Raw genomic sequence first — 72,089 nt, 5'->3', positions numbered from 1 at the left:
CTTCTAGAGGAATGACTGCTTTTGTGCCATAAGCCATGGCAAATGGGAATTCCCCAGTTGATCTTCTCGGCGTAGTCCGATATGCCCAGAGTACATTGGGCAACTCATCCACCCACTTTCCCTTTGCCGCTTGTAGTCTCTACTTTATCCCGTCCAAGATAACTTTGTTGGACGCTTTTGCTTGTCCATTACTTTGAGGAAAACTTGGGGTCGAAAAATAATTCTTGATTTGGAATTTTGCATAGAAGCTCTTGATTAGCTTACTGTAAAATTGTGTTCCACTGTCTGCAACTATTGCTCTCGGGATCCCAAACCTGGTGATGATATTTTTCCATATAAATTTCTTCACATTCACGTCTCGGATTTTGGCAAGGGGTTCAGCTTCTATCCATTTGGTGAAGTAATTTGTTGCTACCAGTAGGTACTTTCTTTGCCCAGTTGCTTGGGATAGTTTCCCAACAAGATCCATGCCCCATTGGGAAAACGGCCAAGGACTGGATACTGGGTTTAGGTCTGCTGCTAGTTGGTGTATCAGAGGTGCAAACCTTTGGCACTTTTCACACTTCTTGACATAGGCTTCTGCATCTTTCTACATGTAGAGCCACCAATACCCTTGGGTAATGGCCCTATCAGCAAGGGATTTGCTCCCAGCGTGGCTTCCACATATTCCTTCATGTATTTCATTCAAAAAATCTTCAACTTGTAAAGGATGTACACACTTCAAAAGGGGTCTAGTGAAGGATCTTTTGTAGAGATGTCCCTCTGCTGTCAGACTGAATCTTGCCGACTTCAATCTGATCTTGTGTGCCTCTTTGTGATCAATTGGCAATTTTCCTTCTTTCAGGAATGATACTATTGCATCCATCCAGCTTGGTCCCATGTCCACACACATTGCTTCACGCTTTGTGGTCAGTGGTTCGATGCTCGGGCCCAACAAGTAGTCAACCATTATCGTCCTTGCCTTTTCAGGTTGTATTGCACTAGCCAGGTTGGCAAGGGCATCAGCGTGACTGTTATCATCTCGGCTAACCTGCTGTAGTCTGCAATTTTGAAACAAGACCACCAACTTGTTGACCTCTTTTGCGTAAGCCGACAGCCTCTGATCTCGGGCTACAAACTCGCTCGTTGTCTGGTTGACTATAAGCTGGGAGTCATAGAAGACTATCACCTCATCTGGTCTACTGCTACTGCCAGTTTTAGTCCTGCAATTAGTGTTTCGTACTCTGCTTCATTGTTTGAGGCCTTGAACCCCAAACGAATGGATTGTTCTAGTATTTGTCCATCTGGAGATACCAGTACTACTCCTGCCCCGCTTGTCGGTTTGAACTCCTATCAACAAACAGTCGAAAGGAGTCGCCAATGTAAATACTGCAGGGCCTGAGTTTTTCTTCCTTTCAGACTTAATCATCTAGGCTGAGATCTTGTCTTCTGGAATCTAGGATCTGCTCACTTTAGGTCGTGCTCTTCTCGTCTCGGACCTAATCATCTAGGCCAAGATCGTGTCTTCTGGGATTCTTCATGCCCGACCTCTTGCAAAGGCCAGTGAGAATGTCCCTTGGTCCCGCCATGCTGAGGGACTGCAGGAACCGTTTTCTGCCCCCCTTTCTGGGCACCTTTCTTGGCTGCTGGAATCGGCGTATCTTGTAGCGGGAACGGTGGCTGCATGACGTTGTTCTGTATCATGAAATTGACAACTGTTTGCAGGTCTGTCAATTTGTCCGCCATTCCCTTCATCTCGTCGTCCCTCCGCAAGCATCTATCTTTTCATACCTGGAGGTCATCGTCGTTATAATACCCGCTCCGGTCCGTTTTCTTCGGTACACCGCCCTCCTGGCCGACGCCCTTTCCTCCGTGATTCTTATTACATGTCTCTTCGTTGTAGTTGTCTTTTTCGACGTCAAGGTCAATATGTTTCCCATTCTCAGTAAGGGTGTCGTTCCCAACTTTCTCTTTCTGTCCGTCGTTGGCCATCTATTTTCCTTTCTTTCCCACAGACGATGCCAAATTGTAGGTGTCACTTTCCGACCACACTGCCAACTTCGTATTCAGCTGGAGAGCACTGGCAGAATAGATGGCGCCTGATTGACCTGCAACAGAAAGAAGAGATTCCGGTGGTGGTTCGTCCACCCGGGGGCACTCCGATGATCAAGTCAGTTATCTCTCGAAGATAGATAAAGTGCTAAACTCACTGTTCAAAATATAAATTACGTACCTTAGGCCCATGGGGGTCCCTCTCTTTTATAGTTAACCCAATCTAGGCCTAATAGAAGCCTAGCTTAAGTGGACTTTAGCTCAGTCCTTATTTTGGACTCTTCAATAGATAAAGATAAAAATTCTCCGAGACTTTTATCCTTATCTAGGCTGAGGTCCTTCCTCATTCTAGGACTCTTGTCCCTTATCCGCTTATCTTGGACTCCGATATCTTCGGAGATAACCTCGGCGTCACGACCAGGACACGTGGCACCCCGGCTGACACGTCGACGTCAGCTTGGCCAAGTGTTGGTACTCAGAAAATATGTCCCCACAAATGTAAATAATTGACTTTATGTGTAGATATAAATTTATTGTTAATAATTTTGTTTTATTATCTATTTGTACCAAATTAACTCGAACATAATTTATTCATACGAGACATAATTGTAATTAGTGATAAATTAATTGTTATCAAAATGTTAACTGTCAAAAGTTTAATATAAAATTGCATTTTATTATTTCTGGTGTTAAGTTTTGTACTTGAAAACTCGATGCTTACTGAAAATTTACAGCAGTGATTGGGAGCTCTAGTAGAGCTGCTCTAATAGCAGCTCTACTGAGCTGGCAACCAATTAAAAAAAAAAAAATAGAAAAAGACAAAACAGTGGCCAGAAGAAGACAATTTAATGCTAAGTTTAGAGGTGCTCTTTTAGAGCTCTAAAGCAATTTTGGAAAATTTATATACAATATTATCGGACTAGGACTAAGCTGGGATGTTTTTATCACCCTAACATCCGTTTGATTTCAGAGGTAGAATGGATGAGATTGATAATGAGAGAATTATTAGTGAGAGGATTAAGTAAAATTGTATTTGTTTTGATGGTAATTGTTAGTGTAGGGATTGTTAAATTATTTTTATATAAAATAAATATAAAATAATAAAACAAATAAAAAAATACAAAAATAGTAAACATTAATGTTTTAAAAAAAATGCCCAACATGTAAAAAAAATTTCAAAAATAATAATAAAATAAACAAATTTCAGAAAAAAATAAAACAAATAAAATAATGATTTTTACTTAACAAAAAATACAAAAAATTAAATATTAATGTTAAAAAAAAATGCCCGACATCTAAAAAATAAAATAAAAAATAAATAAATAAATAAATTTTCTAGTACGCCAGACTATTTTTCTAATACCAAGTCCTGGAGGCTCATCCGAATTCCCTTGGGAAGGTCCATCATAATCTCGAACTCACTAACAATCCCCTCCTCATCTCTCAAAATAAACACAATATTAGTGAATTTCACCTTACTACTAATCCCAATCCCCCCTCTAACTCTCTAAACAAACGGGGCCTAAGCTTCACAAACAAACAAGGCTTTCTGTCTTTCCATTGGTGTTTACTAGATTATTAAATGAAAAAGAGAAAGACAAAAAAAAAAAAAAAATAAATAAGATAATTTGTATTAATTTTAATATACTTTTCTTTTTGTAGATTTAAAATTTTTAAACTTCTTTTTATCATTTTTAAAATAATTTTTATAGAAATTTTAATATTTTTAATATTGCAAAGCACTCATTAGCATTTGAATTATATTTCTTATTGTGGAATACATTGCAAGTTTGGAATCCGGAAAAATTAATTTTTGTAGAAATAATACATAGAAAAATAAGTACTTTTACCTGTAGTTTAATCATGTTTATAAATCTGTTTGTTTGGTATAATTTATTGCAAAGAAAATTTTTATAATTATATAGATAAAACTAAAAGCATTTTCTCCTCCAACTTTCATATAATTATTTTTTCAATTTATTTAAATTATTTTTTTGATAAGCTATAAAGAAAACTATTCCAAAACAGTCTCACACACTCGTAAAATTTACAAAAAAGAAAAGTGAAGGGTAAATTATATTTACCTTCATTGAGATTTTTGATAAATACAGAGACCTTCCATGTGGTTTAAATAATTACAGTAACCTCCCCTATTTTACCTAACAATGTCAAGATTCTCCCATTTCTATCAAATTGTTCCAAACGTTACTTTTTCTATATTACTTTACCTTATTGCCCTTCATTTTAAAATATTAAAAAATATTTTTGGATTGAAGGACAGATTTGGAAGAAACAAACAGTGTTTGGAACAGTATTTTTGGATTTATTTTCTTAAAATATAAAAATATGTTTACAAAAATTTATTTTTTATTTTAAATATATAATTTTTATTTAAATATTTTAAAATATTTTATTTTATTTTGTAAATATTTTAATTTTTTAAATTTTAATATTTTAAACTCAAAGCACGACTTCACACTCAAATTGTAACCGAACAAATAACAAAAAAAATTAAAATATTTAAAAATATATTTATAAAATAAAATAAAATATTTAAAATAAAAATAAAATTTTTAACATTTTTTAATATTTAAAATATTAAAAAAAAATACAACACATAGATGTATGAAATATAATGCACATTAAAATAAATAAATAAATATTTAAAATATAAAATATTTATCCTAAAAAATAAATTCAAAAAATTTTAAAATTTATAACCAAACAAATTTTTTCTTTTCAAAACTCATAACTCAAAATACAACTCCACACTCAAATCATGATTCTAAAAATAATTTTAAAAAATAAAATAATTTTTTTTTTGAAATTTTTTTTTTCTTTTAAAATGGGGTTTTTGAAAAAGTTTGATTTTGAGTTTTGAAAAGAGTTTTGAATTGAGTTTTAAATTTGTATTTGGCTATGATTTTTGAAAATAATTTTTGAATTTAGTTTTGAGTAAAAACATGTTCTGAAAAAAGATTTTTTTTTAGAAACATGAATGGTTCTCTTTTAGAATCACAATTACAATCAGAAATTTTCAAAAAACATTTCAAAACTCATAGAGTCTTAACCAAATACACAACTCAAAACTCAATTCAAAAATTATTTTCAAAACTCATAACCAAACACAAATTTAAAAAAATACAAACTTATGTAAAATATATTTTTTAAATATTAAAAAAAATTATTTTTTATTTTAAATATATAATTTTTATTATAAATATATAGGTTTTATTTTAAATATTTTATTTTATTTTATAAATATATTTTTAAATATTTTAATTTTTTTGTTATGTGTTTGGTTACGATTTGAGTGTACAGTTTAAAAAGTAGTATGAAGTGTCGAGTTATAAGTTTAGCTATGAGGTTTGATAATAATTTTTGAATGGAGTTTTGAGTTATACATTTGGTTACGATTTGAGTGTGAAGCTGTGTTTTGAGTTTAAAATATTAAAATTAAAAAAATTAAAATATTTATAAAATAAAATAAAATAAAATATTTAAATAAAAATTATATATTTAAAATAAAAAAATATTTTTTAAAAATATTTTTTAATATTTAAAAAAAATAAATCCAAAAAACCTATTCCAAACACTGTTTATTTCTTCCAAACCTATCCTCCAATCCAAAAATATTTTTTAATATTTTAAAAAGAAAGGCAATAAGGTAATTTATTATAAAAAACATAACGCCGTTTGGAACAATTTGACAGAAGGAAGAATCTTGACATTATCAAATAAAGTAAGGGAGGTTACTGTAATTATTCAAACTATAAAGGAGGTCTCTATATTTATCAGAAATCTCAAGAGAGGTAAATATAATTTACCCAAACGAAAAAAAATTATAAGCAGTGCACCAAACAACCCAACATTGCACGAAGTATAAATTAACTTTTTTTTTTTTTTTTTTTGAGTTGCTAAATTAAAAACTAATTTCACTATTTCTCCCTTTTTTTGTTGTTGTGAAAATTGTGCTAGTAGTCTTTGTATTTTAATTTTGGTGTTATTTTTGTCCTTATAATTTTAATTGATTCGATTTTGATCACAAATTTATGAATTTATCTCAACTTAGTCTATTTGATTATAATGTTAGCATTTTTTTTAATAGAAAACTAGCATATCACCCGTGCTATGCACGGAATAAAATAATATATTATTTAATAAAAATATGATAATTATATTTAATTTTTTTTATATTTTGTAAAATAAAAGTTAAATCAAAACTAACCAATTGGGATTTTCCTAATTGTTTAAAATTAAAAAAATCAAAAAGATTAGTATGAGACATTGATCATACGATTTCTCACTAAAAATCTTATTTTCCTTATATAAATGGGAATATAAGATTCACTTTATGTAAATGAATCAATTCACTTTTTTCTTATTTTCTCAATGTGAGATTATAAAATAAAAGTTAAAGAAAGCTAGCCAATGAAGATTTTCTTAATTGTTTTAAAATTAACAATTGTTTGGGCGGAAAGTTTATTTTGAATCAAGCAATGTTAGCCGTTTAATTTTTAGTTAGGTTAATATTTAATTTATTTCGATTCAAACAAATTTAACCAATATATTTTGATAAAACCGCTAAAATCTCAGCTAAACCAGTGAATCAGTCAAATCGAAAACGGTTCACTCCATCGTCTAGGTCAAAGGACCATCCAACTTATACAAAAATTAATTAATTGAAACTTTTAAATTTCATTTTAATTTTAAAATTTAAACTGTTTTGATGTGAAACATACACAATACTAAAATATTAAATAAGAGCATAATGTTTATATAGTGAAACAACTTATTTTTTTTTCTTATTTTCTTGATTTGGGATTGTAAAATAAAAGTTAACAATTATTTGGACAGGAAGTTCATTTCTAATCAAGCAATCTCAGTCGTTCAATTTTTAATAAGGTCAATCTTAATTTATTTCCAATCAAACAAATCTAATCAATATATTTTGATAAAACAGCTAAAACCGTAGTTAAACCAATGAATCAGTCAAGTCGAAAACGATTCAGCCTAATCGGCTAAGTCAAAAGACCAACCAATTTACAACAAAATTAATTAATTTAAACCTTTAAAATCTTGAACTGAAACATACACAATACTATAATATTAAATGAGAGTATAAGATTCACTTTATATAAATTAAACAACTCACTTTTTTTTTTCTTCTTGATGTGGGATTGTAATTATTTTTAAGTTAAATATTATGAGTGTTTCAAAATCTCATACAAAACTATTTTTAAAATCAAAAAATTTATGTGGGATTGTAAAATAAAACTTAAATAGAAGCTAATCAATGGAGATTTTTTTAATTGTTTAAAATTAAGAAAAAAAAATTGGTATTTGATTATATGGCTTCTCACTAAAAATCTTATTTTGCTTATATAAATGAGAGCATAAGATTCATTTTAGATAAGTGAAACAATTTACTTTTTTCTTTTTTTCCCGATGTGATATTGTAAAATAAAAGTTAAATGGAAGCTAACCAATGAGGATTTTTTTTAATTGTTTAAAATTAATAAATTTCAATAATTTATATAAATTAGAATATAAGATTCACTTTATATAAGCGAAACAATTCACTTTTTTTTTTTTTTCCCGATGTGAGATTGTAAAATAAAAGATAAATGGAAGATAGCCAACGAGAATTTTCTTAATTGTTTAAAATTAAGAAAATTTAATAATTTTAGAGTAAGTGTTTGGAGCTTCCAGAAGGTTTCTCCCTAAAAATATTATTTTCCTTTTATAATATAGATAGATAGTGAAACAAACGTTGTTTTTTCTTCTTCTCTCGATGTGAGATTATAAAATAAATCATAAACTAATTAGAGTTTTATTTTTATACAGTTAAATGGAAGTTAGTCAATGGAAATTTTTTTAATTGTTTGAAATTAATAAAATCAGTATGAGAAATCGCGATTAAACTGGCGAATCGGTCAAACCCAAAATGGTTCGGCTTAATTGATTAGGTCAAATGACCAACCAACTTATACAAAAATTAATTAATTAAAATTTTTAAATATTATTTTAATTTTAAAATTTAAACTATTTTGAATTGAAGTATACACAATACTACATTATTAAGATTCACTTTATATAAGTGAACAACTCGCTTTTTTTTTTTCCCCCCGATGTGGGATTATAAAATAAAAGTTATCAATTATTTGGGTGGAAAATTTATTTATAATTTAGCAATCTCAGTCTTTCAATCTTTAATCAGATCAGTCTTTAGTTTATTTCGAATCAAACAAAACTAATTAATATATTTTAATAAAATCGCTAAAATCGAGATTAAACCAACAAATCAATCAAATCAAAAATGATTTAGCCTAATCGGCTAGGTCATAATTAATTAATTAAAACTTTAAAATTTAAACTATATTGAATTGAAATATGCATAACATTACAATATTAAATGGGATGAGAGTATAAGATTCACTTTATATGAGTAAAATAACTCATTTTTTTCCTTTTTTTCCCCTATATGTGATTATCATATAAAAGCTAGCTAATGGAGACTTTCTTAATTGTTTAAAATTAAGAAAATCATGAAAATTAATGTAAGATAATGAAACTCTCACAAGGCTCCTCACTAAATAAGATGAGAGTATAAAATTCCCTTTATTTGAGTAAAACAACTCATGTTTTCCCTTTTTTTCCCCGATGTGGGATTATTAAATAAAAGTTAGCCAAAGAAGATTTTCTTAATTATTTAAAATTAAGAAAATCAAGAAAATTAGTATGAGATATTGAAACTCTCACAAAACTGCTCACTAAATGGGATGAGAGTATAAGATTCCCTTTATATGAGCAAAACAACTTTTTTTTTTTTCGATGTAGGATTATCAAATAAAAATTAGCCAATGGAGATTTTCTTAATTTTAGAAAATTAGTATGAGATATTGAAACTCTCACAAGGCTCTTCACTAAAAACACCATTTTCTTTATATAATGTGAGTGTTTGGGAAGTGGATTTTTTTGTGGGTTTTTTTAGTTGTAGGATTTTATTGGAGAATTTTTTTTTTTTTTTTTTTTTTTTGTGTTTGGGAAGATAGTTGGATTTTTTTGTGGTTGGATGTGATGTTTGTGAGAGAAAAAGTGAAATGATTATGGGGTTTGATATGATATTTTGTTTGGATTTATTTTTTTTAGTTTTGTAAAACATTTGTCTTGTAGTGAAAAAAAAAAAAAAAAACCCAAAAACTAAGTTTCCAAACACCCCCAATATATAGATACGCAAATAAATGACATGTATTATACTTTTAGAAACAAAATTATAAACTTGCTAAACTTAGTGAGTTTAACATCAACTAATTCAGTGACCATTTAAAAAAACATTAAAGATGTTATCAATTAGATTAAATTGACAAGAAATTTAAAATTAATAATTAAAATTAAGTCAATTGAAAGTGTAGTGATAAAAATAATACAGAGGGCAAAATATAGGAATTACTGATATTTTTTTTTATTAACATTTAGGGCAAATTACATTAATAGCTCCTATATTTTATTCCTTATGCCATTTTGGTTCTTATATTTTCAATTTGCTCAATCCCTCAATTTTTAATTTTGTGTCATTTAAGTCCAATTGTTAACACCGGTTAAAATTGTTAACGGAAAACAAACACGTAAGGTGCACATGACCCTTTTTCAAGGGCAATATGGACATTTCACTACCCTTTTCTTGTTTCACTATCTTCTTCCTCTTGGACTCTCTACAACATAATCACTTACCACCGTTGCCTTCTGTAACAAGCCCGCGGGGGGCCTCGCTACAGCTCGGACTCGACTTTTCGTAGTCACGGTTCTAAGTCTGAACCAAAGAGTCCAAATCCGGCAAATCGTTTTGAGAAAACAGATTTTTGAAAGAAGTGCCAAACATGGACTGCTTTGCCAGATACAGAGTCGCCACCTAAATATTTTATTTTGGGAAATTTAGGAAACCCTGACTCGGTGCCAAAAGGCCACGTGTCCGTCATCACCAAAGTTGCCTCGGCTCGGGAACTTGGGTACGATTGGGGAAGGTCACTTCGTGAGCACCCCCGCTCGCCCGGTCATAGACCGGCCTCTACTAACCATCATATCAATTTTTGAAAACATTGTGAGTTCTTATTCCAGTTTATTAGCCTAGGTTACTATGTGATGCTCACAGCATATAAGTATAGACTGGATCGCCCGAATTGGAACAAAACATTTCATGCTTGTTTATTTGAAAGATGATTTACTACTCGCAAGTAGGCTTAAAATGCAGATTTTACCACCCGCAGGTGGGTTTAGAAAAGATGGTTTTGCCACTATCTAGTGGGCTTAAAACAAACAGTCGATGATTTATTCCAATCTAAACAACTCAATCTTCACCCACAGGCATTCAGGCAGATATATCACATAAGCACATAGCCTCATGGTAAGCATGCTATTCATGGCAGTCACTCACACGCATGCGAGGATGCTAAAGCATAGAACTTACCGAGTACTCCAAGCCAAAATAGGAACTACATTAGAAATCATGCATGATCCTAAGTATACAAAAATGCTTAATGCAACACATGCAAAATGCAACTATAGTAGGCTCGGCTATTCTAAGATGGCATATGAAATGCTACAACTAACATGTATTCAACTTTGGAATTGAAAATACAATGCAGTTAGTATGATGCGCCGAGCCCGGTGCATGCAAAACAGATGAATGATGCAAACATGCTGTCATACTGTATGCTATTTTAAATATGCCCTAATCTAACCATCATAAGCGAATAAATAAAAGGGAGAAAGACGTGGGGTTGGAAGACATACAACACACTCACGCACACTTATTACAGTTGTGCCCTCACTCGGAGGGTCCGAATAAATAATACAGTCCAAATATTACAGTCCCCAAAATAAAAGAATATTACAGTCCAAAATATTACAGAATTCTAATTAATTAATGAATTAACTAGAAAGCAAATAAACTGGTGTGCAAGCCAGGGACTGCCTTGTTTCTGGTGGATGATGCATGTCCGGACTGTCTTGCGCGAAAATCCACCGGAATGCCCCAATTAGCCTCTGTTTACACCTGTTCTTGAAATGTGTGCCAAGCCTCAAAAGGTTGTTGATTCCTGGTTTTGCTGCAACAGAGAGCAGGAAAGGGGCATAGCAATGTATTTGCACAAATATATGCATGTCTCGATCCTCGTGCCACCAATCACGCATACCGAGGCATGATGGCCGAGGAATCGAAATGCACAACTCAATATAGGATGAATGCACATGAAACTACAGCTAAAACCTAACTCCATCATGGATAATCCGGAGTGTCGGTGACTGGGGGAATTGAGACACATTCCGTCACTCGGAGTACGAAATGTACCTCGTTTCCCGTGCTCGGGCTAACTCCTATTCCGGACACGATGCAATATGCATGATATGCGTGAAATGCAACTAAGATGCAATCCTAATATACACAATGCTATGAAATGAGATGTCTCGAAATGCGTGCACGCAGGCACGCAAACCGAGAAAATGCAGAATGCTAAGGAAATGAAATGCCTCGGAATGCGTGAACACGGGCACGCAAACCGAGGCGGTGATATGTGTCTCGAAGTACGTGTACGCGGGCACGCAAACCGAGGCAATGATATGTGTCTCGAAGTACGTGCACGCGGGCACGCAAACCGAGGCAATGATATGTGTCTCGAAGTGCGTGCACGCGGGCACGCAAACCGAGGCAATGATATGTATCTCGAAGTGCGTGCACGCGGCACGCGAACCGAGGCAATGATATGTGTCTCGAAGTACGTGCACGCGGGCACGCAAACCGAGGCAATGATATGTGTCTCGAAGTACGTGCACGCGGGCACGCGAACTGAGGCAGTGATATGTGTCTCGAAGTACGTGCACGCGGGCACGCAAACCGAGGCATTGATATGTGTCTGATGAAATGATATGGGAATGACAAATGGGCTTATACCAGCATGAGTGAGCCTCAGCCACACTCACATGGGATGCCGTCGGATAAAAAATGAAGTGCCTCGAAATGCGTGCACACTGGCACGCAAACTGAGGCGATGCGAAAGCGATGCGAATGTCATGAAAAATGCAACATGGACTTATACTAACATGAGAGAGCCTCAGCCACACTCACATAAGATGCCGATGGCAGAAAATGAAGTGCCTCGAAATGCGTGCACACGGGCACGCAAACCGAGACAATGCTAAAATGTGATGAAATATGGCAAAAGTGATATGCAAGCATATTAATGGAATTTCAGCACTAAAATATGGGGGAAAATAGTCCCGAAATGAAGCGAAATGACATGAAATGCAAGGAAATGTCCCGAAATGCGACATTAGGCACCCGAAATGGCCTATAGCTATGCCAAACATGCACAATATGGACATGCAATGCAAAGACAGAAGCTAGACAGTCCCAAAAGATGTACTTTCACAGTTATAAACATGGCCAAACAGCAAGTATAAGTAAGGGAAAATTAGCATGCAAGAATAGGGGCCAAAAGAGGGGTAATGAGGCAAGTGGTATAAGCAAAACTCAAACTGAAAACTTTCCTTCTACAACACTGAAGATGGACCAAAAATATGAACATTTACAGTATATGGCAGACCTCAAATCAGTATACAAACATGCTAAAAATGGGATGCAAAACAAGGCCCAAAAGGTGCTATAACATGAAGTATATAAAATAATCACCAAACAGGAAAAACGTGTGAATGAAACATGAAGTATAGGCCAAAACAAGGCCACTTTCAGTTCGGACCAAGGTCCAAAAACAGAAGCCAAGAGGGCTATCAACTTATGCAAAAATGGGGCCAAATAAGGGATTGAACTACAAGTGATACATGGAGACACCAAACAATGTTGAGCCCTTCTCCAATGTTGAAGAGGGGCTCAAAATAAGCCCTATATCAGTTTACAACATGCTCGAAAATAAATTGCTCATGGGTCAAAAATAGCATGCAAATCTATGACATACAAGATGGTCAATGAAGCAAGTGTATTATGGAGGGCTCAAACAGGGTTGAGCCCTTAATGAGAAGTGAAGATGAGCTCAAAATATGTCCCTTTTCAGTTAGGGCCGGAGCTTGAAACAAAAAGCAAGAGGGGCTTAGAAATGGAACAAGATAAAGGGTCAAAAGGGTAAAAGTGTAACTTACCCTTGAAGATTCGAGATTTTGTTGCTTCTTGGGTTGATTTGCAGCTTCTTTAGCCTTCAAGAATCTTCCCTTGCTGCTGGAAATGAGATGGTGGTGGTAGAGCTTGGTGGTGTAGAAGGAATGAAAGTTAAGAAGTTAGGGTTTTTTGGAGAATTGAGAAGGATGACAATGGAGTTTAGGGTTTGTGCTTGGAGAGGAATTTTTCTAACCCTCAAGAAGAAGACCCTCAGCTGGCTATAAGGTCAAGAAAGGGGTGTAAAAGGGGGGTGAATTGGAGAGCATAACTCTCTCCCAAAATATCCCCCGGATACAGAAAATATCTGGGGGATATTGCCCAACAGCTGGAAAGGGTACAGTGAGGAGAATACGGCCGGCCTCATACTTTTGCTGGAGGTGGCCGGCCGGCCACACCCCCTAGCCGGCCGGCTAGGGGTCAAAAGGATCAAGGAGCTTCTCTGGCCGGCCAGATATTGGGGAGGTAGCCCTATGTGTGTACAACACAACCATGTAATTGAAATTCCAAGAAAGTGGGCCCAAGGGGTTCAACAATGGCTCGGAAAGAGGGGGTCAAAAGGGTCAAGTTGACTTACTGGCCGGCCATGAACTTTTAGGGGCCTCTCAGGTGTGTACATCACAGATATGTGGTTCAAAGTTCAAGAAAAAAGGTCCAAGGGGTTCAACATTAGCCCGGAAGAAAGGGGTCAAAAGGGTCAGGTGACCTTAATGGCCGGCCACCAACTTTTAGGGGCCTCTCAGATGTGTAGATCACAGATATGTGGTTGAAAGTTGGCAACACTAGCTCCAAGGTATTCAACATTAGCCCGGAAGTGCGAAAAACGGGCGCCGGGAGGCTCCAGAAGAGAGATAACTGGTTGTTGCAACAATTGCTGGCCTCCCACCCTTCAGTGACCTTCCCTGTGATAAAACAGAGGTACCTGCCAAAAATGAACGAAAACCGTTGCAAAATGAATGTTCCGGGGCCAAAACACGCAGTTTGGGGTCCCGAAAATGGGCTGTTAAGCACCGAAAATGGTATTCGACCTCGAAGTGGGTTTCTTAGCCCCCAGTGTCCCTCAAAAGGGATGAAATAAGATGTATGCCAAAAATTAGAGCAAACGGAGATGGTTAGGCGGTCCCGAACCGAGGCACACGGCCTGACGGCTCCGAAAACTGGGAACCGGACTCCGAAATGGGCAAAATGGCCTACGGCCACCAAATGTAGCCTATGGACATTGAGAGATGGTCTACGGGACCTCTCCCTTCCCTTGGAAAAAAGAAACAGAGAAAACCGAGTCTGGTTCGCAAACCGAGACAAGGCACAGAAAAGGGTTCGGAAGTCCGGAGGCAGGGCTCACGGCCGCGACTCTGAAACTTCTGAACGAGCAAATTATGCAACATCACCTAGCGCTCAATCGGTGACGTCTGAGTCTTAAGGTCGGTCAAAAATGGGGTGTCTACACCTTCCTCCACTACCAAAATCATCCATAGCCAATCCCAACATCAGCACCATCCACCTTCACTACACCAAACCTAGCACCATCTGTCACCCAGACTACCAATTTGTTGAATAGATCATCCTCGTTCAGCTCCTAATTTTTTTCTCTATTTCCTTAGTCCACCCGTTTGACCAGAGGAAGACAGAGAAAAAGAAGAGGCACATGAAGGTTATCGTCATTGCTACTGTTGATAAGGAAATAAGCAAAGAGCTTACTAGGAGTGAAGGAAGGTGCATAGATATCTAGTAACGAACAAACCCACACCGTGTGAGCAACGAAGTCGGATTGAACAGGTGGGGTCCTCCTCTTTTTGATTGCTGCCGTGTCATGTCCATGCCTTCCTCACCTCTCAATGAATTTATAGCAATTGATGGCAGTGGCCACTTCTTCGATGTCATCTCTTCATCTTCCACCTACATTCCCTACTCTCTCCCTCCTCCATTCTTCTACCTCTTTTGTCTCACTCTTTTTTCCATTGTTTTTGGGTTTTTTCGATTTGGGTCCAGTAATGGCAGATGGTGATTGGGTTATGGTGGGGAAACCTAGAATGAAAGACTTGTAGAAATCGAGCTTGGTTGAAGAGGAGGCTTCAAGGCTTCTAGAAGTTAGGTTTAGTGGGCCAACCAAGCACTGGATTGATGTTATCCTCATTGGAAATGGCCGACTTGGTGCTATCCTTATTGGAAGGAGAAGGTGCACAGATCTAGCAACAGAGAAACACACACCATGTGAGCTTTGTAGTTTGCAATCATGATCGTCCAAGGATGGCAAACGAAAAAACATCAGAATCAACGACGTCGAACTGCATAACCCTTATCTTTGTTCTTTTTATTTTGATTTTCACTTTGATTTTGATTTTGATTTGTGATTAGTGATGTTGTTTGGTGGTGGATGGTGGTGGTGATGTTTAGCAGTGGCAGTGGTGGAGTGGGTTGACGATAGATGGTGGAGGAGGAGGGGCACAGGTGGTGAGTGTTGCCAAGATGGAATGGCGAAGGGTTAGGATTGAAATGTCTGTTTTGCCCCTGCAAATTGACCACATGTTATGCACATGGACCAAAATGAAACGAAATTAAAAATAAAGAGTCAAAATCGAGCAAATTTAAAATACATGGACCAAAATGACACAAAAGGTAAAATATAGGAACTATTAGTGTAATTTGCCGTTACATTTAAGTACGTGGAATCACAATGCGCCATGGAAGCGTTTGCATGAAAGTGATAATTTTCCTAATTTAAGACGCTATGACCAACAATTATCAGGACCACATATATTATTAAGGGACTCGCTCAACCCAACCAACCAAGCAAGACGATAAGACATGTTGGTATTTTTTTTTCATAATAATATAAGAAAAATATATAAAATAAATAAATAGAAATGATAAAATAAATTTTTTTTATTAAAGAATAAAATACAGAATAAACTACACAACTAAAAATATATAAATAAACTAGATTACATCATGAAACATATTACAATATGGATTTCCACGAACATATAAAATAATATGCAAGAAATAGTTCAAATCTAAAAGTTTGAAGAACAAAATATAAGAGATGCAAACCGAAACCTGTATAATACCATAGTTTCTTTAATACAGATTCACCGCCTTCCAATGAATGCTAAAGGTACACCGGCGTCTGTCTCTCAGGATACGACGGTCGAAACCAGCTAATGTAGAAACGCCTTTTGAATAGTTTTGACGAATTTGACAATGGCTATACTCTCTCTAACAAAAACCAAATAAGGGGCTAGCAAAAGAAGATAGGAAAAAAATTTCTTTGGTGGAAAAAAAAATCTCTAACTTTTTATCTCAAAATACCGTCTCTATTTTCCATCAGAAATGTTTAGTTCCATTGGAAATGAAATTGAATTAGTCTACTAAAAGTGAATCTTATGGTACACATCCCCCAAGGGTGGGTACCATATGCACCCTATATCATAAATGATGTAATTTTATCACAAAATTTCATAATATCAACTATAAAATACATAATATCGTTACAAATTAAAATAAGAAAATGTCTAAAATTTTGTAATTTATGTAACAAAAATTTATAGTTTTGTTACGATATTTTTTGTTACGTAAATTTATGACAAAATTATGTATTTTGTAATTAATATTATGAAATTTTATGTTATGTTAATTTATGATAGAGTACAGGTACACACCCTTGGGGTGGGTGTGGCCATAAGATTTCCCCTACTAAAATAGCATGGTTTTTATCTGGTGTTAAGTTTGGCAGATGAAAAATTGATCCTTCTTAAAAATTTATACATAAATTATCACAAAAATAATATGATAATGTCATTTTTTAAAAAATAAAAACTATTCTCATCAATATTTTATTTTAAAATAAAGGATCCATATCGATTCATATATCATTCTTTATAAATCTTCTATTTGTATGGGTATATAAATATTACTATTTCATTTATCATTTTTAGTGGTGCACTTCTCGTCTCTTAAAAATTTATTTGGTGTCGTTGTAAACATCAATTTACACCAATATCACAAGCTTTGATTATTATTATTTTAAAATTTATTTATTTTATTTTTTTAACATCAACATATAGTACAAAACAACATGCATCAAGCACAGTAGGTGATATTCAACCCTAACGTGTTATGGGAAAAAATATTTAGGGTAATGGTGATACTATTTTATATGATATCATCAATTAATAAAAATTATAGATACATTAAGCGATCAATTTGTGTCTTTTACTATCTAATAATATTATATTTTTACAACAATATTTATTGAATAATAATACCGTTATATAATATTACTATTACATCTAGTAATTACTCATGTTATTGGAGAAAAACTTACTCACCATTAGTTTGTTTTTTCTAGCTAGACTCTTACCATTGGTGTTTACTAGATTATTATATTTGGGTGTAGCTAATAAGGTTCTTCGAAAAAGACAAAAAAGGAAAACTATACAATTCTTTATTAGTTTTAAAATGTATTTTTTATTTTTTTAGATTTTAGTTTTTTTTTTTAATTTTCACTATTTTTCAAGTAATTTTTTACACAAATTTCAATATTAAATAATACCCGAAAACAGTCATTAGCATTTGAACTATATGTACCTTTCTATTAATATTATTTGATTTATTAATTTGATCCAACATATTTTCTTAATCTGGAATACATTACAAATTTGGAATCCGCTTAGAAAAATTTATTTTTTTGTAAAAATAATACAGAAAAATAAATAATTTTACTAGTAGTTTAATAATGTTCATAGATCTATTTGGAATAACTTATTGTAAACTAAAAAAATCTAATTAGATAGATAAAACTAAAAATACCTCTCTAGTTTTCAGAAAATCAATTTTTGTTTATTTATTTAAATTATTTGTATTTAATAAGATGCAATTAAGGAAAAAATTCACTAAAATAGTCTGATACATATTCTTAAAAATTAAAAAGAAGAAGAAGTTATAAGCAGCTTAATAACTGCACCAAACAATCCAACAATGCATGAAGTTTAAATTAAAAATTAATTGAAAAAAAAAAATCATAGTTCCACCCTTGTAACAAAATAAAATTTTATTTCGTCAATTTAAACAGTAATCAATTTAAATCTTTAATTTTATCAATTTAAACTGTAATCTATTGATTTATTTTTAATTTAAACCATTTGTCTGTTTCAGTTAAGCAAAACTGACGGAAAAAATAATTTTTTTGGTTATTCAAATCAATGTAGATGTATATAAATTTTTTATTAAATTTAATGACTAAAATATTTTTTTTCTATCCATTTTAGTTAATGAAAATAAGTAGATGATTTATATCGATAACAAATCGAAAGAATATTGTTTAAATCACTACAACATATAAAAGTTTTAGAGAATAAATATTTTGATCTCTAAAAGTGAAAATTTTGTTGTAAAAGATATTTAGGCACAAATTTTCATCGTCATGAGGATAGTCGCTAAAAAATCAACCCGAAAAGTCAAAAACAAGGCTTTTAGCGACAAAATTTTGAAAATGTCACTAATAAATAGACTTTTAAGGACAAAATAATTTGATCTCAAAATGATTTTTTTTAGACAAAAAATTTGGTTCCAAAAGGATAATAATTCATCACTAATGTCCAATTTTTGTTACTAAAAATATAATAACAGCACTTTTCGCAACAAAATTATTTGGTCCCTAAAAAGTAATTTTGTCCTTAAATTTTGATCTCTAAAACCTTAATTTTTGCAGTGAATTGACAAAATTTAAATTATATTTTTGTTACAACTGTCACTCTCTTATTATTATTATTATTATTATTATTATTATTATTATTATTATTTGTAATTTTCCTAAACTAATTTCAATCTTCTTTTTTTATCAGCTGTCCTATTCTTAGTTTATTCTTTAAAAGTTACCACTGTGTTTGGGAACCTAGGAGAGAAAAGAAAAAAAATTATTACTTAAGTTATAAGAGAAAAGAAAAGAAATGAAATGATTGTGATTTCTCTCCTTTTTGTTTGGATAAGGAATAAATAAAAGAAAAGAAATGATTGTAATTTCTCTCATTCTTGTTTGGTTAGATTTCATTAAGAGAAAAGAAAAGAAATTATTTTATGTTATATTACTAAAATAACCTTTTTATATTTTCAATCATTTTATTTCTTTTATTTTTATAGGGACAAAATTGGTATTATGAAAATAATAGTTTCTTTTCTTTCCTAATCTCTCCACTTTTGGAAAGATTGAAAATGAGGCTCATAAGAGAAATGAGTTTCTCTCTATTTCTTCTCATTTTTCTCCACTTAAGTTATTCAAACAAGTAAAATAAATACATATCTCTTCATTTTTTTTTTCTCAAAATCACTCCGTCCAAACATAGCGTAAATCTGACAATTGTCCAGAAAATAACAATAATAAGATAACGCTTTCTCTCTCTTTTTTTAATTATTTTTTTAATATTTAAATAAGTGGAATCACAATGTGCCATGTGGGTCCGAGGCTTGAGCGCAACATGACATGACAAGTTGGGATACAATGACCACCAATATTATCGGGACCACATATATTACGTGGCTCAATCAGCCCAACCACGCACTCAAGAGACAATCTTTCTGTGCTGGGCTGTCCTTTTATGAACGCCATGTCGCTATCTTCGTTCCGATTTTAAATACAGAATTAGGTTTGGCCATCTTGGTCTATTGTATATGTCAGTAACTTTTAACTTCAGAGCAATTCAGTAGCAGGAAGGAAGAAGACAGACAAACATGGCTCAACCAGAGATCACCGGTGGTGAGAGGTGGTCTGTGAAGGGAATGACTGCCCTGGTCACTGGTGGTACTCGCGGCATAGGGTTGGCGATTTCAAATTTCTTTTGTTTTAATTTGATACTAAATTTTCATAAGGTGGTCCTAGTGTTTTTTAGATTCAGTAATATGGCAGTCGATTAGAATATCTAAGGCACTCTTTCTTTTATATATTCTTTAATCATTAGTCAATTATCTCTTTTACATATTATCGGGTCTAGAAAATGAGTTTAAAAAGAAAATTTCTATATAATTTTCTATTTTGATATTTCTAACATGATTATTAGAGTGGTATTAGAGTTAAAACAAACCAAGTTTGTGTGGTTTGTTTCTCCTGTCATCCTATTCATCTTTATACCTCAATACATATACTATCGGATTGCATTTACTTCTTGAAAGTGCCGTAAGCTTGTCTTACATCGCTTTCTTTTAAGAAAAAAGTTAACTCCCAATCTAGAAAATGAATTGGATTGTAATATTCCAATCCTATAAGGTTTATTGTGAATTTTTTTTAATGATCTAAACAGTTTATTTTATAAATTTTTAAGTATAGATAATCTATATATATAAAAAAATAAAATAAAATAAAATAAAGATTACTTTGACTATCATAAACGCTTGATTTTATTACATTTATCTTTCAAAATCATGTTCATTTATTTAAAAACAAATATGATAAAATTATGTGCTTAGATTTATGTATTCAAGAGAAATTTCCTTTGAATAAGGTTGGATACCTCCAAAATTGATTTACTTTATTTTCTTTTTCCTTTTCCTTTTCTTTGTATAGGCATGCCATAGTAGAAGAACTAGCACAATTTGGCGCAGCTGTTCATACATGTGCACGTAAACAGGCCGAGCTAGATGAATGCTTACTAAAATGGAAAGGCAAGGGCTTTAAGGTTACAGGATCTGTATGTGATGTGTTATCGCGATCCCAACGTGAGAAGCTGATGGAAAATGTCTCCTCCATCTTTGCCGGAAAGCTTAACATCCTTGTAAGTAGAAGAGTAATCGGTTTGCCCAGATTAAGAGAAAATTTGGCATTGAACCCAATATTTCAATTTTGTTGGTTGACACTTCAAGCCAATCACATACCGCCATTGAATTTTTTCAACTTTTCGATTTCAGTGTAATTGAGGGATTTATCGGATATCATAAAAAATAGAATAATGTTATATGTACCAATTAATATATTAACTATAATATTAATAGATGATATAACATAATTTTAGAAGTTTTTAATATTTGTAATTTGTATAGTAAATGAGGTTAATAATAATAATATAATATTAAGAGAAAATTTGGCATTCAACCCAATATTTCGATTTTGTTAGTTGACAATTCAAGCCAATCACACACTGCCGTTGAATTTTTTTCAACTTTTCGATTTCAGTGTAATTGAGGGATTTATCGGACACCATTAAAAGGGTTATAAACTTGTAAAATCTCGTATCGAAAATAAATGGAGAGAGTCGGGTTTTCATCTGCCAATGCATCATTTTTCAACTTTTATTGTAACACATGTTATATTGGTCACTTATCTTCTCATAATAATGCTCAAATAAATAAATAAATAAAACTTATAAATATAATATTTTGGTTGTTGTCCTTCTAAAAACCAACCGGAAATTTAAATTTTGACGGGCCGTTCCACCGGATTTTCCTAGATATTAGTTTTTCTATGGTGTTAATTTGTTTTATTTGCCCACCCATTACAATTTTGAAAATAAATAAATATATTAACCTAATTATTTTTTTATTTTTGTTTTCTATATATATTGTGGGGATGTATTTTCTGAATACCAACACGTGGCATGGTGACGCCGACGTGTCAGCCGAGGTGCTACGTGTCATGGTAGTTATGCCGAGGTTATCTTTGGCGAAACCGAGGTGATCTCCGAAGATATCGGAATCCGAGATAAGCGGATAAGGGACAAGAGTCCTAGAGTAAAGAGAAGACTTAGCCAAGATAAGGATAAAGCTCTTAGGGAGTTTATCTTTATCTCTTGAAGAGTCCAAAGTAAGTATTGAATTGGAGTTCATAGAAGTCAGGCTTCTAGTGAGACTAGGATTGAGTTGGCTATAAAAGAGAGGCACCCCCGTGTGTCTAAGGTACGCAATTTATGTTTTGAGCAATAAGTTTAGCACTTGATTATCTTTGAGAGATATACTGACTTGATCGTCGGAGTGCCCCCGGGTGGAAGAACCACCGCCGAAGCCTTTTCTTTCTGTTACAGGTTTGCTGAAGCCATCTATTCTGCCTGTGCTCTCCAACTGATTACTAGGCGGGCAGTGTGGTCAGAAAATTACCCACACAATTTGGCGCCGTCTGTGGGAATCTTAGAAGAATAGATGGCTAGTGACGAACAGAGGGAAAACATTGGGGGCGACACTCCTGTTAGGAGTAGCAGACCAATTGATCTTGACGTTGAAGGAAACAACCACAACACAGAAACTCATGGCTAGGGCCACAGAGAGAAAGACGTCGGCTAGGAGAACGACACTTCAGACCAAAGCAAGTACTATAACGAAGATAACCTTCAGGTATGGAGGGATAGGTGCCTACGGAGGGATGAGGAAGTAAAAGACTTGGCAAACAAGTTGGCGGACCTACAGTCGGTCGTCAACTTCATGATGCAAAATAATGTCATGCAGCCACCATACCCGCTGCAGGGCACACCGATGCTAGCAACCAATGCCCAGAAGGGAGGAAGAAGAACAATCCCCGAAGCCCCTCAGCACACCAGGAGTGGAAGGCACTCTCACTGACCTTCCAGGGAAGTCGGACGAGAGGAGCCGAGGCAAGAAGAGTCCCGAAGGACACATCGCATGAAGGATCCAGGGCCCAAAGAACATCGGCATATTCAAGGGCAAGCACTCTGCTTTGACACAACCCATGGAGAAAGATCGAAACGGGCCCACCACGAGGCCGAAAGTAGTGTGCCAAAAAGATTAAAGTCCAGAGACAGCCGAGCTCCAGGAAGGAGTAAAGAAGACTTGAGGGATTACCTCAAAAGGAGGCAGCAGAATGTTGAAGCCGAGGTGACTTCCCCAGTTAAGCCGAGAACACCATTCTCGGTGGAACTAGACAAATTTGAAGCGCCAAAGAGATTCAGTATGCCGAGGTTCCAAATTTATGATGGTAAGTCATATCCCAACTTTCATGTTGGACTATACTTGAACTCAATGGCATTATACAGTGGGAACGAGCCGTTGCTCTGCAAAGTATTTCCCTCATCCTTTGGGAAAATTGCATCTGATTGGTTCCATAAACTACCGAAGGGAAGCGTAAAGACATGGGAAGGCCTGGCCGAGATGTTTGTGGCCAGGTTTGTAACGAACAAACTACAGCCCTTGAGGGTCGACGCCCTGATGGCTTTAAGAATCACCAAGGAAGAAGGCCTTAGGGCCTACGCGAAGAGGTACTACGAGGTGTTCAATCGAATACCCGAATGCAACCAAGAAGTGGCGGTCGTGTCTTTCAAGAACGGCCTGAAAGATGACTGCCCACTACGGAAGTCTTTGGCGAAAACATTGCCAAAAAGCATGGAGGAACTCATGACGAGAATCGAGAAGTGCGCCAGAGCCGAGGAAGATACGTTGGGAAACAAAGAGATGAAGCAGGAGAAGGGAAACGGCTCGCCGAAGCGAGGCCGAGGTACCAACGGGCCGACCAAACAAGAAACAGAATTGAAGGGTAAACAGGTAGTGACGACGATGTTCCGAATCCCTGTCCATAAAGTCCTGGATCAAATACGAAATCAACCCTATTTCAGGGCACCGGCAAGAGCACTAGGGGAATTTATGGGAAGAAACGTTGGTAGGCGCTGTACTTACCACAATGAAGAAGGACACCCAACTCAGGGTTGCAGAGCCTTAAAAGCACACTTAGAAGGCCTAGTAAGGCAAGGCCATCTGAGGGACCTTGTTGATGAGGCCAGGACAAGAGAAGAACAGGCAAGATTGCCTCAAGCACCTGCAGCTCCGTCTCCCCCAGCACAACAACCACAGGCAGGAGGACCACGGGTGGTTGATGTCATTCACTCAAAGGTGAACGAAAACAACATTCGGGGAGAAACCCAAAGAGTAAAACACCTACAGCACGTGAACCAGGTCGGACACAAAAGACCTCGGCCTGAAGAATGCCAAGGAGCGATGATAACTTTCACTAAAGCCGACCTAGAGATGGTCCAGCATCCGCATAATGATGCCTTGGTAGTATCCCTCCAAGTTGGGGAGTGCCAAGTAAAACGCATCCTAATAGATCAAGGCAGCTCTTGTGACATCATGTACGTCAGATGTTACAAGGAGCTGGGCCTTCATCTTGACGACCTGGAACAATCCAGCAACCCTATGGCCGGTTTCAATGGAACGCCGACATGGCCACTGGGCGCAGCAAGCGTGGAAGTACAAGCTGGTACTAAGAACATCAAGACAGAATTTATGGTAATTGACACACCCTCGCCATATAACATAATCCTGGGAAGGCCATGGTTGCATACAATGGGGGCAGTTCCCTCAACGTTGCATCAACTATTGCGGTTCCCAACAGAACATGGGATTGAAGAAGTCAGAGGGGATCAACTGCAGGCAAAAAATTGCTCCTTGACAGCAATGAAGTCTACCTGCTGCGTGCGAGAGCCAAAGAAGGCAGAAATTGAAGATGAGGACGTGGAAGTCCTAGAAGACGTCGGCAAAGAACCAGCCGAGAAGAGCGAAGAGGCACTAAAGAAAATCCTCGTCCAGGATGGGGATGAAGAATGGTTCTTTCTTCTCGGCTCAGGCTTAGCCGAAGAAGAGGAGAAAGAGTTGGAAACTTTTCTAAGAACCAACATTAAGGTTTTCGCCTGGACACCTTACGAAATGCCTGGCATTAACCCTGAGGTCACTTGCCACAAACTAAATGTCGACAGATCGGCAAAACCTCTGATTCAACGAGCCAGAAGACCGACGTAGATGCATGTCGAAGCAGTAGAGGAAGAAGTAGATAGACTTCTAGAGGCCAGGGTCATCCGAGAAGTTCACTACCCAACATGGCTGTCTAACACAGTAGTGGTGAAGAAGAAGAACGGCAAATGGAGGGTTTGTGTAGACTTTACCAGCCTCAACAAAGCCTGCCCCAAAGACAGCTTTCCTCTGCCCAAGATTGACCAGCTCGTAGATGCTACTTCAGGGCATGAAAGGATGAGTTTTCTGGATACATACAGGGGTACCACCAGATTTCCATGCACCCTCCAGATGAGGAGAAGACCGCGTTCATCACCCCTAAAGGCCTGTACTGTTACAAGGTAATGCCTTTTGGGTTGAAAAACGCAGGACCAACTTACCAAAGGTTAGTAACAAAGATGTTCAAGCACCTGATTGGCAAAACGGTAGAAGTCTACATCGATGACATGGTCGTGAAGACCAAGGAATCTAAGGGTCATCTTGCTGACCTAAAAGAGGTCTTTGATATACTCAAAACATACCGGCTCCAACTCAACGCATCAAAGTGCGCGTTTGGAGTTGGATCAGGTAAGTTTTTAGGGTATCTGGTAACAAGAAAGGGCATTGAGGCCAGTTCAGACCAAATCAAGGCCATCTTAGAGCTGCAGAGCCCGACGTCAGCAAAACAGGTTCAGATGCTTACTGGAAGGGCCGCAGCCCTAAACAGATTCATCAGCAGAAGCTCAGATAAGTGCAGACCCTTCTTTAACTTGGTGAAAAGAGCCACAGACTTTCTGTGGACAGAAGAATGCGAAGCCGCTTTGACTGACCTGAAGAAGTACTTGACCACAACTCCGGTTCTTTCTAATCCAAAACCAGGGGAAAAACTATTTTTGTACATGGCAGTTTCAGAACACGCAGTCAGTGCAGTACTAATCCGAGAAGAAAAAGGGGAGCAAAAGGCTGTTTACTATGTAAGCAAAACCTTGGCTGATGCAGAAACAAGGTATCTACCACTGGAGAAATTAATGCTAGCCTTAGTGATGGCTTCAAAGAAGTTGAACCATTACTTTCAGGCGCACAAGATTGTGGTCCTAACAGAGTACCCACTGAAGTCCTTACTGTAACAAAGAGACTTAACAGGAAGAATAGCAAAATGGGCAGTTGCCTTGGGGCAGTATGACCTGGAGTTCAGACCCAGAACAGCAATAAAGGGCCAAGTTTTGGCCGACTTCGTGGCAGAATTCACGCCCGAAACCATCGAACGTCGGGCTCCGTTGAGCCAGGATGAGCATTGACCCAGCAAGCAAGGAGAATCCCAGCCAAAGGCAAAAGAGCAAAGGAAGGAAAAACTCAGACCCTGCAGCATCTACATCGGCGACTCCTTCAGACTATTTGTCGATGGAAGCTCAAACCGACAAGGAGCAGGGGCAAGAGTACTGCTAATATCTCCAGATGGAGAAATAATAGAACAGTCCATCTGTTTAGGGTTCAAGGCCTCAAACAATGAAGCGGAATACGAAGCATTAATTGCAGGGCTAAAATTGGCAGCAGCAGCAGAAACAGATGAGGTAATTGTTTTTTGTGATTCACAACTTATTGTTAACCAGTCAATAGGAGAATTTGCAGCCAGGGACGAAAGGATGTCGGCATATGCAAAAGAGGTCATCAGATTGGCAGCCCTATTTCAGAACTGCCGACTACTCCAAGTTAGCCGAGATGACAACACCCACACCGACGCGTTGGCTAACCTGGCAAGTTCAATGCAGACTGGAAAAACAAGGACAATTATGATCGACTATATGTCGGGCCCGAGCATAGAACCACAGAGCATAGAGCAAGAAGCAATGTGCGTGGACTTGGGACCAAACTGGATGGATGCAATCGTTGCATTCCTAAAAGAGGGAGAGCTGCCAGAAGACCATAAGGAAGCACATAAAATCAGATTGAAGTCGGCCAGATTCAGTCTGACAGCAGAGGGCCATCTCTACAGAAGGTCTTTCACTGGACCCCTTTTAAGGTGCGTACACCCTTTGCAAGTTGAAGATTTTCTATACGAGATTCATGAAGGGATTTGTGGAAGCCACGCTGGGGGCAGATCATTAGCTCACAGGGCCATTACCCAGGGGTATTGGTGGCCCTACATACAGAAGGATGCTGAAGCATACGTAAAGAAGTGTGAACAATGCCAAAGGTTTGCACCTTTGATACATTAGCCAGCTGCTGACTTGAACCCAGTATCCAGCCCTTGGCCGTTTGCCCAATGGGGCATGGATCTTATTGGGCAACTTCCCCATGCAACTGGGCAGAGAAAATACTTGCTGGTGGCAACAAATTACTTTACGAAGTGGATAGAGGCAGAACCTCTTGCCAAAATCTGAGATGTGGACGTTAAGAACTTTATATGGAGAAACATCATCACCAGATTTGGGATTCCAAGAGCAATAGTTGCCGACAACGGAACACAGTTTGACAGTAAACTCATCAATAACTTTTGGGCGAAATTCAAGATCAAGAATTACTTTTCAACACCAAGTTTTCCCCAAAGCAATGGGCAAGCAGAAGCATCCAACAAAGTAATTTTGGATGGAATAAAGAAGAGGCTGCAAGCAGCAAAAAGAAAGTGGGTAGACGAGTTGCCCAACGTACTTTGGGCATATCGAACTACGCCGAGAAGATCAACAGGGGAATCCCCTTTTGCCATGGCTTATGGCACAGAAGCAGTCATCCCATTGGAGATCGGCATCCCAGGGATCAGAACCCAGGGAGTAGAGAATGGCACCAATAACATACTCTTAGCCCGAGATCTGGATCTTTTGGAAGAACGAAGAGAGAAAGCTGTAATACAGCTCGCAGTATACCAGCAATAGCTTGCTAGAGCTTACAACAAGAAGGTCAATCCAAGAGATTTTCAGGTCGGCGACCTAGTCCTGAGAAAAGTCGTCGGCAACAAGAAAGATCCCAGAGAGGGCAAGCTTGGCCCAAACTGGGAAGGATCCTACAGAATTACTTCGGTATTAGGCAATGGAGCTTATCAGCTTGAAGATAACGAGGGCAAAGCACTGCCAAGACCTTGGAACACTTGTAATTTGAAATTCTTCTATCATTAGATGTGCAGTATTTTTGGCCGATGTCATCAATAAAATCTTTTCTCTTTTTTCTTTAAAACACATATGATTGATAAAATTACATATTGGTGTTTTTGGAGACATGAATAATGAGAACCCAAGTAGAACTCAGGTTTACATTGGGGGCAGAGAGAAGACATAGACTATTCCTTAATTCACTTGTTGAAATTTGTAGCAATTTACAAGTTGGAGTTAAGCTGATTTCTTATCTTCACTTGTTGAAATTTGTAGCAATTTACAAGTTGAAGTTAAGCCGAGGTTATTCCTTAATTCACTTGTTGAAATTTGTAGCAATTTACAAGTTGGAGTTAAGCTGATTCCTTATCTTCACTTGTTGAAATTTGTAGCAATTTATAAGTTGGAGTTAAGTTGATTCCTTATCTTCACTTGTTGAAATTTGTAGCAATTTACAAGTCGAAGTTAAGCCGAGATTATTCCTTAATTCACTTGTTGAAATTTGTAGCAATTTACAAGTTGGAGTTAAGCTGATTCCTTATCTTCACTTGTTGAAATTTGTAGCAATTTACAAGTTGAAGTTAAGCCGAGATTATTGTTTCTCTTCACTTGTTGAAATTTGTAACAATTTACAAGTTGAAGTCAAGCCGAGATTACTGTTTTTCTTCGCTTGTTAAAATTTGTAGCAATTTACAAGCCGAAGTAAAGCCGAGGTTATTGGTTAAACACTTGTAGAAATTTACAAGTTGGTTAACCCGAAGAAGATGCTTAACACTTGTTGAAATTTGTAGCAATTTACAAGATGACGTTAAGCCGATATATGATCATCCGTTGAAATTTGCAGCAATTTACAGGTTGATTAAAAAGCTAAGTATATTGTTTAAACACTTGTTGAAATTTGTAGCAATTTACAAGTAGATCATTGCTTAAATACTTGTTATAACTTGAGAAAAGTTTACAGTATGTGATAACACTTGTTGAAATTTATAGCAATTTACAAGTAGTTTAGACTAAGATCACTGTCTAAACACTTGATTGAAACATTGAGAAACATTCGCAAACTTGACATTGAATAACATATGTTTTACACTTGTTGAAATTTATGAAAAGTTTGCAGGTCAGTATCTTGCCGAAGTAAAGCTTGTAGTTATTATACCCGAGATATGTGACCCCGAGAAGATTGCACAAAGGTGGCAAGATATGAAAATATTCTAAGTATAGAACCATGAAGCAAATCAAGAGAAATTAAAAGATTGAAGCATCCATAGAAAAACAGTTGCAATTGTATACAAAAGAAGGCACTACGGCCTACCAGAAGTAAATTGTTTCGAAGTAACAAAGAAAGGGACATCGGCCATAAAAGGGAAGCTTATATTGTCCAGAAAACAAAACAAAGTACAAGGGTGCAAAAGAAAAGACATGAAAGTTAAGACTTTTCAACATCAGCATCTGGCTGGATCTCAACCTCAGAAGTCTCCTGAAGAGATACCTCGGCTTCCTTATCTGCAGCAATTTCGGCATCAATCTAAGCAAGGGTTTCGTCAATACTCTTGTTGACCTGAGGAAAGTCGGACGAACCTTGCTCCGGGGTAGCTTCCTTGGCAACTGCATCATTATCATCATCTTGAGTCAGGTCCAAGACCTGCTCATTCAAAGAAGGAGACTTAGCCCCAACGGCCTCCCTGGATTTCCTTACCAAAACTTCAGCCTCATCCTTGTCCTCACCTTCATCTTCATCCTCAGATTCAGAAGCATCCTCAGGTTGACTTGGAGGTGGAGGTGGTGGGAAGGGAAGAGGGATAGCATCGACATTGCGGAAGGGTGAATCGGCAGGAAGATCAAGTTTCTTTATCAAGGACATCCAACCAAGGGAGAAGCCCCTGTTGCATGCCTGCCTGACCTGAAGTTTGTATTCTTCAGTAACGTCAGCCATACCCTGGGCGTATGCCTTTTCGTCGGCTTCCTTAATTTCAGCATCCTTGGTGGCCAGGGCCTCCTGCAGTTCCTTTTCGGCTTGGGCCTTTCTGTCCTCGGCCTCTATCTTCTCTGCTTCAGCGACCTTCCTTATAGCCTCGGCTAATTCAGCTTTTTCCTCGGCTATCTGTTGGGCCTTAGTTGCAGCCTCGGCCTAGTCTTCTAGCTTCTTCATTTTTAGTTGAAGACCTTTGTTGGTCTTCTACAGGGCAGAAAACTCCTTCTTCATCTCGGTCATCCTTTCCCGGTTCTTAAAAGATTGCACTGAAAACGAATGAGCATGCTGGATGGCCTAAAAAAAAAAAAAAAAAACAGAAGTGTTAGAAAATATTTTAAGTATGAAACAGAAAGAAAGTCAAAAAGCAGGAACACCTACTTGAACTGAGTGCTGGAGCATTAAGGCGTGGTTCTCATACTCACTCATCTTGGCATTCTGCTCAAGATCGCCTGGGAGGAGTAGAGCAGTACTGAGTACCACGCCGACATTTATATCATCGGCGCTGTCACTGGCAAGGACATGCTTATCTTCTAGAGTAATCTCAGGTGTCCAGGGGACTTTTGGTATTCTGGAACCCGAGGTCGTCGCAGACGATGACCTCGGCTTCTTTGATTGTGTGGACTCAGAGGGTTGGGTTTCAGCAGACCTTTTTGCAGGAGCAGAAGAAGTCTTCTTACTCCCAGCCAATTGTGAAACTGGCAGAGTATCTTCAGTCTCAACTACAGTGGCTTTAGCCTTGGGCTGAGCCTTTTTTATTCTTTTTGGCTTTGGTGGGGGCATGGATTGAGTTGGAACAGCATCAACGTCGGCAGGTAGGTTGGCTAAGAGATCAACAGCAACAGGCTTCGGGCGACCCATCTCAGCAGTCTTGACAAGTCGTCGCCGACGTTTTCTTTCTAGTATTGGGATTAAGTATGGGGCTGAAGTAGATGGCAGATCAGCTGGGTCAGAAGTGGATCCTTGGTCTGCTCGTGATGTGGAAGCAGTGGGAAGAGTTGTGGCAAAAGGTGGAGAAAGACTATTCTTCTTCTTCTTCGGAACGTCGGGCATAGTGGATTTGTACGTAGGAATAAAGTTTAGAAGAAGATGTGCTTTTGTTTTGTGGATAGGCAAGTCCAGGAGCTTTTTCAGGTCCTTGCTAGGAACGTAAGATTGGCGAAAGTCTTTCACTGGCTTGCGAACGTCTGCAAAAAGAAACAAATAAAATATTGAAGACTTAAACAACAACAACTAAAATATTGACGCTAGACTCTTACCCTTGCCCTCTTTAACTGATCGGGGAAGAGGGTAGAGATGGGTGTCCTCGTCTGTGCCAAACTCCCAATTTCCCGAAGCAATAATATAGTCATCTCTAGCCCCCTTGTTGGAGTCTGGGAGGTCGGCTACGATTTTGTATTCTGTCGACCTCGGCTTAAGATAATAAACGAAGCCTTTTTCCTTCAGGTTAAGGGGGCACATGGTATAACAGTACTGAATGTCGGCCAGGGTGATCCTAGCGTTCTCCTGCCTAGCTAAAGCTATGATGCCATTGATCACTCAATAAGAGTTTATGGCAAGTGGCATAGGGTTCAACTTGTAAAAGTGAAGAATTTCGTGAAAGAGAATGTTAAGTGGGAGCCGGAGTCCGCACTCAGTAAAAGCTACTATGGGAAAGGGCATTGAATCATCTGTGGGCATGATGGAGTCGTTATCTAGAGCCAACCTTAGATGGACATCGGCAGGAATAGAGAACTTTTGCCTAAAGTACTCAAGTTTGGTCGGGGTGTCTACCCTATGTCTCCACATACCCATGACGTCAGCCTAAAATCATAAGGCTAGGTTTCAGAAAGAAGATGCTCTTAAGGGGTTATCAGGACCTCGGCGAAACCCTAGGTATATACTGGTAAGGATTGTTTCAGTTTTTTCCTAAGAATTGACAGGTTCTATAGACAAATCCCAAACCTAAATCTATAAAGGCAAAGATTGAAAGCAAAAAATCGAAGGCAGCGATCTGGCAAAGACACAAAAAACAGAAAACAAATGCGAAATTTCAGAAACAAGAACAGGAATGGGCTATCAAGAACATGAAGTATACAAGAAATAAAGGACCAAGATCAGTAGCAAAAATACAGTGGAGTAGTGCAACGGTGCGTGTGTTCAAGATATAGGCAAGGGCCAAATCAAGGAGTAAACACATTCAAGTGTATGATTCACAAAATAGATATTTGAACAAGGCAGTAATAACAGGAGATTCCAGAAATGATCGAAAATTGAAATCAGAAGGAACAGTTGCTTACCGAAAAGAATGAAGCCGATGTGAAAACTGCCGAAGTCAGTCGGTAGTTACAGATGTGGCAGAACAACGAAAGTTCCACCAGGAAGACAGATACAGAGCTTGGAGCTTCAGCAATGGCGGACTCGAGAGAAAAAGTTTTAGAGAGAGAAAAAAGAAAAAGAACTTAGATGTAAAAGTGAACAGACGAAAGCAAAAGATAGTATCATTGTTGAAAATGTAAAACGGCGGCAAAATAAGGCAATTATTGCGCCTGGAAAACCGCATGCGTCAGACGGCGCAGACAGATTAAGACGGCTAATAAGCGCGTCGCAGGCACGGAGCAATAAGGTAGAGACGCGTAAGTAAAATGGTTGAGAAGTAATGCATGACAACTCATGCGCGTGGGAAAGTTCATTCGAGTTCTTGATTCTTGACAACAAGACATATCGGCTTGACAATCTCGGCCGAAGAGTTCTTACGCCGAGGTAATAGAAGAAAATATAGATATAGGTTCCATCACCTCAGAATGCCGAGGTAATAGAACCTAGGGGGCAGTTGTGGGGATGTATTTTCTGAATACCAACACGTGGCATGGTGATGCCGACGTGTCAACCGAGGTGCCACGTGTCGTGGTAGTTATGCCGAGGTTATCTTTGGCGAAACCGAGGTGATCTCCGAAGATATCGGAATCCGAGATAAGCGGATAAGGGACAAGAGTCCTAGAGTAAAGAGAAGATTTAGCCAAGATAAGGATAAAGCTCTTAGGGAGTTAATTTTTATCTCTTGAAGAGTCCAAAGTAAGTATTGAATTGGAGTCCATAGAAGTCAGGCTTCTAGTGAGACTAGGATTGAGTTGGCTATAAAAGAGAGGCACCCCCGTGGGTCTAAGGTACACAATCTAGGATTGACTTGATCGTCGGAGTGCCCCCGGGTGGAAGAACCACCGCCGGAGCCTTTTCTTTCTGTTACAGGTTTGCTGAAGCCATCTATTCTGCCGGTGCTCTCCAACTGATTACTAGGCAGACAGTATGGTCAGAAAATTACCCACACATATATTGTTGTGAAAATTCCAAGGGATTTGGCTGTTAGTAATTTTTTATAATAATACTAGAAAAATATATAAGATAAATTAAATAGAAATGACAAAATAATTTTTTTTTAATTAAAGAATGAAATACAGTAAAAACTACAAAACTAAAAATATAGAAATCATTAAACATATTACAAGATGGATCCACATAGACATACAAAATAATATACAAGAAATAGTTTATATCTAAAAGTTTGAAGAACAAAAGATAAGAGATGCAAACCAAAACTTATGGTGCCGTTTGGTAAGACTAACGTTTTCAGTTTTTTGTTTATATTTACAAAAATTTAAAAAACTCAAATAAAAACTTGTTTGGTAAAATTTTTGATTTATAAATCAGTGGTCTCAGTTTATAAATTTGGCCAAAAAATGTAATCTCAAAAAATGTGTTTCCGTTTTGAATTTTTAGTTTTTTTTTTTTACCACCCAACACCATCCACAACTCGCCACCATTTTCCACTACCGTCTTTCACCACCACCACCCACCCCCCACCCCCCACCACCTGCCACCACCACTCACCACCCACCTGCCACCCACTCGCCACTACCATCACCACCACCACCTACCTACCTACCATCCACCCGCCACCACTCACTACCTGCTACCCACCACTACCATCCAACGCCCGCCACCACCACCCGCCACCTACTTGCCACCACCACTCACCACCCACCTGCCACCACCATCCACCACCGGCCATCCACCACCACCTACCACCAACCACCCACCCGCCACCACCACCTGCCACCCACCACCACCACCACCACCACCACCACCACCACCACCACCATCATCCACCCGCCACCACCACCCACCACCCACAACCACCACCACCACTACCATCACCCACCACCCACCATCCGCCACCACCACCACCCACTCGCTACCATCTACCACCCGCCACCGTCACCCACCCATCCACCATCACTACCCGCCACCCACCCGCCACCACCACCCACCTGCCACTACCCACCACTACCCGGCACCACCACCACTACCACCCACCACCTGCCACCGTCACCCACCTACCTACCTACCACCACCACCTGCCATCTACCCGCCATCCCCACCCATCCGCCACCCGCCACCCGCCACCACCCACCACCCACTCGCTACCACCCACTACCGTCACCCACCCACCCGCCACCACCCACCACCACCCGCTACCCACCGTCACCACTTTCTACCACCGTCTTTCGCTGCCACTTGCCACCACTTACTATTTCTCACTTTTTTTTATATTTTTAAAATTTTTTAAACATTTTGTCACTTACCAAACGCGTTTGTAGTTTATGTTTTTCAAAAAATAAACAAAAATCAGTTTATAAAATTTTTGTAAATATAAACTGAAAACGTAAACGTTACCAAACAGATGATACCATAGTTTTCTTAAAATTGATTTACTGCCTCCCAATGGGAATTAGAGGTACTCTGGCATCTGTCTCTTATGATACGATGGTCGAAACCAACTCATGCAGAAGGACTTTCTAAATAGTTTCGGCGAACTTGACAAGGATAGCACTCTCTCTCTGACAAGAACCAAAAAATGGGTAAGCAAAAAGAAGATAGGCAAAATTTTCATTGGTATAAAAACCATGTCCAACTTTATTATCTCAAAATACCATCTCATTTTTCATCACAAAAAAATCTCTAAAAACAACCTACTAAGTTAGAGGGGAAAGGTCTTTATTTACACTAGTAGGAGAGAGCTTTAGCCAAGAAGGCTAACATCAATAGGGTTATCAAATTACCATTAATCAAGGCTATCAACCCTAGGCATTAGGGCTACAATTACAAAGATTAAAAATTTATGGCCACTAATATGGTCATCAACTCCATCATCAAAGAAAGAGAGTTAGAAAAGTCTAAACATCACATGTGCATAATATATACAAATGAATATGTATATAATGATATTTGAATAAACCAACTAAATGGGTCGCAAAGTAGATATAGATGTTGGTCACAATCTAATCCAAGCCCAATCTCAAACACATGCATAAATTAAGCCTAACACAACTCAGTGCAGTCCAAGCCCAAGACGAAGTTCAAGTCCAAGACTAAGACCAAACCCAGTACATGCACAAGTGCAAACTTAGGCCCAGTCCAAACCAAGACTAAGTCCAAATCTAAGCTCAACTTTTATTGATGCTCATTTTATGAGACAATTCTCATTCACAATTCAATGGTTTCGGCTCATTATTTTTATATGTAATCTTTTCACTTGAGAGAATATAACCTCACTTAGACCCACCTCAACCGGCGTTTGGATTTCACTTTAATTTCAAATTAAAGCTCCTGAAAAAAAAATTATTTTCTAGCATTGGCTTAGTGGATGGAGAAAGCAACCATAGGGTTTATCATCTAAGAGGCTGCAAGTTCAAAACCCACAAAAGCCAAACATTCCAAACCTTAGAGACACCAGAGGCTTATTCAATTGTTAACTTCAGGATCCCAGGATTTAGTCGAGGTGCCTATAAGCTGGCTCGAACACCCGATTATCAAAAAAATATATATACTATTTTGAAATTTGTCAAGGTCTGTTCAAGTTAACTTTGACACTCGATTATAAATACAAAAAAAAAAAATAATGATCCCAAACCCAATCTCGTTTATAGTTTTCTCAACTATCCTAGTTTCCAAACACAAATCAAAATTCTTGACATAAAATAGTTAAAAGGGCTTCATTTTCTGTGTTTCTTTTTTTGATTTGTTAACATATGTAACAAATTTTTATTTTATTTTTTTTGTGATTGGTCTTTGGGTTAGGTTAACAATGCTGGAACATCAATAGCAAAAGAAGCAATAGAATTCACTGTTGAAGATTACAACATTGTGATGGGTACCAATTTTGAGGCTTCTTATCATCTATGTCAACTTGCACATCCCCTCTTGAAGGCATCAGGAAAGGGAAGCATTGTGTTCAACTCTTCTGTTGCTGGTGTGGTCAGTCTGCCACGAATTTCTATCTATGCAGCTTCTAAAGGTAATGATTTTACTGTGCTTTTTGCCAAGGTCAGCAAATTACATAATTAAACAGCTTGAATTTAAAATATATATATATATATATATATATAAATATAACATCAAAATATCATGTAATTTTTTATTTTATTTTAAACACACTCTGAAACCACGTTGTTTTGGACATTGTGTTATTTTAGTCTCTATAATTTCTTTTAGCTCAATTGACCCTAAATTTATGACTTTGTGTTTTATTTTGGTCCAATTGATTACAATTCTTAACAATTTTTTTTATGAAAAATGAGAAAAAAGTGTCATTTGTCATATTTTTATGGGTAAAATTATAAATTTACTCAATTCAGTGAGTTAAGCTCAACTAATTTAGTGATAAATTTTCTTAAAAAATACTAACGGTATTATCAATTTGACCTAATCGATACAAAATCTTAAATTAAGGATCAAAATTGAGCCAATTGAAGGTGTAAGGATCAAAATAACACAAGAAATAAAATATAGGGACTACCTGTATAATTTTATCAAAAAAAAAGGGGCAAATTATGCAAATAGTCTCTATAGTTTACATATTGTGTCATTTTGGTCCCTCTAATTTCAATTTGCTCAATTTTGACCTTAAATTTTGAAGTTTGTATCATTTTGGTCCAATTGAAAATGAAAATTAAGAAATTGGACGGAAAATTTGTACGTGAATGACATGTGATTGGTTTCCAAGGGTACAATAGACATCTTGCTTTCCATTTCCCTTTCAGCTTCTTCCTACGCTTCTCTCTCTGCCTCTCTATATCTCTCTCTCTCTTAAAACCCTAGCAGCACCATTGCCTTGAAGAAGTCGAGACCGAGCACCGATGCTTTCTTCCATGGCGACAACGGCGGGTGATGGAACCTCGCAGGGTCCAGGACCACCACCTCCGCCACTCCTCTTCCTTTTCTCTCACGCTTTCTTCGATTGTCTCTCTCTACTCTCTGTCACTAGCGTTGGCTCCCATTGACACTTCCGGAGCCATCTCACCCTTCGCTCGTCGATGGTTTCACCTTTAGAAGAGCCACCGACCACCGTGGTCTACCGTTCCACTACCTTTCATCTGTTTGAGTGAATGAATGTGTTAGTAATGGGCGCCACTGTGGCATGACCATTTGAATTAGAATTAGAATCTTATCCAAATAGGTTTTGAAATTGAATTCAAACCTATTTAGGATAACCACTCTGGATATAGATATTATCTCCATTAACTAATATGGATAGATAATAATATTATATTATATATCTGGTATATGGGTTATGGGTGATTATGAGAGAAACAACATATGATCTGAGTTTTATCCATATACTGACTCTCTCCCAAAAGAACAACGATCAAGTCATTTGCACTGTGATTTGTGTGGGTGATATTCAATCTGTGATATCACTTCACTACTGGGTTGGTTTATCAGACTCTGGAAGCACGTGATTTACCCACGAGGTTCTATCATCTAAAGGTATGATCTAAATATTTTTCCGCTGCATGTTTTGTGTTTTGATTTGCATTGGTATCAGAGCCATGTATGGGTATTTTCGTGCTTTCTTTTATCATGTGTATATTTATAAAAGAGGTAGAGATCCAAAATATTTCATTTTTATGATCATTAATGTCTTTTTTAAGACCATAAATGATTTTATTTTGGAAAAAGGAGTTCGGCAGTACAAAAATCGGACCAGAAAACACCCTGGAAGGCGGCGCGTGCAGACCACGCGCCACCTGACGTCGTGAGCCGTTTTCCACGTGTCCCACGCGCAGCCACGCGCTCCCACGTGCCGGATGCCCTGCTGACGCACCTGCACGCGCCATCACGCGCGCGTCAGCAGTGCTATCCACGAGCACGCCGTCCGCGCCTCGCACGCGCGCCACGTGCTGGAGCCGAGCGCCGAGCCGCGTTTGAGCCGTGCGTCTAGCCGCACCGAGCCGCGGGTTGAGTCGCGCGCCGAGCCGCGCTGAGCCGCTCCTTGAGCCGACTCACGCCGAGTTGCGCTGAGCGGCGGCGAGCCAAGCCGAGCCGTTTTTCCCGCCTGGCTTGGCTCTAAGGCTCTGTTTGTTTGTTTTTAATTCTGAATTGCGTTAATTGGCCATAATTTATTCGTTATAGCTTTGTTTTAAGCATGGTTGGTACCTTTAGACTCATAATTAAATTTTATATCTTCTGTAAAATTTTGAAAATTTTACGAAAATAAAAAATATTTTTTCTGTTAATAATTCATTTTTTATGCTTTAAAATGATTCTGGTATTGCATAAATAATTTTCTGGGGTTGAAATTTTTATTGTGGACTTCTGAAATGTTTTACTAGCTACTGGTAATATTGTCTCAGTTGTTCAGTTTCTGGATTTTTTTTTATTTCTAATTTTATGTGTGTTTATTAGTTATTTAAAATTCCAGAAAATACCAGAAAATTCCAGAAAATTTCAGTATGATATACTTTCTGTTATGACATAATTTAAATATTAAATACAGTATATTTTTTTGGGTTTGTTGTAATTAGAGGAGCATGATTATTTATTTATTTATTTGAATTCCATCATTAAATAAATATAGCATGAGTTGTTTGTAAATTTACATTGAGATGCTATTGTATGGAATTTATCATGCTTTGTAGATGCCATAGTCAGTGGGAGGTTATTCGGTTGAGAGAAATCCTTGTAGATTAACTCCCGAAAACCAATATTTTGCGCATAAATTAAACTAAATTTTGGATAATTGTCACTTGTGGCACAAGAGATGATTACGAGCATAGCGGATTTTCGATCTTGCGACTTGTGTAATATTGTCACTATTTAATTTAGATTTTTGCGGCAAAATTATATTATGCTAATCAAATTAATCCTAATGCGAATTTCTCTCTAAATTGATGTAGCTTATGGAAGTTAATTTGGTTGATCTAGACTTAGTAGAGATGTTCAAATATGTACATTGTAATCCCATTCTTTAGATGAGCAAAAGTCTTGGAGACTTTAGGTCAAGTCTTAATTGAGCCAAAGTAAGGAAACATGACTCAAAGTCGCCGTGGTTTTGTTGCCTTGTTTGGCACAATAAAAACTAATGTGTGCGCTATGGTTAGCGGCACGCTACATAGTTTTGGTTGGCGAGTTTTGGAGTTATGAAATTAGTAAGCCCTCAATAGATCTGTATATGATCTTGACTAATGATCTGCGCGGATTGACTTTGTAATTTGACTTGTAAATAATGTTACATCATTGGATGAAGTAACATTCAAGAGTCACGTCATCCAAGAAATGCGAGCTTAAATAAATTAGTCATTAAGTGTAAGACGAGTAGCCAGTATGAGCAGCATTTTGCTCTATACCCAATTATTGGGAGTGGATGGAGCAAAAAATTTCATGCACTATAATAGTGTGCGTTGAAGTATCACTTGAAGATTAAAAGATTAGCGCTTAGTAGCAGCAAAATCTATTAACACTAAGTGAAAAGATTAGCGCCAAGTGGCTGTAAAATCTATTACCATTGCTAACTTGTCTAAGTCTGGACACTTTGTTTCCACACTCAAGTGTGAGACATGGATGAGGTGCTTCTTTGTGTGATTCCTTTACTAGGCTAACGTTTTGAATAACATTTACCACTAAGCGCAAACGTTGCAGCATAGTAATGAAAAGGTCAAGGCTGACAACGTTGTTATGACTCTAAGAATTTGACGCATCGCTTGTGAGAGCGTTGTGTTGAAATTAGACTCTTTAGCCTCATTGTGTTGAAAGAGCCTAGGATAATGCCTAAGGCTCTAGTCCCCTATTTTTAGAAAGTGGATCAATGTTGCGCAGTTTAAGACAAAGTCTTTGAGGATTAACCATTTTTTATAATTTGGTTGACTTTCCATTATGACGCAAAACTGTTATAAAGTTATGCGTAATTTGGATAGTCATTGTTGACGCATAAGGCTCGCTAGATACCGAAAAGTCGCACCATTAAGGAAAGTGTAGACCATGAGAAGACTTCCTCCTGGGGAGTGAGGTTATTTTGACTTAGGCTATGATTGACATAAGTTCAGAACATTGATTTGTGGACATTGTGACCCAACATTCTCGTTAGAGAATTGGATAAGTAGATCCGTAGGGATTTACCTTCTGCTTTTATGGTGAAAAGTTAGGAGCGCAAAAAGGTTGCTAGCTCTAATAAATCTTTTACGGCCTAAAACAGTTATCCAAATAGTGGTTCTTAGATTTCGTCAAGCCATGATAGGCCAACGATGATCGATGAAGACCACTGAGGCATGATCAATGGTCAAAAAGAAGTTTTTCCTTACTTAGTCATTATGAGCCAGGAATTTATAAGGTTGTCGCCACCTAGGGTGGGCAGTCGTCTATTTTAGATATGATGGACATGGGTGATGTATTTATATGCTCGGATGTATGATCCTTAGGGATTGTTTTAGGAAAATTCTCGGTTTGTCTTCGATAACTTACATAGAGAATATCCTAGAATGATTCTAGATGCAAAATTGCAAATTCATTGACCTACCTATCGGTAAAAGCCAGAGTCTTAGCTATTAAGTGAATCCTCGGATTGTCTTTGGGAAAAACAGATGACCTATATTCCTTGATTTTTTCTTTGTTGTGGGAGCCTAAAGTACGCTATGTGGGCGTATTCGGCATGATAAGTGTTATCTTTGGTAAATGGTCAACTGAGTTGTTTAGACATTGACCTTGCTCATTAGACTGTGGATAAAATGCTTTATTAGAAGCATATTAATTTGCTCCTTGTAAGATTCAATGCGCTAGTTGGGCGCATTAAGAATGAACGCAAATTGGTCACCAAAAAATATCTTTAGAGAGGATATTGCGCAAGAGGTAGTGATCTTAAATCATTTCATGTGAGGCGTACATGGTGGATTCCGTTGTATATACTTATCGCAAGAGGTGCTGATAAGGCTTATGTTTGGAATCTATAATTGCCCAAGCTGTGGTCAATTTTTTTAAAATCGATCACTTATTTTGAGATGATGGGATGTTGACACTATTATGGTTTGTGTCATAATGATTAGCAGATGATGATGTCAGCAGGCAAGATTGGCTCACTCACACGAGCAATCGCCCTTGGCGCTTGGGAGCGAGCAAGGATGAGACTGGTGGTTTATTTTTATTTGGAGCCAAGAGAGGCTTAAATCATCCACTATGTATGTCGCCTTGGTTATAACCAAGATGATGTCGTGTTAAGGACCAAACATGGATGTTAGTACCCACCTTCCATGTTGTGCCTGTTATGATTAGCCAGATGCGAGATCTCATTTGGCGCCTAGAAGGTGAGCAAATAGAGAATTCGGGTTAGGCGCTAGAAAGCGACTAGACTAATATCTGTACGGTGTATCGAGTATGACGTCACTCTTCATGGAAGAGTTACTCCACCGTAACATGTATTCATACTATATGTGCTTAGCGACCGAGTAATGAGGTGAGAGAATGGATCCCTGCTTCCTCACCGTGTGAGTCTTACGCGTCATTATTGATATGACTTTCATTTATGTACCCTTTTGTGACTTTTGACTATGCCATAAGGTAAGGGGTTGCTGTTCTGCCACTTTGGTATGTTGCCTGCGGTCATGCATGATTCGGTCTTAAGGGACATTACTGGGAAAGCGGTCAATCCTAAACTAAATGGCATGAGTGCAAAGGGAAGATCATCTAGTATTACACCACTGTTGTATATTCACTGCCGGCAACTCACATCGCTTTGTATGAGAGGCGAATTGAGTGTGAATATATTGCAAGAATTGAGAGGGTCAAACATGCTCTTTTTGAGGGATTAGAGATGACCGGTGCAATTAGATGGGTCTGGGGTATATGAGACACTATTTCTGTTCTTTTTGGGTTGATGTCTCTATTCTGGCTCATTTTGAGTTTCTAGTATAGAGCTCCCACATGCAGGTGTTCTCAGCAGTCGCACGGTGCAGTGGCTAGTATGAGATTGTTTATTTTTGGAAAATTGAGATAGAGATATGACAGTGTCATGCCAACTCATGTGCGAGTGGGAGATGTTAGTAATGGGCACCCATGTGGCATGACCATTTGAATTTGAATTAGAATCTTATCCAAATAGGTTTTGAAATTGAATTCAAACCTATTTAGGATAACCACTCTGGATATAGATATTATCTCCATTAACTACTATGGATAGATAATAATATTATATTATATATCTGGTATATGGGTTATGGGTGATTATGAGAGAAACAACGTATGATCTGAGTTTTACCCATATACTGACTCTCTCCCAAAAGAACAACGATCAAGTCATTTGCACTGTGATTTGTGTGGGTGATATTCAATCTGTGATATCACTTCACTGCTGGGTTGGTTTATCAGACTCTGGAAGCACGTGATTTACCCACGAGGTTCTATCATCTAAAGGTATGATCTAAATATTTTTCCGCTGCATGTTTTGTGTTTTGATTTACAGAATGTGTGTAATGTTTTGGTTTATCCGTTGTCATAACCGGTGGAAGTACACTTCCTGGTTCAGTTCTGTCGGCGTAACGGTGGTTGCTTGCAGATGATGTCAAGTCTGGATGTCATGGTGGAAGTGTACGACAATGTAAGTATACTGAAACTTGGGTTTAGCTACAGGAGTTGCGTGAATTTCCATTCAAGGTGAGTCTACGCCGGTCTTGTGGTTGTGTTTGAGTATGGAGTGCACCTTCTGCTTCTATGCTGAGAGTGGCGTTCATCCAACTCTGAGTGGAATCACAGATTGAACTGGTTTGGCAGCTGGAACTGATTTACAGTGTGGCTGGGTTTGGCTTTGCCTGCGGCTGACCGATGCAAGTTTGTCTTCTTCAACGTAACCTTGCCTCTTCTCCGATATTGGTTTGGTTCTACTCCGGCTTGGGCTATGTTTTGGTTCCGATTTATGGCTGCCTTGCTGGTTTTCCCGACATTGTGAGGTTACGTTTTGCGCCGGTGGTGTGCTGGTTTGGGCTCAATGCTCGATCCTGAATTAGGTTGACTCCATCAATGCTATTTCCCTTTTTTTCTCTCTCTCTCTCTCTCTCTCTCTCTCTCTCTCTCTTTCTCTCTCTTCTATGTACATATATATATATATATATATATCATTGAGTTAAATGAAAGTGAGTTAACTCACTTTGAGTTAGATGGGTTAATCATTGAGTTAATTGAGTGAGAACAAGTTGACTTTTTTGCCCTTAAAAACTCTGTACATGTTGTCCACGTGCAAATTTTCCGTCTAATTTCTTAACTTTATTTTTCAATTGGACCAAAGTAATACATAATTCAAAATTTGAGGCCAAAATCTAGCAAATTGAAATTAGAGGGATCAAAATAACACAATGTGTAAACAAGAAGAACTATTTGCATAATTTGCCTAAAAAAAAATGGAGAGGGATTTTGAGACGCTACAACATATAAGAGTTTTTTTGACTAAATGTTTTGCTCTCTAAAAGTGAAAATTTTGTTACAAAAGACATTTAGGGACCAATTTCCATCGTCATGAGAATAGTCGCTAAAAGGTCGTCTTGAAAAGTAAAAAATAAAGTTTTTTTTTTTTTTTTTTTATCAGCAAAATAAATCTTTATTAATAAGAAACATACTAAGTATGATAGAGTACATCAATAAAGAGGAGCTTGAAGCTAGTTCAAGCTCCAAGTTCCAAGCTGGTGAGAAACCAACACAAAAAGCAAAACAAAAACAACTTGTTGGATGATCCACCCATCAACAGAAGCCAAAACAAACAGCTCAGCAAAACTGCAGTGAACAAAAACAATCTAGATGCAGCCATTGCAGAGAAAAAACAATCTTCTAAACGGCAAGCAGATTAATGCTCATCAAGCCTTTAGCAACCAGATTTTACCTAAACCTTTAACAACCAGATTATACATAGTAGCCATAACAATCAAAATAAATTGATTACCATCACTCTACATCCCAGCTATGTGCTTGTGAACACAACAAACGGCAGCCAAAACAATCAAAATGAGTAGATTACCACTACTCTGCATTCCAACCAAAACAAATGACCATCCCCATTAAATTCCTCCGATTTGACTCCACTAGAACACAAAGTCATCAACTAAGAATGGAAAATCCTTTATAGATGCTTTGAGCCAAAGAGCTGTTCTAATTTTGATGAGCTCACTCAGACCAGAGGAGTTAGGTTGGACCGAAGAGAAGACACACTCATTACGTTGTTTCCAAAGAAACCAAAGAACCACTAGGGGAATAGCTGTCCAGATTTTCTTTTGAAGGCCCTTAAATTTTCCATCCAACCACCAGTTGAAAAGTCCTTCCACTGATTCTTGACTGCACCAATGAAACCCCCAGTCCTAGAGCACAGAAGACCAGATGAACCAGGAGCAATGGGAGTGAAGCAGGACATAAACTGCAGATTCAACTTCGGAGCTGCAGAAAGGGCAAAGCGAGGAAACGCTGCTACCTAATATGCCAAGTCTATGCAAATACTATGTTATTTTAATTCTGTTTTTCTAGGCAAGCCAACCAGAAAGGAGAACTTTGGGGGGTAATGCCTTATTCAAAACAAACTTGTTGATACTGAGATGAGGGCCAAGAAGGGAGCTGTTGTAGAAGTAAAGGATAGACACAGAGAAAGAGCTAGAGCCTGCAAAGGTAGTTCCCCAAACTTAACAGTTGACATTGTCTTGACACAGGGGAGACGCTGACGATAAGATATTAAAAAATCTGTTTTCTGCAATCAATTCCCAGGCATATAACACCCTTCTATAAGGAAAATTCCAAAAATAGGGCATTTAACGACGAAATTTTGAAATTGTCACTAATAAATAGACTTTTAGGAACAAAATAATTTGGTTTCAAAATAGTTTATTTTTTGAGATAAAAAATTTGGTCCCAAAAGGATAATAATTTATCACTAATGTCTAATTTTTATTGCTAAAAATATAATGATGACACTTTTCGTAACAAAATTATTTAGTCTCTAAAAAATGATTTTATCTCTAAATTTTAGTCTCTAAAAACTTAATTTTTTGTAGTAAGATAGGGAATCAGAGATATTTGGATAGTGAATTTGTTGCCAACTTTGAGACATAAAAGCGAACACATTTCGCAGAGTATAATGCATTGCACCTTTTTTTTTTTTTTTCATTTATTTTGTTTTTTTGTAGGAGCAATGAATCAACTCACAAAAAACTTGGCTTGCGAGTGGGCAAAGGACAACATTCGAGTTAACACAATAGCGCCGGGCCTCATCAAAACCTCACTTGTTGATGCGGTGCAGGTACAAATCTTCATCTACTTTTCCTAATCATATAATTTCAAAGTCTATTCTCCCCATTTTAGAGGGGCTCTTTTGACTTTTCCAATGGGTTTGCTAAATAAGTTAAAGAAAAAAATTATATAAGTCCATTTTATAAATCTATTTTTTAGAATCAATAATATGTCAATAAAATAGTTGATTGATGATTAGAAAATAAATGAGAGACAAAATTGACTTAGATATTTTAATAGAGTACCACATCATTGAGTTTCAAAAGTAGGACTGCAAATGAACTGAACTATTCATGAACAAGCTCAGCTCAGTCCGTTTAGTAAACGAGCCAAGCTCAAGCTCGCACGAGCTCGGCTCATAAAGTTATATTTAAATTATATAATAATAAATATATTATTTATATATTATATAATATAAATAATATATAAATACATATAAATAATTGTATAACTACATTATTTATATATTAAATAATATTCTTTATTTAAATATTTTTATTTAAATAATATAAATAATATTAAAAAAAAAATTATCGAGTTGAGTCAAGTCGAGCCGAGCTCAAGTTTCATTAATGTTAACGAGACAAGCTGAACTCGAGCACAGTTTCTTATCGAGCCAAGCTCGAGCTCAATAAACGAGCTCGATAAGTAAACGAGCCGAGCTCGAGCTCAGCACAGCTCAGCTCGACTCGGTTCATTTGCTGCCCTACTCAAAAGTGGATTTAACTTTTGATCTTAAATAGTAATGCTCATAAGTTACAGATTTTTTTAGCAAAATTTATTTTTTAGTCAATAGTTTACTTTCAAACTACAACCAAACAAATAAGCATGCTTTTCTAAGTATTAACGATCAACTTTTCTTGCAAGCGAGAAATATGTAAAAATAGTAGACAAATTGCATCGTTAGTCAATAAGCTGTTTTAAACTACAACCAAACAAATAAGCTTGCAAGTGAAAATAACTATACTATTTTTACATATTCCTCGCTTGCACCGGATACATATTTCGATAACTCTTTATTAATTGAGAATTTTTTTTTTGTTCCTCCCTTCTCACATTAGTTAAAAATCCTCTTCTTTACAGCAAAATCCTCTTGATTTGGAATGGACAAATGGCGTAGTATCTCGTACTCCTATCGGCCGAGCTGGAGAGGCTAATGAGGTTTCACCACTAGTAGCATTCCTTTGCTTCCCTGCTGCTTCATATATCACCGGTCAGGTCATTTGCGTTGATGGTGGATTTACTGTAAATGGGTTTCAGCGCTAGTTATGCTATATGAATTCAGGAATGGATATCGGGTGCGAATACCGGTTCAAATGTCTTATCTTTTTAAGTTTAAATATTAAGGTATTTGCATATGCATCTAATAGTTGGTATGAATACAGAGACTTGATTTACTATCAATGTCAGCATCTTTTTCAAATATCAAATAAAATTAGAGGGATTCAACTTCAAGAGTCACTGCTGGAAATTAAGCTTTTAGTGGCGTTTAAAAAACGCCGCTATAGCTATCAAAAACGCCGCTAATTGTTTTTGTGACGTTTAGTACTAAACGCCGAAGATGCGGCCGTCGCTGTAACTTTATGACGCTTTAAAAGCGTCGCTATATCAGTATAGTTGGCATTTTAAAAAACGCCACTAAATGTGCTGCATAATGGTCCAATGACGTCACTCCACATTAGCGACGTTTTAAAAATGCCGTGATAGGTCATTTTTATTTTAAAAATATAACCGTTAGTATTCTACAGTGGTGTTTAACAACGCCGTTATAACTTCATTTTTTTTAAAAAAATAATAATAAATTGTGCTAATTCTGTGAGATTTAACCCCAAAAAAATACCTTTTATAAAGATGAAAAATATACAATATATTGACTAAATTTAGGTAAACATAATACTAGATCAATTCATGCTTCTCAATACGCAAAAATATTTCAATTCCAAGATGAAAATAAAGTTAAACTAGTACCTAGTGGTAAGTTGAAAGTTGTTACAAAACAAATCGGCACAAAAGATACAATTCAAACTAATTATACATACAAGTACTATGAAAGCATCTACTAAGAAACAAAAAATGGTTCTCATGGCAGAAAATGTTCTCAGTCCATGACAGAATCACCAAGGTTTTCCTCTTCTATTATTGCTTCACTATCTACTTTAGCGGCAAGTGGCCCTTGTGGGTTTCCAAAAATGGTAGTGAAAATCTGTCTATGGCATTCGTCATAGAAATAATAACAGGTGAAATGGCCGTCGTAAAGGAGCTTATGCACCATCGCCCCTTGGTAGAAGCCGCTGCACAAAATCTGTCATTGAGGGTGGGACAACTCTGTCATTCATACCCTGTTCAGTACAAGAAAATTCAGAGGAAGGGGAAAAAAAAGGTCAGCATAAGTGAATCTATATGATTTAGATTGGTAATCCTTCTGAAAAACAAGTGCAACGCAAATAATACAGAATCCTGCTCCTCCTAATTCCAAAGTGACTATTGCAGACCAATGTTCAACATAATCAAGACATGAACTAACTTACAAACCCTAGACCAGTGTAAAAGCCTAAAGAAGTCTAGTTTTACAAAAATTTCAGTGGTACAATATTTGCATGCATAACAAGAACCACACCATCAAATTACATTATAACAAGGCACAATAATAATCAGATTCAAATGATTGGATTTGACAACTTACATGAAGTGTGACAATTGCATTTGGATTTTTCTCCACTGCATAAACTCTCAACTTCTGTCCAGTTTCTTCAGCTGCCTATTATGAAGATAAGAAAAGCAAAATAAGGTTTTTAACAAAAAAGATCAAAGTTGCAATAAAATCAAGCAGCCCCTTTCAGAAACATAAGCCACAACTAATATGAAAAAACTATAAAGCAAAGTAGTGCAAGCACGACTCCCAAGGAATAGAGCATTGATGTATGTACACTAATTATGACATCCTAGATGTTTAAAATAGTTTCTTTTATATACATCTATGAGTGTGTGTATATAACCAAAAACTTTTCTAACACAGGTCGAACACGTAAATATCGACATCTCTCTTGATTTTCCATTTCAGGGAAGTTGACATTTTAGCATTTAGCATTTATGTAATATGTCAAATCCAAATTTTGTGTTTGCATCCATGTTCATCTCCACGCAACATAGACATAAGAGTAGACCTGCAACGATGCTCTAACAAGAGGTCCACGTCCAGCTCCCACAACCATCAGTACCTACAACACGAGAACAGAAGTGTCATGACCTTCACTGTCAAACTGCAACACATGCCATAATTGCTGATAAGATATTAAGACAACGAGAATGAACTCAGCTATACTTTATTCCGACACATACATCTGAGATATAATATCAGGGATTATCACACAGCTTACAGTGATTATCATAGATGCTTCTTCATCTGGGACCCTGTCCATCAAAGCTTTCGAGACTGCTCTTTGATACTACCAAAATACAAGTACAAGATCAATATTAAAAAAAAAAAAAAACACACAAAACACAAAACACAAAACTATTGACAGTAGCAAACAGTTGCCCTTTACCACTACAGCAAAACAATATCTAAGCCATAAATATTAAAAAACATAAGCAATATGGAAACAACTAGCCATTAGAAATTAAAAATAAGCATAAAATTTAGGCAGTAATTTTACTTGATTAAATACATATATGCACACTGAACACTACGCCATGACTTCCACCTAAGAAAAATCTAATTTGATTTAGATGAGATATAAATTATCTAGATTCTAGATTAATCATAAGGCATACCTGGATATATTTGGCACTATCCTTCTCAAATGTTTCGTATGTTTGGGCCTCTAAATTATCCATGAGAGGCCGCATTCAGAAGTAGGAAACTCAACATGTAATTATAACAATAGTGAGGGGAGCGTCACAATGGATGGGAATGAAAAGTTCATCATACTAAAAAAGTTGTGAATTAAACCATGAATTTACATAATAAAACATACTTGCAAGGGCAACTGTAAGAAATCCCTGTAACCAAGCTGCCATAAGAGAAGAAGGTCAATAGAAAGATAATATAAAACTTCCAAACCAGTTTGAGCCAAGAAGAAAGGAGAGAAAGGCTACCTCAAAACGTTCTTGTTCAGGAAGGGGATCCATCCTTTGATATAGATAAGCAACATAGTCTAAATATGGCCGTAAGGGATATCTCTGAAAACCTGAATGAAAAATAAATAAATAAAACCTATGAACTATAAATATACAACACAAACTCATTAAAATAAAAAATAACACCTACATAATATAGTGAAACAAGAACCACAATTACACACTATTTATCAACAACAAAATTTTATCCAAAATCAAAGGAGAAAAAGAACAACAAAGATGAAAGGGACAAGCAGTCCACCAAAAATAAAAGGAGGCGAAATAACAAGTGACATACAGCCTTCCAATCACTAAACATCAAAAACAAAGAAATCTCCTTAAAAGGAGACGACACCCAAACACAAAAACAAGATAAGTAAGAATAAGTGCTGAACTCTTCCATTCAAATATTTGAATAATTTATGCCAAGTTTAATACGGCTTAAACAATATTAACCATCAGCCTTCAGTACCAATTACCACCCCAGCCACCATCACCAACTTACTGTCAATGTGATTTACAGCCAACTCTGAACTTCCTGTGGGAAGGCTGTGCTCTGGTTTCCCAGAAACTACTGCCTGAGGAAGACATTGCAAAAGAGAAAGATCAGCATATATTGCGGAATGACAATGTCGTGTAGAAAATCATAAGAAAGAACAACTTTTGTTTCTGCAATAGGCCTAAATTAATCACCTACTATGTCTTAAATTATTGTGAATCTATGTTATAAGGACTCAAGTATGGGCATTAGGTGCCAGTATGTATACGTGTCAAATTTATCTAATTCGCAATCCCAATTTCATAATTATTTTATTTATTAATTATTTAAAGGTAAAATATGTTACCAAAACATGGCTTTTTTTTACGCATATGATAGAATATAGATATTTATATGACAGTTATCAGTTATCCCACTGATTTCCCAAAAATAATATTTGAAATCTTAATAACAGCAACATTCTACAACAAAGTATAACATAGTAATCATTAAAAACATAATTTTGAGATCCAAGTGTCTCTTCAGCACTAAAATTTGATATACAGAAAATGACAACGCTACCTGTATTGAATGGTTAAAAAACACAGACAACAGCTTTTGGTGACGCTTTGACAGACACGGATATCCCCGAGCATTTGTTAGAAAAGACTGGCAAATCAACAGTCACAAATGTGAGTGTTTGAGTCACAGAGACTGCATGAAATACTACTTAAGCTTAGAAAAGGTATAATCGATAAACCCTTTACACTGGTATGAATTATAGCTGCTCTAACAGATTCCCCAAACCATCTTCCAATTGAATTTGATGAAGGCAGTGAACTCCCAATGAAAAGATTGGTCACGTGTCAAACCATAGAATTACTGGTGGTTCTGGAGTACTGACCACTGAAACTTCACATCATTTAAGTACTTCTGCATTCAAAGAAAGATAGATAGATATGGGTAGGGATCCATTTACACCTGCTGTAAGACATTTTTATTCTTACACACATCTATAACATTTTATGCAAGCCACCTTTCACAAATCCTGCCGATGGATTTCATGCTCAACTTTTGCCATTCATGCGTGCCAAGTATTAGATCAATCAACAATAAAAAAAAAAATTAGGCTATCCATACACTTGCATTTTGTGTATAATATGACTATATATATGAAAGCGATACGGATTAGAAAACTCTTGACCTTCAATTTAACTGAAATTTGGCAAGATCGAAAGGTATAAGATAAGCATGAAATACAAAGGTAGGATTTGTGAAAGTTTACACACAAGTTACAGAGGGGTGTAAATAAAAATTTTACACTAGGTGGAAACAGATACATCTCCTATATATAAATTAATGTTTATATATACTCACAAAACATCAAGGGCAATGAACAACTGACTGTGATGTTCACATAGAAGACGGAAGGAATTCCATGTTTCCCAAGAATCGACCTATCCTCCACTCTCTTAGGCAAAAATAGAAGGGCTTGTAAAGATAAAACTGATATTTATTACATAGTTATCACAACAATTTCTAATCTACACATGCTTCACACCATACCACTTAAAAGTTCTTTCAATGGATTAATTAGAAAAATACTAATCAGAGAAACAGGAGAAAAGTGAGGGCAGATTTTGATCAATTAATCACAGGCTCGGAAAATTAAGGTTCAGAATTGATCATTCTATTTGAGAAACCGTGAACCAACACAAGACAGAAAATCTTGTTAGGCCAAAAAAACACACACTTCAGGATTCAAAAATTAATTGGATAGGAGAAAAGAAACTACAAATGATCCAGCCATAAGAGAGAGGCATAACCCCAAGATGACAGGAAGCAATTCCATGACAAAATAACTTTCCATTTGCATATGCTAAGTTCAAACAAATCAGAAAATTAAAACGCATGCACTCCAGCTCTCCACCCCTAATAAGCAGATCAACTTTGGGTAGTGGCATATTTCACATACAGCAAGTTCAAACTTTAATATGGAAATAAATAATAAGAACGAAGACTACACAAAAGGAGAGACAATGTAAGACATGAAGCAAGACTCAAATAGTGGATGCGTGATATATGGTTTAAGATTAGCACCTGCATGTTGGTCAGATTCTGTAAAATCTGATTCACACATCTAGCATAATTAGCACAGGATGCTCCTTTAGGAGTAGGAAGAAGACAAGCCTGCAGGAGAAATGCAAATAGTGAAAACAATAAGCTTCTTATGCAACGATTGGAAGACCTGCAGTGCAAGAACACAAAATAAAACACGTCATTTTTATCATACAAATTAAAATCATCATATAAGATGCAAAATAACCTCCCATGAATTGTACTTGCTAATGTACCTGCCTAGAACAAAAGGCATTGATTGAATACAAATCAAAAGGAAAGTGAGTTGAGGAAATGGCACTCAACACTGAGTATCTCATCTTCTGAATCCAGGTCAATCCATGAGCTAATTTTTCCTGGACCACATTACGAAAAATATTAACTGAGGAAATTAAACAGTGGTATAAAAATGCGTGCAAATGCAAACAAAAAGATACAAAAATAATAATAATAATTTAATCAATATCCATATGGTAATTTCATGATAAAGGTATCAGATTCTTGAAGATCAAAGGAACAATTGTCTCATGCCAACCAAGCCAAACCATGCAGTCAAATTTTTAGATCATCTTGTGACAACAGATTTTCAGGTCTGCAAAGACTACAAAATACATCAACAAGTTCATAAAAATAAGCTATCAAACAAATAAGTAGGGTGTGAACATAAAGAATGTGAACTCCACGAGAGAATAAAGAGGAACCAAAAGATGGCAGTGGCTATGTTGTAGAAAAAAGGAAAGAAAAGAAGACTTTACCAGCCACCCATCAAATCCCAAAGCAGTAGCTAGTTCAGTCAAGCGCTCAGCATACATGTGGGCAGACTCCTTCGTTGCTAGCAGTTTGTTGGCATTAACCTCCCATCTTTCCATTCTGTGATGAAAGTCCCCAATACCTTATGTTCCATGGGAAGAAACAGAAACATTATGTGCAACAATAACTGATAAAGGTTAATACCTTTTCTACTGCCTTTACATTTTTACGCCACTTCCTTCCCTTTGAGCCACTCTTTTCCTCCTGATGAAGCGCATCAGCTGCTTTCTTCAATTCTCTTGCCTTCTTACCTAGTTCAGTTGCTTCCTACAAATTATCGAGTCAATTGCCTATAATCAACTTGAACATGCAAATAACCATTACGTTGATACAGAAGGTAGAAGTAGGTAATTTCATATGGATACATAAAGCACAATGCAAAAAGTACCTTAATATACTGTGAACGAGTGATAACAGTTTTTGGACGCCGAAAGAATGAAAAGTAAGTCCCAATGGCAGACAAACAATGCCCACACCGCCAAATATCTGGGTAGGACAAGAAGAGCTCAATAGTAAAATACAATATTCTTGGAAAACAGACATATTGTTAGTTCAATAGTATCCAGATCTAACAGGTCATTTTGAACCAGGGTAATTTAGGGTTTAAAACAGGGTAATAAAAAAACATAGAGTGAAAAATAAAAAACACTGGTTGAAAAATCAGTTCTGGGGATCTGGGAAAAAATAAATGAGATGTGTAAAACACTGATTGATCAATCCAAACTAAACAATAAAAAACAGAGATTAAAATTCTTTAAAACATTGATTGAAAACCCTAGGAGAAGAATCGACGGGAAGGAAGAACTTGAGAGAGAAAGATAGGGAGAGAGAGAGAGAGAGATATAGAGCTTGAGATTTTCTGAAGCGATGGTGCTCACCTTGGTAGATGATGGTGCTCACTCTCCTCGCCGGACGAATCTGAGATTGAATCACCGAGCTTTGAAATCGAGAGAGAACTTCGAAATCGCCGGATGAATCTGAGATTTGAATCACCAAGCTGAAGAAGGTTGAACTTCGAAATCAATCTGATCTAAGAATGATAAAGTAGACAAAACCTAGCATACCTGAATCGAATGATTTCAGTAAGTATCATCTTCAATCGAACTTGAATGTGAGAAGATAGAGATGAGATTGATCAACACTTACCATGAAGAAAGACCTGCGAACTTGAACACGAACTCGGGATGGCACATTATGATCTGCGAATCGACGATCTACGAATACTTGAATCGAATAAACGAAGGGGTGAATCGAATACTTGAAGAGGAGAAGGGTTGCAGATTAATCGATTAATAAATGAAGAGGTTTGAATCGAGAGAAACAAAAGGGTTTGAAGCAAGAGAGAGTGAAATCAAGGGTATAGTGAGAGCGAGAGAGAGAGAATAGGCTATTTACCTTAAAAAAAAAAAAAAACTAAAAACATTTGAAGGCGCTTTCAGAAGTTAAAACGGTGTCGTATTAGTCAATAATAATGCGACGTTTGAAAAAACGCCGTAAAAAATTAGAAACAGAGGCGTTTTTTTAAACGCCGTCAAATCAACGCCGTTAATTCTTACTTTTCTTGTAGTGAGTCTAAATTAGGTACATGTTTCGTACAAATTTCTTACATAGTGTTTTCATGTATGGTAAATACAGGGTACACTAATCAACACAAGTATAATGGTGAACTAGAAGAGTCCATGTAACGTAAACTGTTAGCCACTAAATGCTAAAAGAGAGGAGAGAGAGCATGAATAATGAAAAGTCATGAAAATGCTACTAATTTTGTGTACTATATGAGTAATCTTCAATTTATTAGTCATAGTTGTTTCTGATTACATCCTTGTGGTGGTTAAACTATATTCTACGGTCATATTTCTTTGGGATGATATAACTTTAAATTGAACTAATAATCTAATAATATATATAATTTATTATTTGATTAAAAAAATTAAGGTTCAAATTAAAAATTCATCCAGACGTGGTATCCTCAATATTGGGGATTATTGAATTTGAGGAAGGAGAGTGAGGTGCAAAATGAATGACTAAGAAGAAATTCGAAATACTTTGGGTTGTTGCAAGAAAATGCAGATAAACTGGTTTCTTCTATATTAATTTCTAACAAGAATAAACATAATTGATTTTATGAATTTTATTGTTCTGTTCCCAATTTAATTAGTTATTGGTAATAAAAATGTTTCTAATATCAACAGTAATAAAAAAATAATAATAAATAAATAAAAGAAAAAATCTGTGTATAAAATTTCGATTTTGCTAACTGTAATTGCGGATAATATTTTAAACAATATATTATCTTATTGAAAGTTGATCTTGGGAAACATTGTTTAGTTTGACTTGAATAATTGGTTTAAACTTTAAATCTATATTAAAAATTGTTTATCAAGTGTTCTCTCCATGGTGTGAATCATAGTTCTGTTTCAGAGCTTCTTTCAACAAGAAGGGGATGAGCTATCGGAAAGGAAATCAGTGACCCCGGCGATAGAGCGAGGGCAGAGGGTTGCATCCTATTCATGATTGAAACTTGTTGGTGATAATTACAAATAAAATACCAGAAAATACAAATAATAAAAATTACAATAACTATTGTAAGGGCTGAGGCACGAGAAATTTGCTCTCTTTAAGGAGATTCAAGTCCTTTGCGGTTACGCAAAGCCTTACACCGATGCAGCAGAAAAAACCTTGACTTGTCCCCCCCAAGATACAATAGCCCGACTAAGTCGTGTGGTTAACCAATACTGTACAATTGGTTGAATCCAAAACTTTATCACATACACTATTTTTTATTTTCCTGATAATCTCACACGAACATAATAAAACAACAAACACTTCTTCTATATATATATATATTATTTTTTTTTTGAGCTACCAATAAGAGAGGCGAAAGGTTCAATTTATAGGAGAGGAAAGCTTGGTCACCAAGAAAGGGGTTAACTTAGAGAAAAGTATAGGAGAGGAAATTGGTGGGAAATTTTCTTGGAGGTGAGGAAACTTGGTGAGAAATTTCCTTGGAGGCTTGGTGGATAAGAATGAAGACTTAACTTGAGGCAAAGACGTGGAGATAAAGAAAAATAAAACTCGGAGGGAAAGAAAGGAAAATCAAACCTATAACACATTATAATATAAAAATATCTGTTAATATTCCCTCACCTATTTTAATATTATAGGTAACAAAAATTGAAATTATTAGGCAAATAAGGATATTATGCATCATGGTAGGTGTGTTCTGCATTGAACCTCCATTAGTGAAACAATAATATCTACTCTAGAGCCAATAGTATGCTCAACATTGAACTATGACTGCTTAAGGGAAATAAATAATTATTGCACACACATAATATTCTAGGTGTTTACATAAGCTTTAAGAGCTAGCACATTACGGCCTTGTGTGATCCCACGATTCACGAGTTTGTTTGAGAATTAGCCCAAATCTCATAGGTAGCGGCCCCACTACTACACTCATATAAGTGAATTCTATCAAGGGTACTCCTATAACTATGACACCCTACTCAATAAGAGCTACAAAAATTCATTAAGAGTTTTTAATAACTCAACCTCTACAACGTTACATGATAAATGCACTTACATCATAGGGATGGGTAAAAAGTAATTTAGTGCATTTCTCACGGCCATCATATGATCGTTTTTCTCATTGAACCCAATTACAGAATCTCTGGTCCCTAGGTTGTGTATCCTCATACATGGCTCCTGCTATATTCAATGGGCTTCAACTCCATCCCCCTCGATGTATTCCAGACTCTATCTCTTGCTAAGGCCTTAGTTAATGGATCTGCAAGATTATCACCAGATTTAATATAATCCACATTTATGATGCCATTATTCGTATAAGATCTCACAGTATTGTGTTTTCTTCTGATAGGTCTAGATTTACCGTTATAATCACGATTATTAACTCAACCAATTGCTGCGATGCTATCACGATGAATCAATATAGGTGGAATCGGTTTTTCCCAACAAGAGATTTCATTTAACAAATCTCTTAACCAATTTGCTTCTTCACTGGCTGTAGCTAAAGTAATAAGTTCAACCTCCATTGTTGAATTAGCAATAATGGTTTTTTTTCGATTTTCAACTTATAGCACCACCTCCTAAGGTAAATAAGTAACCAGTGGTTGATAATGAATCACCTGACAAGGTATTCTAATTGGCATCACTGTAAACTTCAAGTACTGCAGGATACTTATTATAAAACAAGCTATATTTTATGATACCAGATAAACATTTCATAATCCACTCAATGGCTAGCCAGTGATCATTACCAGGCTTGCTAGTAAACCTGCTAAGTACTCCAACTGCATAGTACAGTCAGTCGCATAACGCAAGCTACCAATCATACTAGCATATTCCTTTTGATTAATTACATCCTCATCATTTTCAATAGGAAATAAACGCACATAAGGATCAAAAGGAGTAAGAAAATGCTTGCATTTATAAAAATTATATTTTCTCAAATTTTCTCAACATAATGTGACTGATTAAGAAATATGTCATCACAAGTTTTGGTAATTTTCATTCCCAAAATATAATTAGCCTCACCAAGATCTTTTATATCAAAATAGCTACTAAGCATATTTTTAATTTCCAAGATGATACGCAAATTACAGCCATATGTAAGTAAATCATCTACATAGAGGCTAATAATGACATGTGAATTTTTTTTTCAGATTTATAGTAGATGCATTTATCACATTCATTCGTTTTATATCCATTCTCAATCATGCATGAATCAAATTTCTCATGCCATTGTTTAGGGGCCTATTTTAAGCCATATAGGGATTTAACTAGCTTGCACACTTTGCTTTCTTGACCGGGTTCCACAAAATCCTCAGTTTGATCCACATAAATTTCTTCACCCAGGTCTTCTTTTAAAAAGGCTGTTTTAACATCCATTTGATAAATTTTTAGATCATGAATTGCAATCATTGTAATTAATAATCTAATAGATGTAACTCTAGTAACTGGAGAAAATGTATAAAAAAAGTCAAGATCTGCTTGTTGTTTAAAACCTTTTGCAACAAGTCTTACTTTATATTTATCAATAGTTCCATTCGGTTTAAGTTTTTTTCTCAAAACCCATTTACAGCCAATAGTTTTACAACCTGGTGATAAATCTACTAATACCCAAGTTTTATTGGATAATAATGATTCCATCTCATCATTTACAGCCTCGTTCCAAACAAATAGAGTCAGGAGATGCCAAAGTTTCTTGTAAAGTTAATGGAGTTTCCTCCACATTAAAAACATGATAATCAGGGCCAAAATCTTTTTCTAATCTGGCTCTTTTACTCCTTATAGGTTCAAAAACTACAGTATCTTGGTTTTGTAAAAGATGAGTAAAAGAACTGGTTTAAGATAAAATATTTTCTTGATAATTTTGACCTCCGTCATTTTTAGATTTAAAAGGAAATTTTTCTTCATGAAAAATTCTATCACCCGATTCAAAAATTATTTTATTTTCAATATCAAAAAATCTAATAGCTTTACTATTTGTTGCATATCCAAGAAAAGCACAAGTGGCAGTTTTCACACCTAATTTAGGTCTTTTAGGGTTCACAAGTCTAACAAAAGCTAGAGAACCCCAAACCCTCAAATATCTCAAATTTGGCTTATGCCATTTCCACAACTCAAAAGGTGTAACTTTTGTTTTTTTGTGTGGCACTCTATTCATAACATAACATACAGTTAAAATTGCTTCTCTCCACAAATTTGAAGGAGCACCTGCTTCAATTAGCATAGCATTTGTTAAATTAGTTAAAGTTCTATTTTTCCTTTCTGCTACACCATTAGATACAGGTGAATATGGTGGAGTAGTTTCATAGATTATTCCCAAAGACTAAGCAAACGAGTTGAATCCAAAAGATTCATACTCCCGGCCTCTATCACTTTTATACCTTTTAATCTTTTTACTGAATCGATTTTCAACTTCAAGAAGGAATTCTTTAAATTTTTCAAAAGTATCACTTTTATTTTTCAACAAGTATACATAAGTGTATTTTGAAAAATCATCAATAAAAGTGATAAAATTCCTTCAAATTCACATAAATCAGTGTGAATTAATTCTAACAATTCAGTATTTCTCAACACACTTTTATGAGGCCTTCTAGTTATTTTTACTTGACTGCAAACTTCACATTTCTCAAACTTATTTGTTAGTTTGGAAATTAATCCTAAACTACTTATGACTCCCACATATCGGTTATTAACATGACACAAACGAGCATGCCAAAAATTTATAGAAGACAACATGTAAACAGAAACATGTGCTTTCTTATTCTTAACATTTAATTTAAACGTTCCATCACAGACATATCTTTTCCCCACAAATATGCCTTTTTTAGTGATTACATATTGGTAAGATTCAAAGTTTGCTTGAAACCAGCTTTGTTGAGCAAATAACTCGACATAAAATTTTTCTTCATGGATGGTGTGTACAACATATCTTTTAAAATAAGCACACGTCCAAAGGTAAATTTCAGCTCAACATCCCCACATCCGAGCACCGTGGTTAAACTAGAGTCACCAAGCATAACAGTCATCTCCTCATTAAAAGAAGTGAAATCTTTGAACCAATCTTTATCATAGCAGACATGCCTATTGGCACCAAAGTCTGCCCACCACCCTTCCATAGATTGAACCATAAAAATATCTATAATCATAGCCACAAATGGTTCCTCGGTAACATTAGCCTGTGGTCGAGACTGTTGTTTCCGAAATTTGCTAGTTCGATCAATATGCCCACTTTTGCCACACACAAAACATATCACATTTGTCAGATCTTGTGAAGGGGGTTCTTGATTCCATTTCTTTTACCTCGGGTAATTTTTATTTTGTGGCCTTTCAGTATTTTTTCAAATTTTCTTAACTGGCTTCAAGTGACTATTTTTATGAAATCGACCTTTAGGTAAAGTATTTCCAGAAGTTAAATTTACCTTTGCAGTAGAATGCTCTTGTGTCATAAGCGCATCTTGTCCTCGTGCTTCCTCTTCCACCCGAATCCGTGTGATTAAAGTCTCCAAGGATGTCTCTTATTGCTTATGACACATTGACTTGTGAAACTCCCTCCAAGATGATGGTAGTTTGTCAATAATACCTGCCACAACAAGATTGTCTCCAATTTTGATGCCTTCGGGTCTAACTTCAGCCACTAGCATCTGAAAATCTTGAACTTGCTCCATCACTGATTTTCCATCTATCACCTGATAGCGGAAAAAGCGGCTTGCAGCATATTTTTTAGTGCCTGCCTCTTCAGTGTCATATTTATTTTGGAAGGCTTTCTAAATTTTCTTGGTAGTGGTGTAAGTAGTATCATAATAATCATAAAATTGATACGAAAGACAATTCAAAAGATAATACCGACATTTATACTCATCTGTGTTGTATTTTTTTTTTATTTTTTCAAGATGAACGACATACTCCTCGTTGGTCATCTCTTCAGTGGGGACTTTTTTTGGATTTTTCTCGATCAGGATATAGGCCACCTTGAGGAGACTGAGGTAGAAAAGCACCTTGCTTTTCCATCTCTTGAAATGGGCTCCCTTGAACTGGAAGGGCTTTTTGAGATCGTCGGTATTCTCGTTGGGCTTCTCCAATACTGACTCCATGAATTTTACTATTTAAATCTCCTTAAAATTGTTGGTGATAATTACAAATAAAACACCATAAAATACAAATAATAAAAATTACAATAACTATTGTAAGGGCTGAGGTGCGGAAAGTTCGTTCTCTTTAAGGAGATTCAAGCCCTCTACGGTTAGGCAAAGCTTCACACCGGTGCAGCAGAAAAAAAACTTGACTTGTCCCCCCCAGGATACAACAGCCCGACTAAGTCATATGGTTGACCAATACTGCACAATTGGTTGAACCCAAAGCTTTATCACATACACCCTTTTTTATTTGTCTGATAATCTCACACAAACATAATAAAACAACAAACACTTCTTCTATATATATATATATATATTGAGCTACCAATAAGAGATGTGAAAGGCTAAATTTATAGGAGAGGAAAGCTTGGTCACCAAGAAAGGGGTCAACTTGGAGGAAAAGTATAAGAGAGGATATTGGTGGGAAATTTCCTTGGAGGTGAGGAAACTTGGTGGGAAATTTCCTTGGGGGCTTGGTGGATAAGAATGAAGACTTGACTTGAGTCAAAGACTTGGAGATAAAGAAAAATAAAACTTGGAGGGAAAGAAAAAAAAATCAAATATATAACACATTATAATATTAAAATATCTGCTAACAAAACTTTAGGGACGCAATAGCACATATAACTTTTCATTAAAAAAGAAATTATTATAAAATTTTAAATTTTAATTTATACCACTATAAAAGAGTGAATAATATTATTATTAATTGAACATTGTTTATCAACATGATTGAGAATAAAAATATAATTGGACATTTTTTTTATCTGCATTAACTCTCAAATACAATGCATATATATCTCTATTTTTTTAATCCGATACCTAATCACACTTATCTAAAGTAATTTTATCCCAAAAATATCTCTCTTTTACAAGAAGAATATGAGATGAAAATCCGTTTACAATTATTGCTCAAATTCTCAATGAATTCTCTTACCAATTTTCATTTCACTTCTCTATATCATCTATCTCATTTATTTCCAACGAATTTTTCTTTTATATCTTTAAAAATATATCCGTTGGACACTGCTGACTGGTAAGCACTCTCGTATTACATAGACAGAAAAACATTCCACGCCCAAAAGATTTAAAATTGATGAATAGTAGTTACTATTTTTTTATGAGAAATGTTCATTTCAATGTAGGGGTTAATTTTGTTTTTCTCAAAATAATGGTAAAGTATATAAATTTTAATTATTAAAATTATAAACTTTTTCATGTATAAATAATTTATTATAAAACTAAAGAAAATAAAGAAGAAAGAGTCACAATAGAAAAAGAAATAAAGGATCGCACATTTAATATACAATTTTTCTCTATCTTCATTACCATGCAAACTCAGCTATTTATAGGCGATAAAACCTTCATTATTCACCATTATTTATCACACAATATGGTTTATCACATGGCATACTATACTTCCCACATGGTAAAACTTTTCCCTATTTCCACTTTGGCTTAAAACTCATTGAATTCCAATTGCATCTCTTTTGATAGTTGTTCAAATATTTCACAACACTCTCCCTTAGATAACCATATGCTAAAAATATGCCTCGTTAAAATCTTACCAAGGAAAATCCAGTGGGAAAAAACCTTTGGTGGTGGAAAAAAAGTACAATATTCTTGTATGTGATTTGTTTAGATTGCTTCATTAAAACCTTACTAAGAAAAACCCAGTGGAAAAAAACCTTAGACGAAGGAAAAAAGAGTACAATCTACAATCCACTATAATTGATAACTCCCCATCACTATTGCATAGTAGGTCTTTATCTCGACGTATCCTAATATTATGCACCAACTTCTTGAATGTTGCAGTCGGTAATGTTTTAGGAAATAGATCTGCCAAATTATCACTTGAGCATATCTATTGAACATCAATATCACCATTCTTATGGAGCTCATGTGTGTAAAAGAATTTTGGTGAAACGTGTTTATCCGGTCACCTTTGATATAGTCTCCTTTGATCTGTGTGATATACGCAGCATTATTTTCATATAATATGGTTGGACTATCTTTTGTTGAAGACAATCTACATCTTTCTTGAATATGATGGATCATGGATTTAAGCCAAATATATTCTTGACTTGCTTCATAAATTGCCATTATCTCTAAGTGATTTAAAGAAGTAGTAATCAATGCTTGTTTTACTAATCACCAAGATATAGGAGTATGCTATAGGTAAAAACATATCCTGTTTGTGATTTGCTTTTATGCAGATCAGAAAGATATCTAGCATTTGCATATCCAATTAATCATAACCTCTCCCTCGTCTACGACCATGAAATGCAACCTTATTCACTTCAGGGAATGGAGCAGAACTAGTTGGATGGGATAGACGATTTCTCAATAACATTTGATTAGTTTGTTTATCCATAAGAAGGCATGAAATTAGTTTAGATTGCTTTGAAAAACGACGCTCTCTATATTGTTGCTGCAAGAGCACATTATCAGCGTGAAATGTGGAGAATGTTTTTTCAAGTATATGTTTTTCAGTAATTTTTTCTTCACGTAATTTTAATCAGAGATTATTTTAAATAAAACAAAGTTGTACTTACTAACTAATTTATAATCTTGTAACCTTAGGTGCAACCAATCATAACGGGCTCTTGGGAGGATTACAATCTTCTGGTGCTCGTACCTCTCCTACAAATTATTCCACAGAATTAGTGGGTCTTTTACCGTAAGGTACTCATTTTTTTAATTCTTCTTAGAGATGATGGCGAATGAATAACATTGCCTTTTCGCGATCTTGCAGGGATGCTTTATTTTCATATTTTATAGTATCTCCACAATTCATTGCCTCAAGGTGGATCTCAACATCAATAATCCAAGATAAATAAAAAATTTTCCAAAAATGTCAAGAGTAGCGAATTCTAATTTGGAAAGATTTGACATGTTTACTAAGTTTAACAAAAATAATATATTTAGTATCATTTAAATATATTAAGAAAATATAAAATTAGCTTTATAATTTATTTATACTTACTTCAACCTCCCAGTAGCTTTATTTTCTCAGCTGGTTAGAATCCCGTACTGATAACGTGAAAAATCTAAAATCTCCGAGATATTAATTTGTGACTATATATCAATTTTAACTAGTAAATAACAATCTTAATCAAATAATCAAAGACAAATCGACACAACGATTTTACATGAAAAAGTCACAATTGGAGCGTCTCTAATTGTGATTAAAAAAAACCATGAACAAAAGCCACAAAATAATCCACTAATAAGATACAAAGGAATTACACAAGCGTACTCTCAATTATCTAGCAAATCCACGCCCGAATCAAACCGACCCCTATGTGCCTCTTCCAGCCTCTTCTTTACCTCAGAATTGTCTTGCCCAACGTTGAATCCACAACGCCGATATCGAATCCATGACGATGAGCCACTCCGGAATCTACCAAGGCTTCAGGCTTAAATTCCACAATTAATCCACCAAAGAACAAATCTCTCTTTTGTGAATAAAACAAAATAAACAAACCCTTTGATATAATCCACTCAATTCATGATATAAACTCTCACAAATATCAAAGGAAACTAGCAAAAAAGCTCTAGATGAAAACCCTAATACCCAAGAAGAAGATCTGGAAGCTGAACCCTAGAAACTGAATAAATCGAAGATTTATAGAAAATAGAATCGCGATCTCTACTCGAGCGCGGGAATGATCGCTCGAGCGGACTGACTAAAACGTATGTTTTAGAACAAAGGTCTACACTCGAGGGTAGGAAAGGTTGCTCAAGCAAAAAAATATAACTCCCAACACTTTTGTAGGCGAGTGAAACTTTTGAAAGGATTACATCGTCGCTTGAGCGCACAATCGGCCATTCAAGCAAACAAACAATTTCGACTGTAATTTTGTTTTTTGCTTTGAGGGCACTGTCCTTTGGCCTTGCCTGGGCGTTGCCCCGAACCCGCTATGGGGCGAAGCCCCCTAGGCCCCTACGAGCTGATCAGGCAGCCCGATCCCCGATATAGTCAGCGAAGTGGAAAACATGATAAGATTAAGATCACAAACTCCTTTGCATAGGCACAATTTGAGTTGGATTCGCATCTAAATACTCATAACCTCACTGAAATAAAAGAACGAATAAAATTACAACTGAAATGAGTTTTGTCAAGCGAGATTGCCAATAACAAAAACCTAACATAACTGAAAAACTTAAGTGATTCGTGATTAGATCAAGATTTAATTGTGTCAATCCCCAACCAATTAAAACTAACAATCTAAATCATCAAGCACATACAAAAGTGATTTAGATTGTAGTTTCAGAAACAATAAATAGACACAAACGATTTTTACGTGGAAAAAATCACTATTGGAGCACCTCCAATTATGATTAAAAAACCATGGGCGAAATGCCACAAAACAATCCACTAATGAAGAAAGAAAGATACAAATATACCAAACAAATTACCCAACCGATGTCAATTTGTCTTCAATAATCTGTATATTTTTCACCGCAACCTTCATCTTGGAATTGATCAGATTGACGTTGAATCCACAACATACATTGTCAAATCAACGACTACGCATAGCATCAAACTCCTTCAACTACTTTGCACTTGAATCTTCAGATTCCACCGAAGAAGAACACTTTTAAAAAAGAACAACCAAACTCCTTGCTGTGTGCTTGTCAAAACATGAGTTCAATACTCAATCAAACATCAAGGAAACCTAGCAGAGCAACCCCAAAAGAAAACCCTAAAACCCTTAAAGAAGGTCTAAAAAATGTAACCCTAAAACTGACTTAAACAAGTACTTATAGAAAACAGGGGCAGCGAAGGTCGCTCGAGCAAACAACCAAATACGCGTGTTTTCCTTAAGTGGCATCGCTCGAGCCAAGCTTATTTCGCTCGAGCGCACAATCTTCCTTCCTAGAATATTTGTAGACATAGACAACTTCTGGGATAAGGATTTCTTCTCTCGAGCCAGGATACCTTCGCTCGAGCAAGCAAGGCAAAACAACCAGGAAAATTACAACTCGATTAACATTGTTTGTTCATTGGATTGACAAAACTAAGAAACCTAATAACCTCCCCATTTGTCAATTCCCGGACAAAACATTCTAACACAGTTTCCTAGCAAACACAAGCACTAACTAAACAAACAAACTAACTCAAAATAACCAACCCAACTAACTAAACAACCTTGACGAAATATCTGCAAAAATAGATAAACTACACTATGGGAATAGAGAGAGTAGTTAACCAAAATAAAAAACCATAGCAAGACATAATGAATCAAAACTATGTCAAAATCCCAAAAATGTTATGTCCAGTATGCAAAGCCACAACTATATCCCAAAATATTATGTCCAATATGCAAAATTCACAACTATATCCCAATAGAGCAACCATCATGCAAATAAAAATATATACCCCAATCATGCAAATAGATATATACTCCTCCTTTTTGTCCGGGAGAGACAAAAGAAAAAGAATATACAATCCAAGCAAAAAAGAAACTGTCCAGAAACTATCCAAAAACAAACATCACTAAGAGTCTGGTGGAGGCAGCGGCTGCATCTGTAGCAAAGAAAAGATCTGAGTCAGTATGGCGGACTGCTGATCAAAGCGGCCATCAAGGGTATCAAGCCTGGCATCGAGCTGATTAAGGCAATGGGTGACAAACTGCTCGAACTGCTACAGCTAGCCACGAAATGAATGAGGACGCATCTTAGGTGCACCGGCAGTGGCTGCATCGATCTCGGCCTCCTCGGCAAGTGGATCATCACTTGCATCAGACATCCCGACTCTCGATGAAACCCCCCTAACATGAGCTTGACTCTGTGAGACGGTCAACTTGGTGATTGGTTTAATGAGAGATACAAACTCGTCATCATCAAAGATGGGGACACCAAGAGATGTAAGAAATCGAGTGTGAGGAAACACCCATAAAGGAGACCCAAAGACTTACGACCCTCAAAAACAGTAATCATTTTGGATACTATCATCTCAGATAGGTCAATGGGAAGGCGGTGGTCAATACAATAAAACACATAACCCTGATCTTGGTAATGTGAGAAAAATGAGTGGTAATATAAATGTTGGCACAAAAAATGATGTTTAGGAGACGAGAACGGGGAAGAAGCTCATTTTGCTTAATGAAAGCCCCGGTAACCCAAGTCCGGGGAGTGGCACAAAGTTTAGTGGTCACTAGATCAAAATCAACCAAGCTACGAGTAATAAAAGGATAATGACAATTCCGGACTTTCGGAAGATCAAGAAACCATCTAATGACTTTGTCATCTATAACCAAGGCTTTGTTAGGAACCCAGGTGTGAAAAGAGGGGGTTATTTCTTTGCAAATGAAGTGCATATTACAATAGAATTCTCAAACCAAGCTAAGATTTTGTGGACCAAAGAAAAGCAGGACCTGGTCACCCTCTAAAGCATCAAACAAAGAACGGATAGGAATAGACTCAAAAGCACTAGGATGGACATTGCGTTCTAAGTGAACTTTTCTAGAAACGTAAAACTCTCAATAAAGGTTAGATTTTTCCTTGGATTGAAATTTGTCAGTATTGAAATTGGGGTGAGACACGGTGGTTTTACAACGTTTCAAAGACTCAGCCATGACTGACCAAAAAGAGAAAAGACAATCACAAAACCATAACCCACCAAGACAAAACCAGGGAACAACCAAAACCCATTAGAACCCCCCAAAAAAAACATAGGAGCACAACACAAAACATTAGTCCAACAAGTTAAAAAATCAAAATTTACAAAACCAAAGCACTATATCAATGACTTGAAAAGCAGAGCTAGGTTAAGTCCCAATATCAACCAAATGTAACAGTAAGAGAGATATAAGGACATTAGATTAAGGGAACCAACAATCACTGAGAACATCACAAATTAACAACACAATTCACTGAGAATATCACAAATCAGCAATTAAAACTCATGGCAAAACCAGGGTAAAAAAAAATAAAGCCCTAACAAAACCCTAACAATAAACCCTTGCAAAAATGAACCAAACTGCTAAAATTAAATAGAGAGACAACAAGACAAAAAAAAAAAAAAATCATAAATGATCCCAAACAATGAAGATGAACCCAGGACAATCACAGATAAAGCAGAGCAAAGACACAAATAGAAGGAGGACGAAAAGAAATAGAAAGACTTATCAACGAAGAAGATGCAAGATGGATTGATGAGAAATGCCTTCCAAAAACGAGTGAAGACCAAGAGACGAATAGCAATGGGGAGGAAAAAAAACTAAGAGAGAGATTAAACGAACAAAAAAGGGAAAAAAAATGGAGTCTGAAGAGGCGGATGAACTATTTAAACCTTAATAGGTCGCTTGAGCGAGACATTTGTCACTTGAGCAAAGACACATACGCGCACGAGTTCCCTCGAGCCAAGATGTTGTCGTTCGAGCCCAAAACACAAGCTGCCAGAATCTGTTCCATCTGCAAAAATACTGGGTTGAATGAAAGCTCGCTCAAGCGCAAACTCCCTCACTCGAGCGAAGAATAAAAGAAACAACACACTTAAAAACACCTTTCTGAGAAAAAATAAAAAAAACTCACACAATTAAGTGGAACCTGAAACAAAAGGAAATGAGCACAGTAGCATGAATGTGACACTAAGATGAGATAATATACAAACCATGAAGCCTACAAACGTGCAATATTGACAATATGAAGCATAATATCATGAGCAAATCAAATAAATATTGATCAATGAGCATAGGCTACATGAGAATGCACAACTCAAGTTCAATCATGAGAGCTCACAAAATGAATATGTGTGTGTGCAATCTTTGAGAGGCCACAGAGCTAGAGTTAATCCTCGTAGTGATCGGATAGCTGGACCTCTGGCAAGTATAACTAAACATCACAGAGAAAAGTCAAACCACTAGGAATCAAAGGGTATTTGTTGAGTAAACACAGAGGCTTCCCCTCAATCAATGAGTCCCTTATTTTTATTTTTTTTATTTTTTACTTTACTTTCTTATAGGGCACTCACTGGTGGCATGCACGCTCAAGAGTATGGAAATCAAACCAGAGAAGCATGAAATCAGTAAGGATGGCCTGGTTGGTGCCTCTGAGGTAGCCTTTTCCTAATGCCTGGACTGCAATGAGCTTGGGGAGGAACCGTGAAAGTGAAAAATGATAGTAGATGGTTAAGAGACTCAACATCACCCATGATATGTCAGTATAGGTCAATTCCTCTGAAAATGTATAAGAAACACTGTTAGTGGTCCATAGAGAACTTTGATCACTTGTGCGGAACCCCCTGCAACAGCTTAACTCAAGGATATGTATAGAATGAGATCATGAAGTCAATGAGCATGGGCATTCCGAATGAGCTATGAACAAAGAAGAATGAAATCTTGCAAGCAGCATGAGAAGTGTTCATATGAATCTAAATGCAGAGATGACAAGAATTAATGATAATGAGATTATGACATCCAACCACACATAAAGCCAATCACTCTCACTCACTCAAGTAACAGGTAACACCCTAGTGACTGAGCACGACACCCAAGGTTTTTCTAAGGAACTCAAACCTAAGAAGATCAAAAGGGCTTTGTAAAAATATCAGTTTTTTAATGCTTAGTGGGTACATGTTCAAGAACAACAAGTCCTTCTTCCACTAACTCTTGAATGAAATGATGATGAATGTTAATGTGTTTGGTGCGAGAGTGTTGGATAGGATTTTTAAAAACGTTAATAGCACTTGTGTTATCACAAAAAAAAAATGTGAGAGTGTTCTGGTCTATTCCATAATCATGAAGCATTAGCTTCATCTACAACATTTGGGCATAACAACTCCCTGCAGCAATGTACTCAGCCTTAGCAGTCGAAAGAGAGATGTCATTTTGCTTTTTGTTATACCAGGCAACCAAATTATTCCCAAGGTAAAAACACCCCCCAAATGTGCTCTTATGATCATCAGCACACCCTGCCCAGTCGACATCAGAAAAACTAGTGATTTCAGCTGTAGTGTCGGTCGAGAACCAAATCCCATTACCCAATGTCCCATTAACATACTTAATGATGCGTTTGACTGCAAGAAGATGAGACTCTTTAGGATAGGCTTGGTAGCGAGCACAAACACCTATACTAAATGCAATGTTAGGACGATTGGCTGTGAGATACAAGAGACTCCCTATCATACTCCTATAAAGGGTAGGATCAACATTAGTACCTGAGGAATCTTTGGAAATGTGAAGACTAGTTCTCATGGGAGTGCGTGCATGTTTGGCCGACTCAAGACCGAACTTTAACACAAGGTTTTTGGCATACTTAGTTTGAGAAACAAACATACCCGAAGGAGACTGTTTAATTTGAAGACCTAAAAAATAAGACAACTCTCCCATCATGCTCATCTCAAACTCATGTGTCATGCAATCTGAAAAATATTTCACAAGATGATCAGCAATGGATCCAAATACAATATCATCAACATAAATCTGAGCAACAAGTATATGAGACTTAATATATTTCACAAATAAAGTCTTGTCCACACTACCCCTTTGAAAATTATTATCAAGAAGAAATATAGTAAGTCTATCATACTAAGCCCGAGGGGCTTGTTTTAACCCATACAAAGCCTTGTCTAACTTGTAGACATGGTTTGGATATTTAGGGTCCTCAAACCCTTTTGGTTGCTTAACATAAGCCTCTTCTTTCAAGCACCCATTCAGAAAGGCACTTTTCACATCCATTTGAAACAATTTGAACCCAAGAAAGCATGCAACACCAAGTAAAATACGAATAGATTTGAGATGTGCAACTAGGGCAAACGTCTCATCATAGTCAACACCTCCTACTTGAGTCTAGCGTTGAGAAACCAACCTAGCTTTATTTCTAACTACAGTACCATTCTCATCAGATTTATTCTTAAAGATCCACTTGGTACCTATCACATTCATGTCTCTAGGTCTGGGGATAAGAGTCCAAACATTGCTACGTTCAAATTGATCTAATTCTTCATGCATAGCATTGACCCAACTATCATCTAGTAAGACCTCTTTTATATTCTTAGGTTCAATTAATGAAACATAACACATATGAGATACCTCTTCTTGAATTTGTCTTCAAGTTTTCATTTGATTTGAAACACTTCCAATCACCTATTGAGCTGGGTGATTCAGTTTCACCCTTGCTGATGGTTTGAACATTGGACTTGTGATGACAGAGGCATCAGAAGTGGTGTCTCTTTTTGTACTCTTTGGACTCTAACTTACCTTAGAAGTTGGTGCTGTCTCATCTTTTTATGCTTGGACCTCAGCGTCTTTTTGACTTAGTGGTTCAGTATCCAGGATTGGAGCCTCACCATTTTCTTCCTCATTTATTGCTGAAGTAGGAGAACCTTTGTCATCTATAACCACATTGATCGATTCCATTAAAGATAAAGTTCGCAGGTTATAGACACAAAAGCTCTATTAGTGGTTGAATACCCTAGAAAAATGCCTTCATCACTTCGGCAATCAAATTTTCCTAAAGGCTCTCTATCTTTGAAAATGTAACATTTACTCCCAAAAGTTTTGAAGTATTTTACATTAGGTTTCAATCCCTTCCACAATTCATATGCAGTTTATAAAGTGTCACGCCTTAAATACACACGATTCACAACATAAATGGCGGTATTTAAGGCTTCAACCCAAAACTTTGGAAAAACTTTCTTACTCAAGAGCATGACCCTAGCCATCTCTTGAACAACCCTATTCTTCCTCTCAACAACTCCATTTTGTTGTGGAGTAATTGGTGCAAAAAATTTATGCTTAATTCCATGAATATCATAAAAATCTAAAAACGAACTATTTTCAAACTCACGACCATGATCAGTTTGGATTCTTCTGATATATCTAATAGAAACACCCTGTTCATTTTGGATTTTAAGGACTAAGGCCTGGAAAACATCAAACGTATTAGATTTTTCTCTTAAAAAATTTACCCATGAAAAATGAGTATGATGGTTAAAAAAATGTATCTTTTACCTCCAATGCTTTTAGTGCGAGTGGGTCCCATAAGATCCATATGAACCAATTCAAGCGGACGTTTGGTTATGAAGTTGTTCACCTTTTTATAAGGGGCACGAGTTTGCTTCCCAAGTTGACATGGTCCACACACATGGTTCATATTCTTACCTAGTTTAGGTACTCCTCTCACAAGCTCTTTGTTGGCTATCTTAGTTAGGTCTTTGAAATTCATGTGACCTAATCTTTGATGCCACAAATCAACATTACTTACGATGGCTGAGTGGAAAGTGAGATCATTAGTGGTAACTATAGCGACCCCGGTCTTTTCCCATTTGATTATTGTATCCGGACTTAGGTTCCGTAGATTCTGTCATTGTATAATTGTTGTTGTTGTCCTTTATTTTCTCATTTGGAATTATAGGATGTGTTGGGCAGGTTTGTTTCAGGTTGGTTGG

The 72,089-nt window shown here is 36.5% G+C and overlaps 2 protein-coding genes and 1 long non-coding RNA gene across 24 annotated transcripts; 2 read left to right on the top strand and 1 right to left on the bottom strand.

Annotated features, from left to right (window-relative positions):
* The first annotated feature begins 19,722 nt into the window (after positions 1-19,722).
* Positions 19,723-46,960, top strand: LOC114318700 (tropinone reductase homolog). 3 transcript variants are annotated; one of them, XM_028265632.2, is made up of 6 exons: positions 19,822-20,007; positions 20,751-20,958; positions 34,768-34,839; positions 36,059-36,275; positions 45,403-45,515; positions 46,589-46,960. In XM_028265632.2, exons 1-6 carry the CDS (start codon positions 19,922-19,924, stop codon positions 46,769-46,771), a joined length of 879 nt encoding a protein of 292 aa, XP_028121433.2. In that variant the 5' UTR covers positions 19,822-19,921; the 3' UTR covers positions 46,772-46,960. The 3 variants fall into 3 exon arrangements, with proteins under 3 accessions (XP_028121434.2, XP_028121433.2, XP_082775321.1); XM_028265633.2 differs by lacking the exon at positions 34,768-34,839 and having other exon boundaries at positions 19,723-20,007; XM_082919195.1 differs by lacking the exons at positions 45,403-45,515; positions 46,589-46,960 and adding an exon at positions 44,585-44,839.
* Positions 36,282-44,277, top strand: LOC145822362 (uncharacterized). Its single transcript, XR_014363527.1, has 2 exons — positions 36,282-42,658; positions 42,771-44,277. It is a non-coding gene; the product is annotated as an uncharacterized LOC145822362 (long non-coding RNA).
* A 434-nt stretch (positions 46,961-47,394) lies between the features above and the next one.
* On the bottom strand, positions 47,395-54,599 carry LOC114302064 (protein arginine N-methyltransferase 1.5-like). 20 transcript variants are annotated; one of them, XM_082919207.1, is made up of 17 exons: positions 54,177-54,428; positions 53,909-54,094; positions 53,419-53,516; positions 53,175-53,297; positions 52,976-53,090; positions 52,457-52,576; positions 52,203-52,350; positions 51,480-51,559; positions 50,870-51,035; positions 50,685-50,771; positions 50,130-50,202; positions 49,604-49,695; positions 49,483-49,518; positions 48,883-48,951; positions 48,670-48,723; positions 48,189-48,263; positions 47,395-47,844 (listed from the first exon to the last, which is right to left on the bottom strand). In XM_082919207.1, the coding sequence occupies exons 12-17, from the start codon at positions 49,634-49,636 to the stop codon at positions 47,767-47,769; spliced, it is 345 nt and encodes a 114-aa protein (XP_082775333.1). In that variant the 5' UTR covers positions 49,637-49,695; positions 50,130-50,202; positions 50,685-50,771; positions 50,870-51,035; positions 51,480-51,559; positions 52,203-52,350; positions 52,457-52,576; positions 52,976-53,090; positions 53,175-53,297; positions 53,419-53,516; positions 53,909-54,094; positions 54,177-54,428; the 3' UTR covers positions 47,395-47,766. The 20 variants fall into 20 exon arrangements, 11 of the variants coding, with proteins under 11 accessions (XP_082775333.1, XP_082775324.1, XP_082775326.1 ...); XM_082919198.1 differs by having other exon boundaries at positions 49,280-49,695; positions 54,177-54,426; XM_082919200.1 differs by having other exon boundaries at positions 49,280-49,695; positions 52,203-52,292; positions 52,527-52,576; positions 54,177-54,426.
* Between the last annotated feature and the right edge of the window lie 17,490 nt (positions 54,600-72,089).

The sequence above is a fragment of the Camellia sinensis genome, chromosome 3 (assembly GCF_055761805.1).
Source record: "Camellia sinensis isolate YWXY chromosome 3, ASM5576180v1, whole genome shotgun sequence".
NCBI lineage: Eukaryota > Viridiplantae > Streptophyta > Magnoliopsida > Ericales > Theaceae > Camellia > Camellia sinensis.
Note: the sequence above shows the minus strand (reverse complement) of the source record. Positions and strands in the feature narration are given on the sequence as shown.

Coding starts and splice junctions, on each gene's coding strand:
- LOC114302064 (XM_082919196.1), bottom strand. CDS start 49,753: ATGAGTTTGTGTTGTATATTTATAGTTCATAGGTTTTATTTATTTATT. Junction 49,519..49,603: donor CTGAACAAGAACGTTTTGAG/GTAGCCTTTCTC, acceptor CTCTTATGGCAG/CTTGGTTACAGGGATTTCTT. Junction 48,264..48,669: donor TTGTTAGAGCATCGTTGCAG/GTCTACTCTTAT, acceptor TCTTCATAATAG/GCAGCTGAAGAAACTGGACA.
- LOC114318700 (XM_028265632.2), top strand. CDS start 19,922: ATGGCTCAACCAGAGATCACCGGTGGTGAGAGGTGGTCTGTGAAGGGA. Junction 20,959..34,767: donor CCGGAAAGCTTAACATCCTT/GTAAGTAGAAGA, acceptor CAACTCATGCAG/AAGGACTTTCTAAATAGTTT. Junction 36,276..45,402: donor TATCTATGCAGCTTCTAAAG/GTAATGATTTTA, acceptor GTTTTTTTGTAG/GAGCAATGAATCAACTCACA.